This window comes from Scleropages formosus, chromosome 11 (assembly GCF_900964775.1).
Source record: "Scleropages formosus chromosome 11, fSclFor1.1, whole genome shotgun sequence".
NCBI classification, from domain to species: Eukaryota; Metazoa; Chordata; class Actinopteri; order Osteoglossiformes; family Osteoglossidae; genus Scleropages; species Scleropages formosus.
Genome location: NC_041816.1, coordinates 25,621,367 through 25,691,895, shown reverse-complemented (window position 1 = coordinate 25,691,895; position 70,529 = coordinate 25,621,367). Strand labels below are relative to the sequence as shown.

General features: G+C 41.8%; 4 protein-coding genes, 4 non-coding genes and 2 pseudogenes across 10 annotated transcripts in view; 3 read left to right on the top strand and 7 right to left on the bottom strand.

Annotated features, from left to right (window-relative positions):
- LOC108940849 (uncharacterized) overlaps positions 1-6,313 on the bottom strand; it is a 13,048-nt gene extending 6,735 nt beyond the window's left edge. Inside the window, exons 1-14 of one of the 2 annotated variants that reach the window (XM_018763253.2) lie at positions 6,293-6,313; positions 5,431-5,502; positions 5,085-5,150; positions 2,581-3,990; positions 2,290-2,340; positions 1,842-1,910; positions 1,652-1,711; positions 1,283-1,318; positions 1,081-1,149; positions 897-947; positions 571-612; positions 321-374; positions 128-187; positions 1-43 (exon numbers count right to left, since the gene is read on the bottom strand). The exon at positions 1-43 is cut by the window's left edge and continues 11 nt beyond it. In XM_018763253.2, coding sequence (XP_018618769.2) covers positions 1-43; positions 128-187; positions 321-374; positions 571-612; positions 897-947; positions 1,081-1,149; positions 1,283-1,318; positions 1,652-1,711; positions 1,842-1,910; positions 2,290-2,340; positions 2,581-3,990; positions 5,085-5,150; positions 5,431-5,502; positions 6,293-6,295 — 2,086 coding nt within the window. In that variant the 5' untranslated portion in view covers positions 6,296-6,313. The remainder of the gene's footprint in view (positions 44-127; positions 188-320; positions 375-570; positions 613-896; positions 948-1,080; positions 1,150-1,282; positions 1,319-1,651; positions 1,712-1,841; positions 1,911-2,289; positions 2,341-2,580; positions 3,991-5,084; positions 5,151-5,430; positions 5,503-6,292) is intronic. The other variant, XM_018763255.2, reaches the window with a different exon arrangement.
- Positions 6,314-9,003: 2,690 nt separating this feature from the next.
- LOC108940937 (protein mono-ADP-ribosyltransferase PARP14-like) lies at positions 9,004-20,753 on the bottom strand. 2 transcript variants are annotated; one of them, XM_029256057.1, is made up of 16 exons: positions 20,527-20,753; positions 19,745-19,854; positions 19,124-19,157; positions 16,636-18,740; positions 15,906-16,145; positions 15,432-15,656; positions 15,218-15,284; positions 14,928-15,074; positions 14,719-14,778; positions 14,016-14,192; positions 13,477-13,615; positions 13,105-13,157; positions 12,151-12,828; positions 11,513-11,652; positions 10,582-10,759; positions 9,004-9,640 (listed from the first exon to the last, which is right to left on the bottom strand). In XM_029256057.1, exons 1-16 carry the CDS (start codon positions 20,696-20,698, stop codon positions 9,354-9,356), a joined length of 4,812 nt encoding a protein of 1,603 aa, XP_029111890.1. In that variant the 5' UTR covers positions 20,699-20,753; the 3' UTR covers positions 9,004-9,353. The 2 variants fall into 2 exon arrangements, with proteins under 2 accessions (XP_029111890.1, XP_029111891.1); XM_029256058.1 differs by having other exon boundaries at positions 16,636-18,698.
- A 1,937-nt stretch (positions 20,754-22,690) lies between these two features.
- Positions 22,691-22,772, top strand: trnas-aga (transfer RNA serine (anticodon AGA)). Its single transcript has one exon. It is a non-coding gene; the product is annotated as a tRNA-Ser (tRNA).
- A 1,073-nt stretch (positions 22,773-23,845) lies between these two features.
- Positions 23,846-34,516, bottom strand: LOC108941044 (protein mono-ADP-ribosyltransferase PARP14-like; annotated as a pseudogene).
- A 671-nt stretch (positions 34,517-35,187) lies between these two features.
- On the top strand, positions 35,188-35,269 carry trnas-aga (transfer RNA serine (anticodon AGA)). The gene has a single exon. It is a non-coding gene; the product is annotated as a tRNA-Ser (tRNA).
- Positions 35,270-35,806: 537 nt separating this feature from the next.
- Positions 35,807-35,889, bottom strand: trnal-cag (transfer RNA leucine (anticodon CAG)). Its single transcript has one exon. It is a non-coding gene; the product is annotated as a tRNA-Leu (tRNA).
- Positions 35,890-36,991: 1,102 nt separating this feature from the next.
- On the bottom strand, positions 36,992-50,568 carry LOC108940936 (solute carrier family 12 member 3-like; annotated as a pseudogene).
- Positions 47,048-47,129, bottom strand: trnas-aga (transfer RNA serine (anticodon AGA)). Its single transcript has one exon. It is a non-coding gene; the product is annotated as a tRNA-Ser (tRNA).
- Positions 50,569-58,528: 7,960 nt separating the features above from the next.
- On the top strand, positions 58,529-65,190 carry LOC108940934 (kelch-like protein 33). Its single transcript, XM_029256515.1, has 7 exons — positions 58,529-58,560; positions 59,558-60,223; positions 61,756-62,198; positions 62,457-62,699; positions 62,868-63,118; positions 63,876-64,046; positions 64,634-65,190. Exons 2-7 carry the CDS (start codon positions 59,566-59,568, stop codon positions 65,157-65,159), a joined length of 2,292 nt encoding a protein of 763 aa, XP_029112348.1. The 5' UTR covers positions 58,529-58,560; positions 59,558-59,565; the 3' UTR covers positions 65,160-65,190.
- Positions 65,191-67,727: 2,537 nt separating this feature from the next.
- Positions 67,728-70,529, bottom strand: part of LOC108940933 (solute carrier family 12 member 3-like) — an 18,761-nt gene continuing 15,959 nt past the window's right edge. Inside the window, exons 23-26 of the mRNA XM_029256195.1 lie at positions 70,158-70,244; positions 69,037-69,172; positions 68,057-68,124; positions 67,728-67,866 (exon numbers count right to left, since the gene is read on the bottom strand). Coding sequence (XP_029112028.1) covers positions 67,728-67,866; positions 68,057-68,124; positions 69,037-69,172; positions 70,158-70,244 — 430 coding nt within the window. The remainder of the gene's footprint in view (positions 67,867-68,056; positions 68,125-69,036; positions 69,173-70,157; positions 70,245-70,529) is intronic.

Sequence of the window (70,529 nt, the reverse complement as noted above, 5' to 3'; positions counted from 1 at the left end):
TGCGACTTGTATTAATGTCTCCATTATCATCCAGATAATTCTCCTGGAAAAAATCAACATATAATCACTGGTGTGTACAAACCCAAAACAGACAAATCAGTAAAAGTCATACACACAATCATTTTACCTTGGACGCTCTCCGGCTTGTGTTCACACCTCCATATTTTATTTCATCCAGAAAATTCTCCTTCAGAAAAAAACAAACAAAACACACACACACACACACACACACACACACACACACACACACACCCTTGTAACTAATAAAAGAACAATCACAGAGTCATCCACAGAAGCACAAACACACACAGCCAGTTTACCTTGGAACCTCTGCAACTTGTATTAATGTCTCCGTTATCATCCAGAAAATTTTCCTGAAAAGAAAAACACTTTATTAGTGCTCAGAAACAAAAAAAAAAATAACATATACATACAATCATGCACAGATACACAAAATCTCCTGAATTAGTTTCTTCCATACACTTCTAAAGCAAAATCTATCATTAGCAAATGTACATTAACATACATAGATGTGCAAACACACATACACAAAATATACTTATGATTTACCTGGGACTTCCTGCGTTCTGAGTTGGGATTCTCATATTTACTCTGAAAAATATAAAGCCACACACATTCATTTTGACATAATTAAGTCAGAGACAATGGAGACAATTGGGAGAAACCACACAACGTGTGTTGGAGATCCAGCTTTAGGCCTGTTTCTCATGAGTGTAAATTGATAACTTGTTATGCAAATTTTTAGGATGCAAATTACATTTGGTCTCAACTGTAAATTCTTGTAATATTAGCATACATTATGTAAGGGACCCCCACACTCACAAACACAATAAAAGCACACAAATACAGATATACTGGAGTTTTCACGTTCTAACCTTCGAACCTCTTCTGTAGCCAAGAGTCACACTGAATCTTCTTCCTTTTTTCTGAGAAAAAACGAACCATTTCAGATTGTGAGATGCAAAGTGGAGACAATTAAAACTAACTTACAACAATATCTAAGACTGCAGTGACAGAGATGGGCAAACAAACAGGGTGATAGATGATTACCAAACGTACCATCTTGCCATCCTTCTCATGACCATTGTCCGCAAAATCCTCCTTGCCATTCTCCTTTTCCATGGTAACCTAAGTGTCAATGAACGATACACAGAGGGAGAAAAATAATGTCTGGATTCATGGACCCATTCATCTGTACCCTTGTTGTCACAATCAGGGCTAAACTTTGCTCACAGATAAAGCTGCACTTAGCTCATCTTACCCTTAAGGACTCTCTTCGAAGCCTATATCTGCCAGGCTGTTGAGAAGATTAAGAGAGTGGAAGAATTGATCAATAATTGGTAAATGTGGAATCAGAGAGCCTAAGATTATGGTTTATAATGTAGTATCGCATTGCGGAACTGACCTGCAAGAAAAAGGTCTATAAAAGGTAAAAGCGCAACTATTCAGAGAGTACTACTAGGTTATGGAAATTAAGACTGTAATATAGAATAAAACAGTAGAATCCTAATATAGACTACAGCAGTACACAATGGCATAAAGAATGATCAGTTCATCATCAATTTACTATCAGTCAGTCATCGGTTTATCTCTAAATGATACGATGACAGATTTTAGGATTGGTACACACTGGTTTCCAGTCAGGATTAAGCACTGGGCTATCTTCTGGCCAGTCTTCAACACATTTTTCCTGAAAATAATCACATGCATACACAATTCAGCTATTAACAATCAGCCTACAACTAAAAAAAACACTTCTAATATTCAAAGATACCATATATTCATACATTAAATACAAAATAGCTTCAGTACACACAGACCTGTCCAATAAGAAGAATGTTTTCAAAGACTGGGTAATCATCTTCCTCAATAGCTTTGGCTTTACTGTCCTGTTGGATCACATATTAAGAGACAGAAACCCAGTCATGACTGTTATTCCTCAGCACTCCACTGTAGAAATGACTGACCAAAAAGGTGTATAGAAAGTAAGAGTGCAACTATGCAGAAAGGGCTATAAAATAAAGGAAATGAACAGAATGCAGAATCTTAATGCACAGTCGAGATATCATCCCAGAGCAGAATTATCTTCTTTATCATGAAAGAACTAGAGGTAGAATGTATAATGTTTAGGAGGTGGTTGATTGGTGAAGGTTATGAATAAATGCCAATAGCTTATTAGCAGACAATAAGGAGGCTTGGTGTAAATAATATAAATGCTGAAGGTCAGAAGCGAATTTTGAAACAGTTTCAATTTAGCAGGGGACCCACCTGGTGAGGCAGAGGAGAAAATGCATGTTGTGTGCTGCTGGTGTGACCATTCTGCATGAAAATGTAAGGATTTATGCACATTTACTGAATCTGGGACTCACGTCTATTCAAAGATCCAATTTAAAAAAGCTTCAGTATCCAGTACTTGAACTGAGCTGGTATGTGGTGCAGGTAGTTCTGCTTTTTAATTTTGGAAATACCAAAACCTTCTCATATGAGTTTCTATCATGGTTAGAATTGGACTTCAGAAACACATTTATACAGCTGTCCTCACTATCTACTGTAGCATACCTGTTTTGCATAGATTGGAGAGTCCTGGAAGATGCCCTTTTTCAGGTCTGGGGAGGGGGATCTAAAGACATCTTCCAGATCAGAAGGTCTGGCCTTGAAAAGGTCTTGTTTCAGATCATTCTGTGTGGTCTCGAATGGATTGTATTTCTTATCAGATGATCTAACATCAGATTTCATGTCTAGTGCATTGTCTTTAAGGGTGTCAGATTTCAGGTCAGATGGCATAGGCTGGAAGATATCTTCTTTCAGATCTGAGGATATAGCTTGAAAGATTTCTGGTTTCAGATCTGAGGGTTTTGCTGAGCATATATCTCTTTTAGGGTCCAAAGTAGGAGCCAGGAGAGGGACAGCATTCTGATTCGAAAATGTGGCCTGAATGATATCAAGTTTTGTGCTCAAGGTTGTGGCTTGGGTAGTATTGGTTTTCAAATCTGAAAGCGAGGCTTGGAATAGGTCTGCCATTGGGTTGGAAGTTGAGGGTTGAAAGATATTTTGCTTCGTATTTGAGGGAGTGACTTGAAAAATGTCAGGTTTAAGGTTTGAGGGTGATGCCCAGAAGATATCCGTTTTAGGGTCCAAAGAAGTAGCCTGAAAGGGTTCAGGGTTTTGATTTGAATCTATCACTTGGCTGACATCAAGCTTTAAGTCCAAGGGTGTCGATGGGAATGTGTTGGGATTCAGGTCTGAAGATAGAGTTTGAAAAATGTCAGTCTTCAGGTTAGAAGGTGTTGATTGGAAGATATCTGGTTTCAGATTTGAGGGTGATGGCAAAAAGACATTTGGTTCAGGGTCCAAACATGTGGCCTGGAAAGAGTCCGAATTCTGATTACAAGGTGTAATCTGGAATATGTCAGGTTTTAGGGTCGAGGGCCTTGCTTGGAAGGGATTAGGTTTTAGATTTGAAGGAGGAGATTGAAAGATGTCACCCTTCATGTCCAAGGGTGTGACCTGGATGTTGTTAGGAATTGATGGAGATGTCAAGAAAATATCAGGGTTAGCATCTGCAGATGTGGCCTGAAAGAGGTCAGGATGCTGATTTGAAGGTTTGGACTGGAAAACATTAGATTTCAGGTTTGACGGTGTAACTCGGAAAATGTTACGTTTCAGATCTGAAGGTGGGGCGTGGAAGATATCTTCTTTCAGATCTGAAGGATTCACCTGGAAAATGTCAGGTTTTATAACTGAAGATGATTCCCGGATGACATCAGGCTTAGTGTCCATGAGTGAGGACTGGAAGGGGTTTCTATTTTGATGCAAGTCTGGGGCTTGGAAAATGTCAGGTTCAAGGTTTGTGGGTGGGGCTTGAAAAATATCAGTCTTCATGTCTGGTGGCATGGCTTTGAGGACATCAGGTTCCTTGTACAAGGGGGTGGGTTTGCTGAAATCTTGTTTTGAGTATGAATTCCTGACCTGGAAAAAAACATTTCACTCATTTAGATCTTGAAAATCTTATTTAAGGAAAACATGCTTGATAATGCCAGAAATACATACAGCAACATCTGTTCCTAATTAGTCTGATCAAGAATAAATACAATTTATTTTCTTTCCATTTTACTGTTATCTAATGACCCCTGTGTCAAATTACCCACAGTTGTTTGTAGCTTTCTTTTTCACGCATGCGTGTTACAGTTTGAACCCTAACCTTCAGAAAAAGTTTGCATAGCTCAGTGGAAATGACAACATCAGGACCTTTCAAGAAGTGTCCAAAGTTCTTGACGTCATGGTTACATAAATCTCTAATTGTTCAGTACTTCAAAAACAAGCAGTTCAGCTAAATTTGATGCTTTGATGCCTGTAGTGTGTGTGTGTGTGTGTGTGTTTGGTTTCTCTGACATAGACTGTGGGGTGTATCCATTCCTCAGCCTTGTGCCCAGTGATTCCAGGATAGGCTGTTGAAAGCCCTGACTCGGAAAAGTTGTTTAGAAAAGTCAGCGACTACTACTTTCACTTTCTTTTCTAAATCTATTATCTTTTGCCTTTCTTCATAGCACCAGCACAACAATTTCTTTTTCACTTGCCAGCCATTTAAAAAAGTAACTTGAAGGAAATAACAGATCAAAAATTTTGTAAACTAAATGCAATTCCTGCTGGACACCAAAACTAGAGATCCAAACAATAACAAAAATGTTGCCTTGTAGCTGTGTGAACAACCAATGTTACTGTACAACCAAACATCAGGATTAAAAAATAATGTATTAAGATTAATAGAATGACCATCATCAGTCCAGATTGTCGTAAATCACATGTGATAAGTCGAGGACTACCTGTACCGCCTTATTTATAAATATTTTGCTCTAACTTAAAATGTATGTTTAGGAAATAAAAGATAATTTGGCCCATTAACATTCATTTTTTAAGTAAATAATACATGTATAGAAGAGACAATGCCATTTAAAATCCTTTGATAGACACATTTGTTAAAATAAAAACTAATGTAAAGTAATAACGCAGGAGACGATATGTTGACCATTACTCATCCTTGCAAAGACATGGAGATATGCTACCTTGCGTCGGCCTCGGATAGGGATCCTCGAGGCCTTTCTCAACATGACATGCACCCTCTCCACACCCTGTGAAAGAGATGCATGTGAACTAAATGGCTACAGACAGAGACCTGGATGCTTCCAGATGGACGATCAGTCAAGGTGTAGAGAGCGAGAGGTCAAACCATAGCAAAAAACCTGAGTATATAAAACACTTTTTGAAGATATGTCAAATGCACAAAGATTGTCTGATGCCAAATTAAGGGAGCAATTGCTCTCTAAGAGGACTAGAACACGTTCTCCGTTCAACCATGACGTCAAGGTATGTGAGATCTCCGATTAACTGGAAACCTCACTACAAACACACCTGACTGTTCTCGCTGTCTTCAAACTCCTCTTCCTCATGTCGTTCTGTGTCACCTTCCAATAACATCTTGTCCTGGTGAGGACAGGAGCACATCAAAAATCAGCAGAATTCATTAATCTTTGATACATTGAGCCTTTGGGGAATTACTCTGTTGTGTTTGTACAACAACAAGCTACTTACAGTGATTCACAGTATCCGTTTAAACAGTATGTTACCATACTGGAGCAAATCTTTGTAATCACCTTCATCAGTGGTCCTACAAAAGGAGTGGGATTTCAAACCTGCTACCAACCTACCAGCCCTAAGTACTACACCACCTGCTCCATCATGATAGTGTACTGCAGTGTTACTTCAGTAAAACTCACAAAATACACACTAGTGTTGCGACGCACTAAGGCAGGAATAGCAATGGAAGCTTTAGTTTTATTTCTAAAGTTTAACAATGTGGAGAAAACAAGATACTTGATGTTTACTCACTGACTGATAATTATAACCATTTAAGCATTGTATAATTTTACTAGGAGCACACGAGGCACCGTTTGGGGATTTACATTCACTGCAGTGACCTATTAATACTGGAAGGCAAATTAATGTTTGCTGATACAGTAATGTAAGATAAATTATTTGCATTAGTTACATTACTGATAGCTTTGCAATTAGTGCCTGCTGCTTTTGAACCCAAAGGTTGCAGGTTTGAATCCCACCTCTAACTGTAATAGTCTTGAGTAATGTATTTACCCTATATTACAGCAGTAAAATTACCCAGCTATATAAATGGGAAGCTATAAATGCTGGAAATGCAGTCTTAGGGAAGAGTGTCAGCAAAATGAATAAATGTAATGTCCGCAGATTGTGGACTTACCATGGATGTTCTTTCTGTGCCGTCTTGTCAAGTCACTATGATCCAGCAGCTCGCAGTCCTCTTGAATCTTACAACCCGATCGACAGGTTTCACACACCCACCAGCACAGGCAAGAATGATAGGAGCGCGCCAGCGGAGCGCAGAGTTTTCCCTCTCTCTTTGTTACCCTCCTTCTTCGTTCTCAGTTCTTTTCAGCATTTTGTGAAGCCCATCGGGTTCAGTCCAACATGCGAAGTTCATATGAAGTGCCACAGGTTCAAATGCTTACTAAAGCAGCAAAGTTGTTGTATGGTGTCTATTAACAAAATCTGATTTTCCATTAGACTGTTTGTTAACACAGTTCTTAGTGTGCATGTTTGGTGAATTTGATGTAATAGGTATTTTAGTGTGTGTGTGTGTGAATTATTGAATTTATAAAATTAGGTCCACTTATTTCATTACTAGTATAGCAGTAACAACATAATTTAATGTTGTGTCAGTGTTGCATTTTCCAGTTCACAAAAAAAAGAATTTGTGTCATTGAATTCAAAAATGTTTTGGCTGAATGTCTGGTTATTAACCCTTATTTAGCTGCTGGCTTTGTCAGCTTCACTCAACATACTGTACAAAGAAACACAGTTCAAGTGATGACCACAGCTAAGGTCTGCTTGATATAGCAGATCATGTTTTGCCTAATCGTTATTCAGCTGATATCTTTGCCCAAAGTGACAAATATTTTACCCATTTATACAGCACAGTATCTGCAGCTCTCCTACTGGAGTTCTTATATTTTTGAAGGAACACAAACTGTACAACAATAACTTAATTCACTGTATGTTTCTTTCTGTTCCATCTTACCTTCCAGATAATTCCTGCACTGGACGGGCTTTTATCTAATGCTATCTTAATGTAAAAACTGTAACTGTACTAAACTGAAAGTTTATTCCTACATGCACCACCCTTTGAATAAGGAATTGTTTTGTTACAATGGTATCTCAAATTAGTTTGCATTTCTTTTATTTTTTTAACCAGTGGTATTCCATTAAGAGAATCTAGTATGCTGTTTGCAAATGGTCAATGGGAACTCTAAAAGTTTTTGACTTGAACAAATCCATAAATAAAGAGCCTGTGGTGAATATGAAGACTTTCACTTCTTTTTATCTTGTTATCGAGCCAGTGGAGGTGGTTTGGAAATCTATGGAAGGCACTCGAAGGACGGCCTGGAGGACACCCAGGACAGGCCAGAGAGGTTATATATCTCAACTGGTCTTGAAATGCCTGGAGGCCCCCCTGGGGGACCTGGAGACCATGGTCAAGCATAGCTAGTTAGCCCAGGTCCTCTATAGCCCTCACCAGCACAACTGTTTACTGAAAACTGATGCAGGGATGGACAGATAGAGGGAAGATTTTACTTTTAGTAATGGCCATATGGTCATTTTGTATATCAGCTGGCCTGTACAACAAAGTTACAAAGAATGTATTAACATGAACAATGACCAGTATTGCAACTTATGTATTGTTTGCGTAACTCAGTGGAAATGAGATAAAAATGTGTTTGCTGACCTTGGTTTCATAATTTCGTGTTAAAGTTTTTCATAAACTTCTTTTGTTTGTTTCACTGAATGGAATGTTAGTTTTGCTGCAACTTGCTTGTGTAAAATTGATATTTGATCTTCATTCTGCCTATATACTGTTAATACGTATATAAGTTTTACATAGAAGTTTTATTCTAAGAGGCTATATACAGTAATTTTTGGCCCAAAAGGGATCTTGAAGTGACACATACATATTACTGGGTTGTTCTGAGTCATTACAAAATAAAATATATTTTGTAGGTTATTGTTTACAGTCACAAGGAGTTTTAACTGGCATGCCATCTGTAATCATTCATTTTATTTTCTTGTATCTGATACAACCAACCATCTGTTAACAGTGTTAACACCTACAGTGACAAATTACGTCAAACAAGACACATGTTCGTGTATCTCAAAAAAAAAAATCAGAAGGTGATCAGGAATTGTCTATTTTGAGTTTTATGAAGCTACTCGTGGGATAAACATTGGTCCATATGGTGAAAAGAAACAAACTACTTAAGAATCACACTTCTGCAACTATGTCTCTCTTTCTCCTAATATAATGCACACATTGTATCTTCTGAGATGTATGTCGCTTTGGTAAAAAGCATCTCCTAAATGAATAAATGTAAATGTAAATGTAAATCCACAGTTCCATTAGGTAATTGGGAAATTAGGCATCTTGTACAGCAATCATTAAATTGTCATAAGAAAACTAGCAACATACAGTACAACGTATGAGCCAAGAAACAATATGATGTTCTTTTGAAATAAATAATACAAGCATGACTGGGTCCGCAGGTATTCCTTGTCCTTTGACAAAACAAGACATTGTTACGTCTCACCGCATCTGAATAGCAGCTGTCCCTTCTCTTTGTCTCTTATGTTTTCTGACTTTTTTTTGCAGTATCTTTTCCAACAGCAGTTTCAAAGGGTACTCAGTGTAATTAACTACAGACAGCCTGCCAATGGTAAAAATCTTTCTTTGCTTAAAATTTATCACTGAAAATAGGAATTGTAGAACCATCACTTTGCAAATTACTTGTAGGAAATACAACCTTTGGGTTCATGTTTAGCTGACACTTTTATCCAGTGACTAATAATTATTTACCCATTTAAGTAGTTAGATCATTCTTACTAGAGCAATTTAGTGTGAGTACTTTGCTTAAAGGTCCTACTGCTGGAAACAAGATTCCAACCTGCAACCTTTCGGTACAAAGGCAGCAGATTCAACCACTCTGCCATCAGCTGCCCTGATTACTTCCTAATATCTACTATATTCTGTAGAAACACCTATGAAATTCCTTTGGGAACACCTCTAATACATACAGGAAGGCGTTGCTGTATTATAAGCAGTTTTAGTTCTGCCTTTGGAAAACACTGTTCATCTCAGCACTCCGCAAACAGAAATTATGGCTTTAATAAGAAAGTTATGCTGACAACAAGAACAATGTGAAAAAAGATCAAATGAATAGTAGCCATACAAAGGAAGAAGGAGCCATGAGAGATCATTTGAAAGTGATAAGGTAGTCAGGGTAGGCCTGGTCATCATGAAAAATCACAAACATGCTGGGGTTATTGGCAGCATTCACTAGGCTGTCAAAGCGATCGGGTGGGTTTGTTCCGGAGCGAAGTGGGGGAACCTTCATGTCTTCAGTTCCTACGGTGTAGTGGCCAGTCAGAACACGCGCCACATACATGTACCGCAGTCCTGCCTGGTCAGGAGGGGTGAACGCAAGGCTGGCTGAGTAACTGGCATGTACCGCAAAGTACACACCCACTCCATGTCTCGTTGCTACAGGGAGACAAACAAAATAACAAGCATCATTTTTCAGTTCTAGTTCATATGAGAAGACATCTATTTATAAGCTTTTATTGTAAAACAGATGTAGCCTTTGCTTCACTGGGGTGGAACAGATATTGTACTGGTCATGGCTATTGTCTTTCCATGTGAAGGTCCAGAGTTCCAAACCTTCTCATGCTGTCTTACTGTCAGGTATTTAACCATTTTTGCTCCACTGGGAACAGCCCTCAGTTTTTTGTTACTTGTCTAATATTGTAATTTGCCATGAACAAAGTTGTTAGCCATGTAAAAGTTAATAATCAGGTTTTATTACTCAAGAATTTGCTTTTTCAAGATCTAACAACAAATAATTGATAAACCATTTGGACATTGTTTACATATAATGATGACAGTATCGAGATGTAGGGAACAGAGATGTAGAGAAAGGATGCTGAGAAAAGAAAAAAGTGAGATGTAGAGCATAAATGAATGTAGCACGCCGAAGCGGCGGGGGACGGGGGTGGAGACGGAGACAAATCAGCCACAGCTGGGGCTAATCACCCACCCTATGTCTTCCCCTGCGCCCGGCAGTGAGGGAGAGAGACGGTGGAGGAGAACCAATGCCGAGAGACGGGAGAACGCACAAGAATGATCGCAAGCACGAGCACAAGAGCAAGAACGAGCACGAGAGCGAGCACGACCCCGAACCCGAGCCCGCGGACGGCGCCGCAAAGACCGGGCCGAGTCCCCATTCTACCAGTTCCCCCTTTCCCCTCCGTTTCCTTCTCCCCCGACGACGGAGTAAATAAAACCCATGTCACACAGACGAGCACCACACCTGTTATCCTGTCTCATCTGTTGCAATGAAGCACATAGAGAAATGCAGGCAGAGGACATGAAGAGCAGGGTTTTAGTGAAAGGTCGGAGAAGGGCACACTGTACGCTGATTTTACCATGCTTTCCTGCAAAGCTCCTGTTAAAGCCCTCCCTTTTAATGGAATCACATGCAGCAACTGATGTGCCATGGTAAAGGAACTTCTCTCCAACTTGACCCACTCCATTCTTCTCCGTGAACTGCTGCATTTTGCCCCAGTACGAGCGCCACAGGTGAATGTTTTGCACGCGCTCAATCTACAAAGAAAGCCAATATTCCATGAAGTTATCATATACAGGAGTTTGATGATGGAAAATCACCCTGTGCATGGTCAGTATTTAGTACATCTCACACACACACACACGCACGCACACACACACACGCACGCACACACACACACGCACGCACGCACGCACGCACACACATTTTCAGAACCGCTTGTCCCATACGGGGTCACGGGGAACCGGAGCCTACCCGGCAACTCAGGGCGTAAGGCCAGAGGGGGAGGGGACACACCCAGGACGGGACGCCAGTCCATCACAAGGCACCCCAAGCGGGACTTGAACCCCAGACCCACTGGAGAGCAGGACTGCAGTCCAACCCACTGCGCCACCGCACCCCTTCCTAGTACGTCACAATGTATCATTATATACCACAATGTACATGACGCAGTACTTTATTTGAAGGATGTGATACAATTTGCAGTACTGGCTTGTGATAAAATTTATAATATTGGCTTATACATATAAATATTGGTTTGCTCTGGAAGATACAAATGAATAACTTTCTGTTAAATATGAGAACTCACAGAATCTCACTATGTGAAAGTAATAAATATTTACCCAATGAATATCATACATATTGTATGACTGTGTAAGCTATAAGCATTGACTCGGTGCATGGTGTGAGTATTAACCATCACTCAGTTTGTCTGAGGCATAAAAACTGACTTACTCCATGTAAGGAAGAAATACTGACTTAGTGTAAAGTGCATTGTAATATTGTCTTACTTTGTGTATAGTGTGTCCTGTGGCTGTCCTCAGAAAATTTTGGGCCACGTCCCGGTACTCAGGTGAGTCTTGTTCAAGGAGGACCTTCTTTATGGATTCTCCCGGAGCCATGGGGTCCCAGCAGGAAGGAGGGTTGTATTCTGTGATCAGAACAGTCATTACTGGAGCGTTACAAGCAGTACTGCTGACATTCATACTACTGATAATATACTAATAATAGTAACAGCAGGATGTTATGGATGTATTTGGGAATGTAGATGAGATTCTCATAATTTTAAATTACTTGAATTATTATATGGTTATAGTTCACCTTGTGGAAGCAGTGTGTTTTAAGACGACTTGCCAGGAGGCACTGCCATGGTTGTGAGTCATTGGCAGATGTGGCATAACAGCGCTACACAGTGGCCAGTCTTAGAACTTATTGCGTATAATACATTGTTACAAAACAGTAACAGTAATATTACGGTTGTTGTATTGCATCCACAAAAATTCCACGGAGACTGAACTGCATTCAAACCTACAGGCCTGTGTGAGCTGTGATTTACCAATGCTAGTGTTGCACCACCATGCCACCCAGATACTTGTTTCTTTTTCTTATGTTACAAAGCAGTAAGAGTAGCTGTATCCTTTCTCACTACCTGTATGCTGCTCCATCCTTTTCAGTCTGCAGGTGAGCCCAGTATTTTTGGATGTGGCTTCCATTTTTCCAAGGTCCACCTTTAGCACATCCCCTCCAGGGCAGTCTAAGTCCAACACTGAACTGTTATTTTCCTGGTACTTCTGCTCAAGGGTGTAATTATGTTTCAGGTCCATCTCCTCCCACTCTGCCCTGGCAGTGAGGATCATCCACTGGACACTGAGGAACATCAGCACCTCCTCTCTTTCACGCAACTTCCTACAAAGAGCACCCGTCAGTGCCTGCTGGACAGCGTCACTAAACTGAAGAACCGTCTCCTTTAGACCTCGGACTACATAGCGCCTTGGCCCTATCCCAGGCCTCTCTCCTACCCCCTCAGGCTGAAGACTGAGCTCCTGCTCCTGTGCTAGCTTCATAAGTGAGGCCAGGTCTTCACGGGACAACTTTGCAAGATCTTCAGCCTCAAATTCCCGGTCGTAGAGCTGTTTCTGCAAAACTGCCTCCAGGTCTCTTTGGACATCCCGCAAGGCTTGCTGCCCCGGCCCCGTAACACACACCACAGCCGGGAGCGGGCGCCAGGAATCCAAGGTCAACATGGAAATCTCGGCGGGGCTATTAGAAACCAAAGAGGTTTCTGAATCTTTTTTCAGTATCTGTTTCAGAAATTTCTTGCTTCGTTCTGTGAGGAGGAGAATCGAGGGAGTGAGAGAGGCAAAAATAAGTGAGGATTAAACAGAGAGTAGGGAAGAAGATAAGAGGTGGGAATAGAATTGAAGTCTTCTGGAGTAAATCTATGTCTGCAATTTTACGAATGTCTACTGAAGCTTGTGATGAAGACCGTAGAGGATGCTTTTGACACAGGTGGAGGCAGGTTTGGAAGGTTGTGGAAGTGCTTGGCAAGTAAGCAGGGACAGGGCCTAGTTTAGAATTTGCAATCAAAGCTATGACGGCAAACCTTTAAGGGAAGGAGATGGAGCATGGTCTCCTAGACGACTCTCCAGTTCTGACCTATAGAGAACAGTGACACTTCAGATACTGTCTATATTTCAGCACAAGACCCACACCAGTCCATGGCTCAGAGCATCTGGGAACAGAAGTCATCGAAACCACCTGGACTAGAAAACCCTGTTTCTGGTAGATATCTGTGTATGTTGGACCTTGATGGAATGAAATTTTGAATAAACTGAGGAAACCAACGGATTATCCAATGAATGAATAGAACCAATAAACTGTTAAATAATCATGACTGTTTCATATATTCCTTGAAAAACAAGATGAACAAGGACTAGAGATATAGGGAGGAGAGCAACCAGAACCAAATGCACACCTGAAGGCTTCAAACACTGGTCTCAGCAGAAGAACGATACGGATAAGAGAGAGATGGGTGAAGGAGGAGTCCCGCACTGCACAGGCCAACCCGTCAAGCACTGATGAGGCAACTGCTGGGGCACCCAGCCCGGCTCCACCTGTCATCATGGAGAAACAACCGCAGACACGCAACTGAAAAGCAGGTCCTCAAAGTATATAAATTACTGCTTAAACCACAGAAAACACTTTTGGATCAGTGCAGAGACAAGTATATTTGGAGCTTTTGAAAAAATTAGGCTTTAACACACCATTGAGAAGTTGCATTGTTTCACAAGACTTCTGAGACTGTGCAAATCAATGGACAAACTGGCTCCTTTTCCTCTGTTGTGCTTAAATTTTGAGATTCCCCATTTCTATACCACGAATTGAAGCTGAACTCTGGAAGTTTCAAAGAACAAGTGACTGACTCGAAAGACTAATGAGAGATGCAAACTGAAAAGAGTTTCACTTGGTCCTAATAAATTGTTTCGAATTATTGCTATTGAGGAAGATGCATACCTGCACACACGGCAGGAAAGGCAACAGATCTGTAACCCTTGTGTTCACAGAATTTCAGAACCTTGCCACAGAGCTTCTTCACCAGGTCGAGGTCCTTATTTGCACAAATGTGTACAATGATTTTGCAGGCTAAGGCTCCTGCTAGTGTGAAGCAGATTCCATCGTCTTGAGATTTCACTGAGAGAAGAGAAGATAGATGTTACAATCATGTACATTCAAAATGTGGACACTGATTTAGGGTTAGGATCCCCACTCAGTCTGTGTGGAGTTTGTATGTTCTCCCTGTGTTTGGGTGGGTTCCACTGGGTGGTCTGGTTTCCTCCCACAGTCCAAAGACATGCTGTTCAGGTTCACCCATAGTGTGTGAGTGTGTTCCACTGATGTATGGATGAGTGACCCATTGTAAGTAGTATATCTAGCAGTGTAAGTCACCGCGGTGAATAAGGTGTGTGAGCTGATAACACTACATAGAGTTCATTGGAAGTTGCTTTGGAGAAAAGTGTCTGCTAAATAAATAAATGTAATGTAGATTATCACCAAAGAACTTGAATGGTGAAAATTGGAGATTTTTTTTGCATCATGCCATTTTTGAAAAGACTCAGGTCCCTCATACACTGAAGATCGTGGAGACCAAGCTCACGCCACTTAATAAATCAATAATAAATTGACCGCTATTCTTGGAGCAACAAACTGTGTTGGGTACCTCGGTCAAATTCATCTTGAACATTCTTCCCTGCTGCTGTCAGGATGGCCTTTGACACACCTGCAAGAAATAAACATCGAAAGAGCATTTATTGACTATTCCATATAGGTGCTCCAGTATCATGTATTGCTCCTATGATATATTACACATCTACATTCATTAAGATATTCAGATCATGTTGGCAGGAACCGAAAAGATTATTGGTTTACCAGTTTGTTCACTTGTGAAATTCGTTGAATTGACAATGACATCTGTTGTCTCCTTTATGATGTCTCCAAAGACCAGCTGCAACTTGACAGCACCCAACATGACAGAGACCTCATCCTGGGTTAAAGAGATGCAGCGATAGAAAGGTGCTAAAAGAGTTTAAAAAAAAAAAAAGAAAAAAAGAAAACATAATTAAATAGTTATTTTAGTTTAACTTGTATTTTGGTATGTGTTTTGGTATGATAGAGAGTGTGTGTGTGTGTGTGTGTGTGTGTGAAAAAGACACTTTTACCCCTGCCTTGGAGTATGGACATCTGGAATCCCCGTAGGTGAACAGCATTCTGGGATGCCTCAAAAGCCTGAGAAATTTATATATTTGGCTCAATCAAGTACCCAGTGCTAATTCAATACATAGGATGTGCATATACGTAGGTGCTATTTACTTTGGAGCATAATAAACATTTTATCCAAAAAGGAGCATGCAGTAATATACACTTTATACTCACTGCTGCTGAGTGCTTGTCGCTGGGGTGAATGACTATAAAGACACACAAAGCTGTGTCAGATACTCGGGTTTCCTCGTGCAACTGGATCTCCTGCAGGAGAATCTGAGCTACCACAGAGTGGGGAAAGCCCATACTACGGCCAGTCCCGATCACAGGAAATGCCACGGAGACAAAACCCCAGCTCTCGCATGATCTCAAGACATCCCTCACAGCTCGTCGAAGAGTCTGACAGGAGACAGAGGTCGAAGGTTCCATGGTCAGTACATCTGCGCATTCATTAGCGGCAACTATTTTACTAGCTAGGATTGGGAATTTCGGATAATTACGGTAAGCCCAGGATTTGGGGAGAACTGATAGTCCCTGCTATGCTGCAGTAACATGGACCAAAAAGTGCGCAAATGCAGAATATTGAAGGCAAAATGATCTCAGAGACATACACACACAAACTTTGCAAACGCACTTTCGCATACTAACCTCCGCTGCAGAACTCTGTGAAACCCCTGCCCAGCGTTCACAGCGGATGAAGAAGACACAGCACACATTTAGAGCTCCTTTCCCTTCCACTAGCACCACGTCCCCAGGCACAGCGCGCCTGCCCCGAGTAGCCTGCTCAAACCCGTTCTCCAGGCCTTTTCCAGCCTTGTTCATAAGGCATTTTCCCACCTTGGATGACAGGGGGTTGAGACCCAGCATGGGTGAAACGAGGGCATCCACCTGCAGGCAGAGAGTGTCACATTTCTCGCAGCATCAATATTTGAGGCGTCCTGATGCACGAACAAAATTCATAATCAAAATCACAGTGGTTCCCAAACTTTTTTAGTCCTGACCATGAACTCAGTCTTGTCCTGGCCTAATGACCCTAAACATGGTGCATACAGTGCTAATGACCAGTTGTTTTCATATATTGTTTTATTGAATTAGTTACCAAGACATAATTATTTTCAAATGGACAAAATGAAAAACAGGTTTACATGAAAATGAAGCTTTATGACTCAGTCAGAGGTTTTCTCCTTGGGGCCCTTTGGTCACAGCAATAGGTTTGGAAACCACTGGTCTGCCTCTTCACTCTATCTGACTACTACCGTATTTTCAGGTCTGCATATTTTATGACTAGAAAATACACATCTTCATCTTACATATATATGTTCTGGAGATTTGTTTTTTTTTTTTTATTTGACGCAGTAAATAAATGTCAGTTTCTCACCTCCTGGTCTTCAATGTTCCCCACGATAACTTTCACGTGGATCAAGGATTCAGCAGCAGCAGCGCCCCCTGCAGTTGCTCTGATGGACTCCAACCGTCCTGTATCTGTGCGCTGCACGGCCCTCGCAGCAGGGGGCTCCCTCCTTCCAAGAAGTGTGTTGCAGCTGACTTGCATGGCTCTCACTGCTTCGACATTCATGTCTAGCAATGTGACTCTCTGTAAGATACGCGAACTCCTGCCAAAGTCTCTCACGGCTGTAACTATGGCTGTGGCACAAAGGTCAAAGGGCACACCAAAAACGCCAGAGCTGATGCATGGCATAGCCAGGGAGCGGCAGCCGTGACTCTCTGCCAGTTCGAGTGCCGCCTTGACTGCACTCTCTAGCTGAGCCCGCACCATCCTTCTTGCACCTGGAGTTATGCTCCACACAGGCCCTACCACATGCACCAGCACCTTACAAGGCAACTGGCCAGGTGTGGTGGCGACTGCTGTACCTGTGGGCACCTTCCCACTCCGCCGTACCAGCTCCCGGCATGCCTGCTGTACTTCCGGACCTCCTGCCAAACTTAGTGCCTGGGCCACACCCCCTCTGTGCTCCAAGTCTTCGTTGGCCGCATTAACCAGGGCGTCCGCTTTCTCCTGGGTGATATTGCCGTGCTGCACACGTACACACATTCCCCCCTCCAGCTGGTAACTGGGTTCCTCTGGAATGCCGGAGCCCCGCAACTGAACAAGGCAGCGGTGAGTGCGCCCCACCACTTGCAGGTACTCCCGTCCCGGACCCGTGAAATACCGGAGGGATCCTGGACGATCGATGGTAAAGACCTCCTGGACAAGGGAGCTCAATGCTGTGCTGACCTGTCTGCAGACAGAGGTTACTAAATGCTTGGGCCCTGTGAGAACTACCCTAGAAGGTTCTTGTGTGGTTGGGAGTGAAAATTGCACCCCTGTGTGATCAACACCAAGCAGTGTCAACAGGTCACAAAAGTTGTCCCACGCTTCAGGGAAGGGCAATACCACTGAGGTCTGAAGGATAGACTGGTCCTCCAGGAACCTTTGGACTACCTTCTTCAGTTTGTTGACTGGGTCACGGTAGCCTAACAACTGGATGTAGCTTGCATCCCCATCACTGTCCTGCCTGCAAACCATCTTCACCCTGATCATGCCCTGGTTCAGCTGTAGTTCCTCAGATTGCAGCTCCTCCTTCAGTCTGAGCATGTTTGGTAAGTCTGGAACAAGCATGTTGTCTTCCCCTATCCGAGTGAGGAAGACCCTTTGTGCCTCTTCCAATGCTTCTTTTGACAAGGACAGCAAGGAAAGCCCTGAAATGGTAAACTCGGCTCTCACTTCGACATTTCCTAAGGTGCTGGTTAGTGCTTCGTGTCCTTGTGCGCTCAAGAAGGACAGCAGTGCGGAGGAGATCCCAGCAACCTCCTTCTCATGAACCAGTGCAGCTCTAGCCGTCACCATTTCACGGGCCCCCATAATGTCGCTCATTGGGCCCTCAATCATCACCTTGCCAGAGCCAGCCTGCGACAGCCGAATCCCTGGGAAAACCTGTTTCAGGTCTGTCTCAAGATCTTTCCATATTAGACTAAGTTTGGCTTCCCCGACCAGACAGCTAGTACTAACGCACTTTTGTGATACCGGAGATTTGATTTCGTTCAGTTTTTCCAGCAATAACAGCCTTTCCTGCACCTCCTTGTCCTCACCAACTATTACTGCAAATCCCTCCCCTGGTTCGTTGTACACTTTCATATCCTCAGTAAGCATATATGTAGTCTCCAGCAGGGTCTTGAGCTTCTTCTGGTCTGCTAAATAATGGCAACAGTATTTATTCCGTATTTTATCAAAAACCTGGTGTACATGGGCCTCCCATTTGCCTACGTGACCCACCTGGGCCATGCCCATCACCACCACCTTCTCTTCTTCTGGATAAAGCTGGAAAGTGGAAGACAGAGAAGAAAGCAGAAGCTGGAGATCACTTCCTGCTTTTGGGCAGTCTCTTAAATAGCGCACGAGGTATGGGTCCAGAGACACAGCTTCTTCCTTCTGTTGGCCACCTGAGGGCACCACAGTGGTGGACAGGAAATCATGTCCCTTTTCTGAAAAGAACACATAGTAATAACAATAATACTACTACTAATAATAATAATAGTTTATATGCATCATTTAAAAGCAGCTTTCCAAAGAATTTTGCAGTAAAAAAAGAAAGATAAAGTAGAATAATTAAACAAAAAATATTAATGGAAAATATGAAGAAAACAAGATCAGCAGCCTTTATTTGCCATGAACTATAGATATTATATTATTATTATAAATTATTATAAATTTATTATTATAAAGAAAGCATTTTTTTTTCTTTATACTAATACATGAAGTAGTGCTTTAAAAATTGTTTTAATTTAATTGCTGCAATATCATTCTTTCAAATTTGGCAAGTTGAGGGGTCAATAGCATAAAAAAGCAATGAGGCATAAAGGCCCACCTGGATCTGCTGTGACTGTTTGTTGTGCTGCGCCCTGGACAAGGAAATAAGACAAGAGGTACAGTATTTAACACATGAACTCCCGGTAACTGTAAGAGTCAGATGGTAATTCCATAGGGCAAGTCTACTGCACACTGACACAGTATAGCTGGCTAATTATTTTTAGATGATCATATATATATAATATATATGTATAGCAGTATTGATCAATGTATGCATAAATAGATCTACTTTGCAACTGGAATTAAACGTAAAACATTTTTTGGAAAGGTCATGAGATAATGGATGTTTACACAGTCGAAAACCGCTTATCCCAGGCAGGGTCATGGCGAGCCGGAGCCTAACCCGGGAACACAGGGCGGAGGGCCGGGGGGGGGGGGGGGGGGGGGGGGGGGGGGGGGGGGCGACGGGACGCCAGTCTGCTGTAAGGCACTCCAAGCAGGGCTCGAACCCTAGACCTGCTAGAGAGCAGGACCCCACCAAGCCCGCTGCACCACCTCGTCCCCCTTATTGGTGTTTATGTATGTATAACTATTGATTGTATTTTTACATCTTGAGTTTGAAGTCCATATTTTATTAAGTGGCATGAAGCCAGTAAGTTATGGTGTATCCTGCTTTTACCGTGGGACTGGCTGCAGAAACCAGGTCTGGACCCAAACACACAGAGAACAAAATGGGGCCGGTGGATGTCTCCAGCACATGGTTTCCTCTCTGGAGGACTCGCTGCTGAGCTACAGAAACACAGGAAGTATACTGTATCAGGAGCAGAAACACATAAAATAGCCACAGAAGCGCCAGACAATACAGTGCACAACTTCAAGGCCAATTTGCCTTGCAAAACATATGTAGGGTTACAGTTAATCCTAACATTACTCGTAACCCTAAGACTTCTGAAAAACATATTACAAGTCTAAAAGGCTGCACAAAACAGCCCTCTATCATCACAGAGCCTGTTCTACAACAAGACACTTCATAATCCTTTAAAGCGAAATATTTCTGATCAGCTTCTCTGCTGTCTCCTTAAAAAGTTGTTTACGCACGGAACTCACATCTGCAACTTTTTCTTTTTATTTTCTGTAATCGTTCAATTACCATAAATGTACACTTCCAGCTGCTTTAAGCAGCGAGAGATTTGATGCTCACTTTGTGCTGTCACACATTTGTAGTTGTATGAAAAGCCTCAGGCTTTCACTTTCGCTTTGCATAATTCATTGTGTATGAAATATAGAAATTATAAGCATCTTAATGTGCTCGACAGGGACTTTATCGCTCAAGAGTTATTAACGGTGTCGTATCTGATCAGTTATCATCCAGAAAATAGTAACAAGAAAGAAACATCTGAAGTGCTTCAAGGGGAATGAGTGGATTTCGCGCGGACGGTGCCACTCATGTCATGATCTCACCCTCTGGATCCTTGAAGGAAATCTTGTATGTGTTGCCCCCGATATGCTGCAGGGGGCCGCACTCCCCGCCGCCCGACTTTCTCCGGATCTGAAAGTACTTCTGCACCTTCTCCTTCGCCTTGTCCTCCAGAAGGGGCAATTCAAAGAAGACCGGGTGCCTGTAGTCCCCCATCCTCGGCGCTTTTCTTCTTCTTCGTCGCGCAGTGAGCGGCGCTTTTGTTCTTCTTCTTTCCTTTTTTCTTTTTTTTTTTTATTGCGAAAGTGAAAGCTCTGCTCCGGTTCCGGCCTCACCTGCAATCAGGACTCCTGGGGTCGCACAAGATCTTTCACATCACAGTACTGTAGTAAAAACGTAGGCTGGAAAACTTCTTTCTCACAGCACTGTATAACTTGGGTTGGGCAGGATCTAGTACTGTACAGTAACAACCTGGGCTGGAAAATTTATTTCACAATACAGTATGCTAAGTTGGGTTGGGCATCTTTCACAGTACTGTACTGTACAGTAACAACTTGGGCTGGAAGTTTTCTTTCCCATACTGTGCAATGACAACCTCGGTTGGATAACATCTTTCACACAGTACTGTCAGCCTTACTGGAAAATATATTCGATCGCAGTCTTAGTCTACAGGAACAGCAATGCTCAGAAATTATCTTTCACAGAACATAACAGAACAGTTATTTCCCAATTTGGGCTGTAGCTCGGGAAAAATTAATACACAACTGTGGTTGCTATAATGCAAAGTTTATTATATTAGAACTCCAGGCAGCAAGATGGCACTGCCAGGTAAAATAAAGTACGCTCGTCGTTCCGATCCTAATTCGTTCCAGAAAATCGACCATATATAAAAGAAAAATTGTATAATGAAATTACAGTATTCCGTTAATTATTCCTTAATCCTCATCCAAAATTAAGCCTAAAAATCATCCTAAATGACACCTAAAATAAGGAGAACATATGTGTAACACATTCAAATAAAAATAACGATTAACAACATGATTTTTTTTACTAAAAAATAATTTCATAAAGTGGGGGTGCGGTGGCGCAGTGGGTTGGACCACAGTCCTGCTGTCCGGTGGGTCTGGGGTTCGAGTCCCGCTTGGGGTACCTTGCGACGGTCTGGCGTCCCGTCCTTGGTGTGTCCCCTCCCTTACGCCCTGTGTTGCCGGGTAGGCTCCGGTTCCCCGTGACCCCATATGGGACAAGCGGCTCTGAAGGTGTGTGTGTGTGTGTGTGTAATTTCATAAAGTAGGTTTATGGTGATGATGTGGTGTTCGGTGGAGGAGCGTGGAGTGGAGTCTTCTGGTGAAAGAGTGACATTTTTAACTCTTCCTTTAACTTTATATAGATTTAAAAAGTATTAAAACATCTGAAATATACAACTCCGTAAACATACTACACAATGAAAACGTCACAATAAAAAAATGAACAGAATCCCATATCAAAATGATTCATGGAAAAAAAAGCAAAGCTTCTTTCTCTAGATGAACAACCCCAAATTAAAAAGAGAAAAGTGAGAAGAACACACCAATAAATGTCATTTAGCTCTGTTCTATCGCAGTTATTGTAAATAAGCGCATCATCAGCGGACACTTTCGACTTTGCTTTTTTTGTCGGTACGGCTTTCTGCACTTCAGTTCCCAGCCCAGCGCCTAGGGGGAGCCAGAGAGTCGCGCTCGCTGCACTCTTCCAATCAGAGACTCAATTTTATGCTTCGGAGTTGAAATTTTAATTTAGACCCCTTTTAGAAAGTGGAATATTCGTACACAATAATAACGATCGTTTCATAATCACTACCGGAGCATCGTGTGTCGGTACTGTAAACCGCTGACGGGTTAATCGGCAGAACCGCGGCGGAAGGAAGCGATTAAACCGTTTGTTTCCCCACTCAATTTGTCACAACAAGACGCGGCTAAATTAATTAGGAAAAAAAAAACTGTTCAAGAAGTTTCGGTAAACTTTGGGTTGCAGACCAGGTTTACCGGTGAGACTGCTTGGTTGAATTAAATATTATATATTACATCCCGACGCAGATCCAACTCGTAATTCAGAAACAAAAATACCAGCTAGAAATGTATAATACAAATTAAATTAATAGAACATTTTGACACGTTAAAATGCCGTTTGTCAGTAATAAGGGAAGCCGTATGGTCTACTTGCGTCATTGTAGTCGTGGCCGAGCGGTTAAGGCGATGGACTAGAAATCCATTGGGGTCTCCCCGCGCAGGTTCGAATCCTGCCGACTACGGTTTCATTATTATTAACCTCCGCAACTTTTTTCTTCTCAGTCATGACGCCAATGAAGTAGTAAAAGTAAAAGTCTTCTACATTTGGTGAAATTCTCATTACATTTTATTTCAGACTGTGAAATTGAGAATAATCGCCATGCTTCTTGTCTGTGTGCTAGTGAATATTTATTGACGACTTATCCACAATATATTGAATGTATTAAGTTGATACATGTGATTAATTTAAACCTTACTGTATTATAGAAACAGAAACTATTATGGTATCAGTGACTGTATCTCCTCTTATGCTTTTGTAACAAGCAGCAGGATGTAAGGGTACAGTATTAACACTTGTTTACCCCATTTTGTTGGTGATAAGATGATGGATAAATGAGATATTCAAAAAACTCATGGCAAATATTCCATTACCCCATAATGATGTTGTTGTTTGGTTTTATTTCTAAGAAGTGGTGTGCATAATGAAATATCTTGTCAGGTAGCCAGTGCTGAAATATTTATGTCATAAGAATCACAAAATTGGTTCCACAAACACAAAAATGCCCTTAGTTTAGTCCAACGGCCTGTTCAGTCTCCACCTCAAAAAACAAGAGAGTCTTTAGGATGAAACGGAACATAATGTTGACTGAAACAACGCACCTCTAAAAAAATCTCCAAAAAAAAAAAAAATTATGTGATGCTGTCAAGCCTGTTTGAACCTAAAACCCTGTGGAATATGTCCAGTATCTTGTTGCTGATTTATTAGGTCCTGGTGATAGAAGAAAACCCCACTCAGTATAAGCTAGTTGTACCTAATAATGTGGCCAATGATTCACTACAACAGTATTGATACAAGAAGATGCTACAGTAGCTTAATACACACACACACACATTATCAGAACCGCTTGTCCCTTACAGGGTCACGGGGAACCGGAGCCTACCCGGCAACACAGGGCGTAAGGCCGGAGGGGGGAGGGGACACACCCAGGACGGGACGCCAGTCCGTCGCAAGGTACCCCAAGCGGGACTTGAACCCCACACCCACTGGACAGCAGGACTGCGGTCCAACCCACTGCGCCACCGCACCCCCCAGTAGCTTAATAGTAAGACTGAAATAGAGGCACATTTTGTTTCTTGAAAGCCACAGAAATTTAAAAAAAGAAAAGAAAAAAACAGCGATAGGCCAACTGAAGTGCTTAGGAATATTAACTGAATTTGGTGTGATGGGTAAACAGTGAAGGCTCACTTGAAGGTAATGAGATATTCGGGGTATGCTTGGCTGTCGTGGAACACCACAAATATTTTGGGGTTGTCCAGATCATTCACCAGGCTGTCATAGCGGTCACTCTGCAGAGGTGAGTGCTGTGGGGGCACTTTCATGTCCTCTGTGCCCAGGGTGTGTTGACCTGTCAAAACAAGGGCCATGAACATGCGCTGAGACCCGTCCGCTTAAGGGATGGAATAGGTGGGATGTTCTGAGTAGCTGGCGTCGACTGCGAAGTAAACTCCCACTCCATACTTGGTAGCTTCATAGAGAACAAAGAACAAGTAGTATAATTTAGTTTTACAGTAATACCCAGAACATGTATTTAGTATTTTTATGGGGTGAATGAGAACCTTCAGGGAAAAAAAAAAAAAATAGTTTTTAAGTTGTTGGGTATAGAGGAAAAGATGACAACGAAAATATGAAAATTACAAGATATGTTACGGTACCATTTTGCCCAGCAAAGCTCCGACTGAAACCAGTTCTTTGGATGGAGTCACAAGCTGCAGATGTGGTTCCATGGAACAGAACTCTTTCCATAGCACCACATGAAGGCCCATTCTTGTCTTCCAACTGTTTTTTCAGCACCTCATAGCTTTGGCGAAGGCGAATGTTCTGGATCCGCTCAATCTGCCGACGTGCAGTCAACTTCAATCATCTACCTCCATGACCACTTACAAAGCGGTGACTCACCTCTCAAGCAGTAAAATTCTATATTCTGGCTAAATTGCTGCAAAGGGCAGAATTAGAAAGCAGGCTCTTACCTTGATGATCGTCTTGGAGACTTTCTTAAACTCTCTCCTGACCTGCTGATACTCAGAGGATGAAGGATTTAGAATGAATGTCTGAAAGAGCTGTCCATTTGGCATACTGTCCCAGTTAAGCGGAAGGGAAAAATCTGGAGAAAATTGGTACGGAAGTCATTGTTTCCACTACAAATAAATACTTTAATCACACCATTTTCATTTGTGTTAAAGCTTGAAGGCTCCAGTTAGGAACAATCTAAGGATGGATAGGTCTGGGAAAGAGTAAGAAGAAATATTCACATTACCAGGCAGGTTCTCTAAGCGTTTCAGCTTGGCAACCTGATTGGTGCTCTTGTTTGTGGCTTCCATCTTCCCCCAATCTACAGTCCATTGCATACCCTTTCCGTCCTTCACTGCTCCGCTTACATCTCCTTTCTCAAGCAGGTAGTTAGCCTGCGGTGGGAATCTTTCCCAGTTGCTCCCGACCTCCTGGAAGCACCAGGCAATTTGAGCATAGATCTCATCCTGCTTCTGCTTTTGGACCTCCTTGCTCAAATTCTTCCTGATGGTGGACTCTACCGCATGACACGCCTGCTCAACTGCATTCCGCAAACCCCTCAGGAACAACACTCCTGACTGAGTCCTATCTGGTTCTGCCTGAACCCCAAGGGCTGCCATCTTGCTTGCCAACTCTGCAATGTCTTCCTGGGTAAGTGTGGTCAACTCCTCCACAGACATCTCTTGCTGGTAAGAGTGGTCTTCATAGGCCTGCTTTAGCTTTTGCATTGCACTTGCCACTGCCTCATTACACAACCCGATGACCAGCAATTTTGTAGAGGAATGCACTTGTCCAAGGTTCCAGAGAGGCCCTAGATCGGGCCTCGGAGAGGGCTGTGTTTTCACTTCCTGAGATTTTCCTCTGCTTGCTGAGGGAACAAGAGAGGAATTCTTAGCACAACTCATTTAACTTTGCTACCCTGTAGCTATGGACATGGTTGTGTCAATAAGAACTGTCTTCATTCTACATCACATATGTACATTTACTCATTTAGCTGACACTTTTCTCCAAAGCAATTTATAATGTCATGGTATTTACAGTTATTTATCCATATATACAGGTGGGTAATTCTTACTGGAAGAATTTCAGAGTAAGTACCTTGGTCAAGGGTACTACAGCCAGAGGCAGGGCACAAACCCATGATCTTTGAGTATAAAGGCAGTAACTCTAACCACTACACTACCAGCTTTCCTGATGGAATATACTTCCTTGCTGTGATTTGATGAAGCTAATGTATTGTCTGTGTTTTAAAAGCATGACCCTATTCCACAAGAGTCATAAAATCTCACCCTTTCTGGACTGCACCACTCCAAAATGAGTCTGCAGGTATCTTTTGAACTCCAGGAAGACATTGATTTTGGTCACGACAAGGCGCACAGTTGAGAGGCACTGCAGGGGGGCAACCAGCATTGCATTGCTGATCCCGTTCAGGATGGCATCTGCAACTATCCAAGGGTCCAGTGCCCCCTTGCCTGTCCCATGACAAATGCAAAACAGGACAGTTTGGTGAGGACATCAGCTGGAGTTATGAGAATTCCTACCTCTTGGCTGTCAGGCACTAAAAGAAGTATGTGCTATAATTAGGCTAGCACGACTGGTCTAGCAGGTAGTAGGCTGCTAAGACAGGTATAAAATGCAGATATCTGCTGTATGTGGATTTTAAGAGTGACTGGCAGTGTTAGTGCTGGAAACTATTTTGTGGAAACAATTTGGGATAAATCTTTCATTTGAATGGCAATATTACTCTCTTCAAAGGCCCTCAGTAGGTCTACAGTGAAAAATCCATGAAGCTTGTGACTGAACCAAGATCATGTAAAAACATATTGGTACCCACCAGCACATATGGCAGGGATGGCCACTGATGTATAGCCCCGTAGTTCGCATCTTTGAACAATCTTCTTTGCCAAGCTTTGAATCACACCTGGATTCTTCTCACCATTCACATGCATGAGGGCCCTGATAGGTAACCCTCCAGGTTCAGTCTCCAGGATTTCACCACGGCCTACACGTGCTAGACGGTGACCAAAGACTGGAGTGGATCACTGCTACCAATCCTGCACCACTGCAGTGATGTTTGAAGTGTCTACCTCATTCTTGTGTTAATAGTGAATGTCATTCATTTAACACCATCTGAACAGCATAAAAATTTGGAAGAAAGCTTTGTGTGATAAAATATTGTTTGACTTTTGCATTTTTTTTAATAATGTATGAATGGCTATAACGACAGTTTTCAAAAGCCATATGAGCTTACTTCTTTTCTTGAGAAAGTAAACCATCAGTGATTTTGCCCCTCATGGCTTCTGTTATCCTTAAAATTCTGAAAATTAAAATTCTTTCTTCTTTTCAGCACTAGACTACAAAATGTGGAACCTTGTAAAAACTCCGTTTGATAAAGTTACAAAGAAGGCAAAGCTCACCTGAAAGTTTTTTTTCAATCTCCCCTCCAGCAATGTCCAGAATATCTCTGCACACTCCTATAAAATGGAATCCAAATCATCTAGATGCTCATACACTCATAAGCATCACAGTTCAAAACAGAAGGCTCATACCCAAAGCATATTGTAACAGCGCTGAAGGGAGCTGATATTGCTCAGTATAAATAGTTATTAGTGTCTATTTCTGTATATAGTCTGGTGTTCTGTTTTGATTGGTTGTTGTATTGCTTATGCGTAGTTTGCCATAGGTGTAATTCTGGGGAGTTCAAAGGGTGACCTCCTAACCATTATGCAAGGAAGAGGGGCTCAGAGTGACCTGGGGGAACTCTCCACTGTTCTAGGATGGCTTAGTACTGGCTGTAGTATCTTTGTTAAGACTGCTGTTAACTTAATTAATGGTTTCCATCAATATTTTCCTCATATCTTTTTATATTTGGGAGAGCTCCGAGGAAAAAGACTGAATGTGATATAAAATAAATGCCAAAACACTAAAAGAAATTGAGTGTTCTGTTTTAAAAAAAAAAAACAGCCATGTTACTAAAAAAAAGATTTTATAATTTAAAATAAATTCAAGAAAATTTTACAATCTTAACAGAAATTAAAATTTATAAAAAATAATAACTAAAAAACAAAATAAATACAAATATAATAACATTTATAAATAAATCAATTTAGTGTTATTTTATTTGTTTTTCGATTTCTTGCGTCTAGCGGCAATTCCAGCTCTGTTGAGCCTTTCCAAAAATAAACAAGTAAATGAACTGAATTTTAATTAGAAACCGACCGATGACACAGCACGTTGCACCCAGGCCTATCCGCCACTTACTTGGTCATGTGTTCAGACTATCTTCCACTTGCACAATGTTGAATCCACATCAATGAATTGTGCTTATGATTAGTTTTTTAATTGTGAAAATCGGCTTGGTTCGGAATAATTTCCTATTAAAGGTCAAATCAGCCTTGCTTTTATAGTGAGTACAAAGAGTTGTCTGTAGTACAGGATTCAACGGTAATTCATTTCCTTGTAAACCTTGTTCGTCAAAGTTTCATCTTTCAAAAAATTTGAAAAGGTCAAGATTCATTTTGTTTGTACAATTCCTCAGTGAAGATTCAACATTGAGTCGACATCAAATCCGCATCGGTGTTTGAGGGGGTTGGGTTCAAGGTTTGGATTGTTGGGTGCATTAGTAGTTCACTTCTTTGTTCTCAGTCTCTGCTCAGGTGGGCAGAAATAGCGAACACCCAAAATTCCTGTTTTTTCTTTTTAGTAGGCCTTGCTCACAGGTAAAGCAGAAACATCTGCCTGTAACAACATCTTGGTAGTCAAAATTCTGCTGTCTGACCAATTTAATTCCTAGTCTCCTTCTTCTGTTGTTCTCTCTAAAAATTCTAATTTTTCCAGCCTAACCTATTCAGTTACAATCTGAATTGGACAATCTAGATCTAGAATCTAGATCAGCAATTTATATGAGACAGCTTATAGCGTAGTGGTTTGAGCTGTTGCTTTGGGGCCTGCGGGTTTGTCCCCATCTCTGGTTATAGTACCCCTGAGGAAGGTACTTACCCTGAAACTGCTCTACTAACCCTACCCAGCTGTATAAATGGGTAAATAATTGTAACCTTAACATTGTAAGTTGATTTGGAGAAAAGCATCAGCTAAATAAATAACTGTAACCACATCAAGAGTCATTCATGTTTGGGTAGGTACCTGAATCAAAATTAGCAAAATCTGTGGTGTTTACAATGACATCTGTTGTCTCATCTGTAATGTCACCAAAGACAAGTTCCAGTTGAATTTCTCTCACTGCCACAGTCAGGTCATCCATATCAGTTATCAGTGATGTGAAGATAGCTGAAAGAGGAATGAGATGATATGGCTTTTATGAGCATGAGTTCAGCTTGGTCTCTTGGGGTGCAACAGATAACATATGTTAAATACTCTAAAATAATGCAAAAATAGGCTGGTCATGTTCCAGAACTAATGTCCATTATGATCAGGATGTTTTTCCACATTAGGGGTTAATTTTAAAATGGAAATGCATTTAGCGTGATCTGCCCAACTTCCAAGACAAACTTACTCTGACTTGTGGACTGGTCCTGGACAAACTGTTTCAGTCCTTGATACATATGTAGAAGCATCTGTGAAAGAATTGTCGAAATTATCAACATTATTTGGAGACATTACAAAATTTCTTCTGTGTCAACACTGCCATGTTGCTCTGAAAGATTCCAAGTGTCTAACAAGGTGGTGATTTCTAGAGTCTAAAAGCTAGTACTATGACTAAGGTAACTGACCTCTGACGAGTCAGGACTGCTTTGTTTAACAACGATTTGGACAGTGGTGACACTCTGGGGGCTTTTTCTCCCAAACTTTCCAAGTTCCTCGATCAGGATGTTGACTGCCTTTTTGGGTGGGAATTGGAGTGCTATCCCTGGCCCAATAACTGGAAAAGCCACAAAGGCCAAAGACTGTTGCTCACAGAGTTCCAGAACTTGGCTGAGTCCACGACGCAATGCCTGAAAATAAGAGTGGGATAACCTTTTATAAGGAATAACTCTGTCATTACTGGTCTCACAACAAGCTGCTTCTAGTCCAGACTCTGTCCTGTTCCAGCCCATTTTTGCTTCATGCCCCTCTTACTTGTTCTGCTTGGCTGTTTGCTCTACCCCAGGGCAAACACTGTATGAAGTAAATCCACTGGCATCTCAGAGTGGAGCTTCCAGGCACTTTCAGCACATCTCCTGGGGCAAGGTTGCACCATCTTGTGGATTTTTTAAATGTATGGTTCAGTTGCTGTCCTGCTTTCTTTGATAAAGCCTTCCCCACCTGGGTGGACAGCAGCTCTGTGTTCAGCATGGGGGCAACCAGTACATCAACCTGGGTGGAAAGCAAGAAAGAACTAGCAACAATCTTGGTTTGTAATACATTTTAAATGTGTATTCATTTGTATCAAATTCTACTCATTTTGATTTTAGCAGAACTTGCCTGCTGGTCCTCCACATTTCCAAGTATCACCTCTAGGCCCACTTTGGACTTCAAGTTGTCCCCCTGTGTCTGGCCAGGGGGTGAAGCAGCAATACTTGCACCTTGTATGGAAGGACTGAGGACCGTATAATTACTGTTTGTCTCTTGCTGCATAGAGTAAATTATGACATGGCAAGAGTTGCACAATTGTTCTACAACTCTTGCACCATCTCCGTGGAGGAACTGGAGCACCCCGGGACCAGTCAGATGTACAACATTCCAACTTAGGTGACTGAGAGCCTGGCTGAGGCTGTCCTGGAGTTCCTGTACCAGATACTGAGGTCCAGAGAGGACAACACATGGAGATGGCAAATGGGAGGGTCTAAACCTTACCCCTGGGTTGTTTAGTTTAGTCAGCTCCAGGATCTCAAAGAAGACGTCCACCATCTTTTCATGAGGAAGAGCAACAGACTTCTGAATCTCCACCTGGTTGAACTGGTAATTTAGCAGGACTTGCTTGAGCATGTACACTTCCTTAATATAGCCTACTAAACGGACCCTGTTGGTTGAACTTCCAGCTGCACCTTGCTCATAAATGACCTGTATCCGATTCTCTTGCTGGTTAGCCTGCTGCTGGGCATCACTTAGAGTCTTCTTGAGCTCCTCCATGCTTGATGAGGAGGCTTCCAGTGTCACAGTCTCCAGGTGGAGGTCCTTTGTTATAATGGCTGCTGCCTCCTTTAGTGCCTCACGTGACAAGCTGAATAGACCCAAATCAGCTTCAAGTTTCAGGATTACAGGGGCCCGTAGGCCTTCACAGAACCGAGCCTGAAACCTCTGAATGGCACCGCTGGACTCCAAGAAAGCAAGGAGTGCAGCAGAAAGAGGGACCCTCTCCTCTTGAACTTCTTGCACGAGATTTAACAGCTTCTCATGCCCCTCCTGCACCTCAGCATGTGGTCCTTTCAGGACCAGGAGCTCTGGCCCCTCCCTGGTCACCTTCACAGCTGGGTGATGAGACCTAAATTCATTTTCAAACTGTTTCTCAACCAAGTGGTACTGCATTTCTGACACCTTGCACTGCATCCTAGTCTCTTGCTTCTGCAATAGCACTTCCAATGACAGCACTTTTTTTTGAACGTGTTTAGCCTCTCCAACTATCACTGCAAATCCCTGCGCTAGTTCTTTGTACACCTGAACATCCTCTGAACCAAAGCTCGAACTCTTCGTAAGGGTCTCCAGCATCAGCTGGTCAGACACATAATGATAACTGTATTTCCTCTTTATTTTTTCAAATACGTCATCTATCAGGGCTTCCCATTTACTTGTCTGCCCCTCCTTGGCCACTCCTCTCACCACCACCTTCTCTTCTTCTGGGTGAAGGTCAAAAGAGGAGGAAACCGGAGAGAGCAGAACCTGAAGATTTTTTCCTGCCTGAGGGCAGTGTTTCAGGTACTGTAAGAGGTAGGGATCCAGAGATACAGTTTTCTCCTGCTGGTTACCCAAAGGTGCCTGTGAAAATGTATAAAAATTGAATGTCTTTTTAAAAAAGCATTTGTGAATTCACAGCTACATAGAGACGGACAACTGGTAGCACAGTGGTTAGAGCTACTCCCTTTGGACCCAATGGGTGCAGGTTAAAATTTCCCCCCTGGCCTGTCATACCTTTGAGAAAGGTACTTACCCTAAATTGCACTGGTGAAAATTCTCTTCAGATGGGTAAATAATTGTTAAATAGGTTGACATTGTATGTCACTTTGGAGAAAAGCATGAATAAATGTAAACGTAGTTGCATATGAACACAATTCAGCTGCAATTTAAACAATGACAAAAGATAAACACCTAAAAGCCAGAAGATAAAGTGCAGACCTGAAAAAAATACTTAATTTCTTCAATGGGAACTATTAATTCACTTATCCATTCCATTTCCCACTCTTCATCTTATATTCCTCCTTCCAGTCTAGTTGGCTACCTATGATCTCGCCTATCGATTTCTCACTCATGACTAAAGAATTTGAAAATCTGATGTGAGGCCAGACAGTGGTCTTCAGCAGATCTTTAAAACTTTACAATTGCCATGATTTGCTTTATATCTTTTAATACTAAATACATGCAAGAAACCTGGAGAAGAATCAAATGCAATAGTCTCATATGAGAAGATCTTCCACTAGGTCAGTTCTCCAGAATGATTGTTGGATTGGTTTAGGGTTTTTTGGGTGTTCTCCAACCTTTAAAACCTCTATTTTTATACTAGTTACACAAACTCTTAAAAAAGAAAATAGAAATAAAACAATCACTCATTCGTTTCTCTGACTGCAAATACTGATGTCATGGGAGATAATAAAGGAGTTGTGCAACATGTCAAAGTCGAAAGCCAACAGTGGCATGATTCCCTGCTTTCATTCTTGGTGGGTAAATTCAGTCAAACCAAGCTGTCAAGCAGAGACACAATGGCACCTACACTGTGAGTGTCATCATTCAGCTGCGGAGAGGCACTCGAGTTGCCGGGTGCTGGACTGGCCTTGCTCCTGACTGAGAACCGAACTTCACCGCTAGGCAAAGTAACAACATGCTCCTTGATGTTCAATACCCTCTCCTGGGCTGCGAAGCAAGACAAAAAAAGGTAGACAAAGAAACACATAAGCAATGTACGTAACAATCAGAAATTGTTTTTCCTGAGTGTAACCTCACCCCCAGCGCAGAAGACATTCGACATACAGGCTCATTGTTCACTGCTGCGGTCGTGCTGGTTTGTGTCGTTCAAAGTGTGGTCCTGTCTCTTGTACTTCCGAGGATATTAATAATATCTATATTATAATTTCCAGCCTGTGTGACACTACTGCCTTTCAACCCGTGTCTCTGAATTGGTTGAGATGCATCAATATTTCTTTGTACGGTCAGTGTATTTAAAAATGTACTCTCTGTATCTATTTACACACACACACACACACATTTTCAGAACCGCTCGTCCCATACGGGGTCACGGGGAACCGGAGCCTACCCGGCAACACAGGGCGTAAGGCCGGAGGGGGAAGGGGACACACCCAGGACGGGACGCCAGTCCATCACAAGGCACCCCAAGTGGGACTCGAACCCCAGACCCACCGGAGAGTAGGACTGCAGTCCAACCCACTGCGCCACCGCACCCCTAACTGTATCTATTTATATAGTAAATTTTTCAACGTACAATTTGAAAATGGAGAAATACATGAATCATAGTTCGGATAAACATATGGGTGTCTCACTCTCTCTCTCTCTGTCATATATATGTGTATATATATATATAACGTAGTGCTGCTGTCTCATAGCACCCTGGGTACTGTGAGAGAATGTGGGTTCGATTCCCGCTCAGTCTGTGTGGAGTTTGCATGTTCTCCCTGTCTGTGTGTGGGCTTCCTCTGGGTGCTCTGGTTTCCTCCCACACTCCAAAGACATGCTGTTCAGGTTCCCCCATAGTGTGTGAGTGATAGAGACAGTGTGTGTGTGTTCCGCTGTTGTATGGATGGGTGACCCATTGTAAGTAGTGTATCTAGCAGTGTAAGTCATCTTGGTGAATATGGTGTGTGGGCTGATAACACTACATAGTATCTGTTGTAAGTCGCTTTGGAGAAAAGCATCTGCTAAGTGAAATGTAAATATATAGACACACAAAAAACCCTAAACCCCAACAATCATTCCTAGTGAAAGGTCTTCTCATCTGAGACTTAGTCTATTACATTTGATTCTTTTCCAAGTGTTTTGCATTTATTTAGTATTAAAAGATATAAAGTAAATCATGGTGGGTGTGTCCCTGCAGCCTTACACCCTGTGTCGCCGGCTTAGGCTCTGGCTCCCCGCGACCTCGTATACCGTATGGGACAAGCGGTTTCAGATGACGTGATGTGATGATGATATATACTGTGATATTGGTGTACCTCTCTCTACATATATATTACAGGTTTATCCGAACTATGATATACTAGTATATACTACTATACTATGATTCAGAGACACAACTGAGCTACAAATGACGACCCAGAGGATTTGACAAGTTCATAACAGCCTTGACTCTTTAATCTAAGTTTGATCATCAAAACTTTGTAGGAACCAAAAAAAAGCCTCACCTTCTTGTTCCTTGAAGGCAATCATATAAGTGTCGCCCGCAAAAATGTCCAGCGGTCCACAGTCCCCCCCGCCGGACTTTCGCTTGATCTGGAAGTACTTTTTGATCTTATCCCCATGTCCTTCACTGAGGTGAGGTAAATCAAAGTACACCGGGTATGGATACTGTGCCATTTCACAAGCACATCAACAAGTGTTGCTAAAGGTACTGCTGTCAAATTTATGAGCGTTGAAGGAAACGAGCAGCTGTGCTCTTCCTTTTCATTTTCACTTCTTTTCTTCACAGAACTGGTTCCACTTGTTTTATTTTTTTCCAGGTACAATTGAGTCAGTTGTCTGAAAAGGTTGCACAAACCATTTCAGAAGTAGCTTTTCAATTATTAAATAAGTTCTTATGAGAAATTATAAAGCGGGTAAATAAATTCCCAGGTCCAAGAGCATGAAGATGCTTGGTTCTGGTTCCGTTGTGATGGAACAACCTCCCCCTTTCACTCAGAACTGCTGAATCCCTGCATACATTTAAAAAGGCTCTTAAAATTCACCTTTTCCAGACTCGCCTAGCTCATATAATCTCCTAAATTCGTGTAAGATGTAAAATGGTCATGCACAGAATTACTGAATTAATAACTTTGAGATCATAATGGATAACCCGCTTCACGCAGCTACTCCTCCTGCATTGTAAAGTAAATGTTTATACACAACAACAGCAAGAACAATAATAATATTTGTCTACTTGTGTCTTTTGCTAATGTAATAAACACATTATTGTATTTTCTATGAGATGTACTATCTTGGAAAAAAATGTCTGCTAACTGAATGTACTATAAATGTAAATTTCCGAGGAAGTTGCGGCACTAAACTCACGAGCAGTAGTCGTGGCCGAGTGGTTAAGGCGATGGACTAGAAATCCATTGGGGTCTCCCCGCGCAGGTTCGAATCCTGCCGACTACGGTCGGTTTTGTGTTTTACACTGACTCATTCACGACTGACATGGTCCAATGAAACAATTGTTTATAAACTCCTACGAGTTGTGCCATACTTTCATATTCGCTGTACTGGCAAAAAAACAAATTAAAGAAGAAGAAACTAACATTTAAAAAATATTTCGAAGTAAGTTTCAGTTGAGTGAGTGACATTCATTTTGTATTTTTAATATTTTCTGGTTGACACACTGCTCCCCGCGCTACTGTAACATCGTGAACGACGGTCATTGAAACAAGAAAACTCGATGATGACGTCTCACTGTTAACAGTAATTATCCATATACAGTAATAATATTACTGAGATGTTCACAGCAACTACCGTGGGCTTCGATGTACGGTTCAAGTCCTGCTTGGGGGTACCTTGCGACGAAGTAGCATCCCGTCCTGTGTTGCTGGGTTAGGCGCCGGCTCCCCGCGACCCCGTATGGAACAAGCGGTTTCGGATGATGAGATGTGCTTTAGAAAATTTTTTTATTTTATTTAAAAAAAAAGAAAAAAAAAGTTTTGTCAGAAGTGGGATTCGAACCCACGCCTCCAGGGGAGACTGCGACCTGAACGCAGCGCCTTAGACCGCTCGGCCATCCTGACTCTTACATATGTACGGGCTAACATTGTGTTTACATTTATTAATGAAGCAGACTTTTTTCTCTAATTCGAAGTACATCTCATAGAAGAAGATACATTGCGCTAAAAAACACCAACAATTGTTATCACGTCAATGCTGCGCTTTTTGTATGCGTTAATGTCAAAAGGGATTACTAAGCGTTTTTTACTTTCACTTTCGTTTCGAAAGCAGCAGGAGCATAAGAAGAAGAGCGCGAGCTGCTCATCATCAGGAGCTATTTTATACAGCCGCTTTCGGCCACGCTTATTGGCAGCTGATTTTTAAGCGTGGCAACACCTCCTTGCTCATTATGCATTGTACTTCTGTAAATCTACAGTAATCACTCTCTCTTTATTGCTTTGTTGTACCTCATCAACACAGCCCCAATTTTTAATGGTTAGAACAGCTGCAAATAAGAGCTGCCCGAGGACCGAAACACAACCAGGTTCAACTAACCGACGTCAGGAAGTACCATACACATTTTAAAAGTAATTTCATTATAGCTTCACATTTTTAAAATATGCTTTTAATAAACAAAACAATGAATGTGTACCGTACATCCAGTTAAAACCGAATTTCACATTTCATAAAGAGTATATACTACTGTCCTTCTGCTTTCTTAACAAAATGTATTATACTGATTAGTATAAATTACATTAAAGTTAAAAATAATTATACAAATATTTACACGTAACTGTTTAATTTTTACCTCAACAATGACAATAAAAATAAGTTATCCTGTTAACATATTTGAATTAATATTTTTAAAAATATGTATTTTACACAATAAGCAGTACTCTTCCAGATAGTTCTTTCATTTCTGAGCTATCCATGAAGATGTGGAAGGAGCTTATATGATGAAAAGGGGTGTGGTCACAAAGCACAAACTTTTAAACCAAAGTTTTACTCTTTGCCAAAAAATGGGATCGGATTCATGGTCCTTGACTTTACTGGGAGGCGAAAGATTAAATATTTTCCAGGTCCAACTTGTCTTGCAGCTTCAGTCCAGGCCCCTCCAGCAGGGCATAATATATCATACCACCCTTTCACAAGTCTTAAGAACTGAGATAATGTGTATCTCTCTGCTCACTGGCAGTAGAAGGTCAACACATTTTGCTGGTTGCCTCGAATGAGCAGAGCAGGACAGTGGAGACCACCGGTCAGGGTGTCCAGCCACGCCATGTAGAGGACGCTGGGGCAATCTGTCCTGGGCACTGGCAGACTCCTGAACGATCCAACAACATGAGTGTTATTGCCAATTTAATTTGTTCACACAAACAGAACTGTGGAAACAATACAAGTCTGTTTTATAGTAGTTACTCATATATGAGAAACTTATTTGAAGTAAAGGCAACTATCACAGAAGACGGAAAACATGGCTGCCTTGTGAGAAAAAACACCATTGTCTCCCTCTTGTGGTCAATTTGACTAATTACAGAAAAGTAGGTTTGTCCATTTTGCTTTACGCCATATGAAGTTGTCAATTCGGTAGATTTTGTTGTAGTACAAATGATGCCCAGGTTCGGACAGCAGTGTAGAAAGTCTCCCATAAAAATTACTTTGACAAACTCATATTTTATGCAAAAGATAAGGCAACTCTGAAAATAGATCTAAATATGGCTGCCTTGTCATAAAATTACCATTGTCTCCCTCTTGTGGTAAATTGGATTCATTACAGGTTATAAGCTGTGCATTTTACGTTTTGTACGGTTGTCGGTTCGCTAGACTTTGGTGTAATACGAATCAAGTTCAGTGTCAGACTGCAGTGTAGGACTTTCCTAGAAAAATATCCCGATAAAGCTCCTTATTTCTAGTAAATTAAACAAAAAGCAACTGTAACTACAGATCTTATAAGGCGGCTTTCTCAAAATTATCATTATCGCCCTCTTGTGGTAAGTGAGACTCATTACATAAGGCTCTTTGCTGTACTCCATGTGGAATCTTCTAGAGCTATCAACTCACTAAACTAGACTATATGTTTACCTCAAAAGCAGTGTTGGATGTTTCTCCTCAGCAACAAATTACCTCTGTGCGGCTTTGATTTTGTGCTGTCAATACATTTCTACCAGACTTCTGAACCCTCTTTGATCAGCAGCTTTTTGTTCTGTGCTTCACATGTGGCCTGATGCTTATAAAAAGCCATAACTAAAAGCAAACAGGTGAGCTTTTAGTGGCATTATAACTGAAGTCTATACTCACACTAGGACCAGAGCTGCATGTTTGGAGTTTCTTCTAATGATCTCATTCAGCCTGACCTTTTTCTCCGACTGCACCGCAAAGGAAAGGAAAAAAAAAAGAATTGGTGAGAGGAGAACTGGAGAACTTGTTTTTATCAAGGTATTCATAGGTCACAAAAAATTAAACGTGATTATAGATTTGGGTAAACAGAGGCACAGATACTATGATCTCAGACACACTCTTTCATTTTGACATTACATTTATTAATTTAGCTGACACTTTTCTCCAAAGCAACTGACAATATTAAGCTACTTACAGTTATTTAGCTGTTTATACAGCTGGGTAATTTTATTGCAGCAACTGAGGGTCAGTACCTTGCTCAAAGGTACTACCTCTGATGGTAGGATTTGAACTGCAGCAGCAAAAGGCAGCAGCTCTAACTACTATGCTACCAGCTCTCTTTGTGACATAGTTATATTTACACACAGTAACATTTACGTCAGTCAAATAGACATTTCAAACATAGTCATGCAATTACACACAGACCAGTAAATGGTTACAAAGAGCAGTTCAAACAGATAGATACTCTCACGTTGATGACAATTACTCAGACACTTTTAAATACACAAACGTTCAATGTATATACACACATCCATATAAATACATACACACACACACACACACACACATTCTCTGAAGCTGCTTGTTCCGAGTGGGGTCGCGGCAAGCCAGAGGCCAACCCGGCAACACAGGGATACGCCCAGGGCAGGACGCCAGTCCATTGCAAGGCACCCCAAGTAGGGCTCGAACCCCAGACCCACCAGAGAGCAGGGCCTGGCCAAACCCACTGCACTACCACACCCCCCCTCCATAGAAATAATCTCCCAAAAATAAACACACAATTAAAAACACCCATATGTATAAGTGTAGAAAAAAGGAATGACTGCATTTACCATACCTTCGGTTTCAGTGACTCCAGCTCCTTGTCGGACACCTTCCAGGGACAGTCCTTCCTCAGTTCTTGCACTGCTGCCTCCTCCTTCAGTCCATCCTTCAACCTGAAAGGCTCCAGAGTCTCCTCAAAGCGCTTCATACTGCACAGACACAGAAGGGAATGAAGGTGGATTGGAAGAATACAGTACAGCCTGAACACCTGCTCAATAAATTTCCTTATTCCCTGGACAACATGCTCCTGGATGTAGGAAGAGCAGAACCTAATGAAAAGAAACCAATGGTGATTTCTGGTTGTTCTCATTTGTATTCCTTGACCCATGTCATTTACTACTGGTCCCCTACGGGGTCGCGGGGAGCCGGAGCCTAACCCAGCAACACAAGGCCTAAGGCTGGAGGGGACACACCCAAGACGGGATGCCAGTCCATCACAAGGCACCCCAAGCGGGACTCAAACCCCAGACCCACCGGAGAGCAGGATCCAGTCCAACCCACTGTGCCACCACACCATCACCTCAAATTAAATTAATGAATGATATATTGCAGTACATTTGGCATTGTTCTTGGTTTTATGGTTCTCTATGGCAAATGTTTGAGAAAGACCAGACCCTACTTTATGACCCATCTTCTCTCAAGACACCTTGGGACCGTTTAGCCTCTTTTCTGTTGATTAATGGCATCTACATAAAATGTCCCTTTCAGGATGCTCTTGTTAATAGTTCAATTTAATGGTTTTTGTTGGTTAATTTTGACAATGTCATCTGTGCTGTGCAACTTAAACAGGCCGATTGTGTGTTAACCTAAATATTGCACTTTCTCATATATTTGTTTATCCCATGATTGCTGCTCAGTATTCTCAAAAGGACTAATTAGTTTTCACAGTTCTGACATTGTTTGTCACCTTGGATAAAGGTGTCAGCCAAGTAAGAAAAGTAGATAAAATAGCTCCTTTGCCATTTTACACAAGTTTTCCAAGTTTTTATTATATTATCACTTGCACCATGACATGTGTTAGATCACACAGTTTCACACAGAAGGGGTGTCGCTAGAAAGGGACTTCATGACCAGTATGAGGGAGGGAACTCACTTTTTGGAGAGGGGCGGTCGTTCACTGTCCGTCATCACAATGACATCATGGACGTCCAGGCGAAACTTTCGAAGCAGAGAGACCATCCTGGTGAGAAAAAATGTAGAATTACTTTATTAGTGAAATCTTCCACAACAGCTTCCACACACCATGTTAATTCAGAATTCTTGTGAATGGCACAGCAAGCATTGCAAAACAGACAATTAACAACATAAACTTGAAAAAAAAAAAGTTAGTCCTATATACACAACTTGACAAAAATATATTCACGGCAACCAAACAGCCTTTTCTGCAGTGTGCTACGACATTTTAATAAATCAGTACTAAATAAATTCAAAATGTACATCTGTAAGCAGGTTGGCCAAGCAATGAGCAGAATGTGAGGTTGGGGATCTATACATAAAGGTTTATTTCTGTCACTAACTGCCCCAGTGCTCCATTTATAGGTGCAATTAATGCAATAAAAACTATGTACAAACTTAAGACTTCCACTAGTGAATAACAACAGTTGTAACAGCAATAGTCCTCCTTTCTATTCTATTCTCTGGACTGAAGTATATACAATAGGCTCCGCCTTCAGTCATTGTTCAGTTAGCATATTTAACATCAAAAATAGCTACTTTACATTCAATGTACAACACAATAACAATCCACTAACATTTTACAAACACAATATACCATACATGTACAACTTACCTCAGGTAACGTAAACCATGTATCTTTTTCAACCAACTGTTTTTAAATGGACTCTGGACAATTTAAGAACTCCAATTCCCATAATTCCCTCTTTACCACCTTGGCTCAAGTTCCATTCTATCCAAGGTAAGCATCTGTTTGTTTGTCACTCTAAAATCACATTTCTAAACATTTTTTGCAGTTAGAACATGTAAACAGCATAATCTTTAATGTACTCTATGTGTGGGGCAACTGCTCCTTCGCAACATCATGTGGAATTTTTCTAATTTTACTGCAATGGTTTTCCATGGTTTACTCACTCTTTACGCTGCTGCTCCATATTCTGTTGGTCGCCCACAATGAAGACGCGCACCTTGCTTTGGCGCCAGCGCTTCCGCCGAGTCAGCAGGTAGGGCACCAGCAGAGTGAGGCCTGGAAGGTGGAGGAAATCAAAGGAGGTGTGAAAGTTGTGTGAAAATGCTTTTACTGCTCAAGTGCTAAGTGTAGTTGTACCCCTCTGTTATGGTTTTGTCAAGCGTACAGCACATGTTTGTCCTCTCCTCACCTCCGTCATCAGAGATCCAGTAAACATCGATGGTCTTCTTGCCTTGCTTGGTCTGGAAGACTGTGCGGGTCTGCTCGTTGGGAACCTCATCAGATGCTGCATCATCTGTGGTGAAAGTAAAGCATTTTACTCAGTTTGGGACATTTTTAACATCAGGCCATGGATGTCAAATCCTTTTTGTCTAAATAACTGTTATTGTTATTATTATCATCATCATCATCATCATCATCATCAGTTCATTCATTTTTACATTTTCCATTGATGTAGCACCATTGTCTCACTACATAGATTTCTTTTCTCCATATGAATCTCTTTATGCGTGTGTGTGTGTTTTATTAATGTATTCTTTTGTGTATCGGCATTAGTCACCTTCTTGACTCCCATGCTCTTGATCCTCTCCATCATCTGTCTCAAAAGCTGCGTTAACTGCCAAAAAAAAACACCCCACAGTTAATATCACACTTATATAGTCACATTCTCAGACCTGCTATTCAGAGATCAACACTTAAATAGAATCTGACCTTCACACTCAATCTCCTCTGAGATGTCCAGTCCATCCATCATCCTCAGGATGCACACACCATAATTCAAATCAAACGTATCACTGGGAAAGGCAGGAATTTATAAATTTACTCATTTAATTCATTTCTTTCTGTTTTTCTGTTAGGGATGTTTGCTGTTTATTTATATGATCAACGGTCAGATGCTTCTATACACCAGCTCGTTCAGTGAGTGCTGTGTCACATTGACCACAGCTTCACATTGCTTCTTGACTATTGAGGGATTGTGGATATTAAAACAATTTCACTATTAAACACTTTAAAAATATTAATATTTTTCCTCTCTTACTTTACGGTGGTTATATAGTCCTCCAGGCTGTGGGGGGTGCACTCCTGCCAGTTGGTCTTGAATCCCATGACAAGAGTATTGGGCTTCAGTTTTCCAAGACCGGTAGCCTGTAATGAATGGGATGGACTTGCTGCAGTTACATACAATCAAAAAAGCTCTTTGTATACAAACATTTGGTAGTGAATGTGCTGCTCTTAGCTAAATAGTAGGATGACCAGCAGGCAGTTTCATACACAGGAAGCATCAGGTGGCAGGTACCTGCAAAAGGCTGTGGGTGCCCTCTCTGAGACTGGCCCCAGCAAAGGGGGTGTAAAAAGAGCGAACTTTCCTGCGGTTTAACCATTTAACAAGAGCTTCAGTGTTGTGTTGGGGCACGACTGATTTGTCATTGTCCTGGGGGAAGTGGTAGAGACATGGAGAAGTTACATGACATACATGAGATGGTGAACATCCAGTCACTCTGATGTTGCTACCAGCACATGACTCACCATGAGGATGTCACCACAGATCATCAGACTGATGTTTTTGGTGAAGGAGCTCACGAAGTCCACCAGCGCTGGGCGCACATTTGGGGGACCTGTCAGAACGAGACACTGCGGTCTAAGAGGAAAAGGGAACATGTGGGTGAGATCAAAATGACACTGCTGTAGTACAGCTGAAAAGTCAGGTGGGTCACTTCACAGATCGAACTCTCCACTCACCTAAAGTTCTTGACGTGGTCTTCCACCCCTGAGAGCGAGACAGAGTAGGACAGGGCCATGTTGTAGGTTCCAGCCTGCATCGAGGAGCCCCAGTTAACCGCTGAAGAAAAAAGGAGTGTGACGTTGGGTGTTTGTTATCTCTCATTTTATTTCATCCTATAGTTCAGTTTGTCACTTATGCTAAAACCTTTTCATATTTCCAAACTTCTCCATAAGACAGAATCCTGAAAAACTTAGAAAGACACTTCCATGACAGCATGGTGCAGGGCAGTACTAAACACTACAACACAACATAAAACAATCTAATATCCCTCTCCGCATTCTGCCCAAATGCTGTCAGCTCATCTGCAAAACCTATCAATCCGAAGTTTTACAATCAAAAATCACAAGTCCTACCGGCATCATAGAAAGTGCATCAGTTTCACATTTTATTAATTGCTGAATATCTTTTTGCTACACCTTTACCATTTATAGAAATCAAATTTGAGGCTACAATCAAATGGACATGAATAATCTATAATGTACTCCACAGGACCATACCTGGTTTCTTGTAGGTTACATATCCTAGAAGGAAGAAGATGAGGCTGAAAGTTACAAGTGCAGCCCACCAAGTCAGCAGGAACATGAGCACAACAGAGATAACTGCCCCAAAGAGGGCTGTCCAGCGGCTGTAGTATCGGAAGGAAGGTCTCCAGCCTGCAAGAGATTGTATGAACATGGAACATCTTCATGGGTGACAACAGAACCAGTTTAATTTCTGCCTCATTTTAGAACATTACATTTAATTGTTTCGCTGATGCTTTTTTCCAGAGGAACTGATAATGTTAGGCTACCTATAATTACTTATTGATTTATAGACCTGAGCAAGTTTCCTGGAGTAATTTAGAGTAAGTCCTTTGCTCAAGGGTAATACAGCAGGAGTTGGGATCTAAACCTGCAATCTTTGGGTCCAAAGACAGCAGCGCTAACCACTACACTATCAACTGCATCTGCTGCAGATCCAACGGATGCTCCTTTTGAAATCCTTCTTGGAGAAAAAGTTGACTAACACACATAAGATAAACACTGTACATCATCTAGAGGAGCACCGAAGTTTTGACTGACTTTTACTTAAGATGCTATTAAGTAATTTATGTCTTTAAGGTACTTACAATGGTTTACCCATTTACACAGCTGGTTATTTTTTTACAGAAGCAGTTCAGGATAAGTAAGTTGCTCTAGGGTACTTCAGCAGAAAGCAGGATTTGAATCTGGGTCCTTTGTGTGAAAAGTAGCAGCTCTACCCAGTACTCCACCACCTGCTGCCTAAGTCCATTAAAGTTAGGTGGCAACACTAGGATGACTGCGTTACCGAAACTGATCAAGTGTGGTGGCGATAGATGCTGAGTGCTACACATGAAAAAGATAGCAGTTAAAGCTTCTGAGAAAGCACTGTCAAATAAATATAATTTTGTCCGCTGGCTGAGTTTAATCTGTGACTATACAGTATGAATCAGTTACATACTTTTTAAGGGTGAATTTGTCTCCAGACCGAATACAGTTAGGCTCTCAGCTGAGTGTTTGAACGTCTCAGGACAACGACTGGTCAAGATACTCACCGGGGGAGTTTGTGATGGAGGCGTGAAAGCAGCTGAAGTTGATGAGGGCGTAAGAGCAGAGGAAGAAGTTGGAGATGAGAGGAGCAATGACATTTAGCTCAGCTGGTGGAGACAAAAGCGAAGGAAGGTTAAAAGGAGATCATTATGCATATCAGCAAATGAACATGTTAAATGATCACAGCACAGTCCGTAATTCTGGAAAAACTTACCGATTAGAATGAAGGCTACAGCGATGAAGTATGTGAGAACATATGCACGGAGGGGCTCTTGATTTTTCCCATAACCCTTGCCAAAGAAACCAATGTATGGGTAGATATTGTCTCTGCAAAGACACTGGGACAAAAAGAGACAGAACAAGGGAAGAAAAGAGATATTATTTCATTGTTCAGTAAAATTGTTAGTATTATTACTAATTCCTATTTAGCTGAAGCCTTTGTCCAAGGCACCTTACTAGGCTTGATACACCACACTAAGCTACTTTCCATTGTCTATCTGTCGACACAAAAGAACAAGCTGTCACATTCCTTCACACACAATGGGCAATTTAGAGTCACCGAGTCATCTGCGCAGACTGAGCTGGATCTAAATCCATATCAAGACCCACATTCTAGGAAGCCATTGAGCCACCATGCTATCCACATGCTGACATGGTGTGAAGTTTAATCTTCTGTTTTTGGAATTCATTATTCTGAATTCCTGCACTCCAGCACTGTGGTTCTGCACTTCTGGCCTCTGCGCTTGTTCCGCTGTTAAGGGGTTCTATATCAAAAGTCAGCTGGTTTTAAGTTTGGGCTCCGACGTAGTGGAGAAAATGCCCTCTCTTCTTAAGAACTTCTGAATCTCTCCCAGCATAGAAGAAGGGCATCAATATCCACCTGTTTCTCTTAGTATCTTCTGACAGCTACATAAATTAGCCTTAACTGCATATTTGCTATTTGAATGTAACTTGTATTAGCATCTACCTATGCAATGTGTACTAGAAAAATGGCTGTAAGTAATACAAGTAGCATATTGGTCTCACCTGAAAGACCTTGGGGGCAGAAACCATGAAGGCCAGGGCTGAGGAAAGTGTCGCAGAGAAAATTCCAGCAGTGATAAGGGGCCCAAAACCAGATACCATTGTAAGTATCTGGAAGTGAGAAAACACAATGTGCTCTGGAGATTCAAATCCAAAAATAACTTCCCATTTTGGTAAAAGTTCCTCAGAAATGCTTTATGAATCCTTAGTGCGTCCAGCATTGTGCAACCCCTACCAGAAGACCTGAGGTTTGCATGAAGGATTATTTTCAGGAGACCTGAAGATCCTGTGCACTAGTTGTTAGGGTCTCACCTGGAAGGTGTTGGCCAACCCATAGTTGCAGGTCTGGTTGGCTTCACACGGAGAGAAATCCCAGCATCCTGGACCTTTACATGAACCATTTACCGATATACTGTCATTAAGACTCCCTGAGGCATCTCTCAGCACACATGCTCCTGGAAAGAACATCATTGAGATGGTGGGTTCAGTGTTTATTGGATCAATGATAGAAAAATCCCTCTTGCGAAATATTTAAACTGATATCTTACCTACGGTGGAGGAGATACCCAGGTAACTGACAGTGGTCCAGAAAATGGCCGACAAGGTGCCTTTTGGAATTGCTTTCTCTGGGTCCTGGAAAAAATACACACACATAGAGACCTATAGACAGATACTCCACGCAAGGGGCCGAAATTTAAAGTGTAATAACCTCCTTTGATACTATCCTCTATAAATATTCTCTTATAACTTATACTAATTCTCGTATACTCTCATTTACCATACTCTGTTTTACCTGTTTTAACACTCTACACTACAGTCACAGATACAAATACATTTCATTAATGACCTGTGGTAATAAAAGGAAACATATTGGAGCAAAACGAGCACATTTACAGTCTCCAGGTATCTATACCTTTAGGTCTCCACAGATGTTGGCCCCAGACAGGATGCCAATAGCAGAAGGGAAGAAGATTGCAAACATCTGGAAGAAGTCCCCCTCAGGTCCTCTCCAGTCTGGCATCAGGTTTGTGACAAAAATTTCACCTGGAACAGTTCATTTAAGTCTCCTGTCAATACATACATATAATTAACAAATGTTATGAACATTTCTTAAATTCTTTAGTTTTTCTTTGACTTACTGCCAAGTAACATATAGCATTTAGGGACAAAACGCTACAACGGCAAACCAATCTCTCAGGAGTAACTAAAGACTTCAGCCCATAAAACTACTTCTGTCATTCAATAACTGGCCAAAGCAGCAATCACCGTTGTAGCCGAAGAAGCCCATAGCCTGCTTCTGTGGAGTTGGTGGAATAAAGGTTCCCACAATGTAGTTGACAAAAGAAACCATGAGGATGGCAAAGAAGAGAACTTGTGTCTAGGAGAGATACAGACAACAAAACAAATGAAGTCAAATTCTGCTCCAAACAACTTTTCTCAAAATTTTTATTTAAATGCATTCTATTATAACACACAATATTAAAGACATATGGAGCTTTATGCAGCTACTCAACATCAACCGTAGTCGGCAGGATTCGAACCTGCGCAGGAAGACCCCAATGGATTTCTAGTCCATCGCCTTAACCGCTCGGCCACGACTACAGCTCCTATGCACCCTTTTCCTACCACAGCTTACTTAGGTTGTTTATCCATTAACAAAAGATGAACGTCTGTGTGTTTTATAATTTTTAATAACAAATTGTTTAATAACTGAGAAGTCTTTATGTAGCTACTCCTGTGATGTACACTAGTTCATATGGTCATTGTGACAATTGACTGTACTCTACAATCTCATGTCTGCATCTCTCCTGTTAATGGAACACATTTGTTTTTCTCCAAGATGTATGTTGCTTTTGGAGAAAAGCATCTGCTAAATGAATAAATGTAAATGTTAATAATCTTTTCATTTTGGTTATGAGTTTCTTTCTTTCATTAGAATTGCAAGGAATCATCTTTAATTCAGTGCATCTTGACCAAGAGAGAATGTACATTCCCTTAGACAAAGGAAACCTGTATTTGGCATATTCACGGCAACAGTTCTGAAATTTCCTTGGGTGATCAACCACTGAACCATCTGAAGAACTCTGTGACGCTTGTACCTTCAAAACTTATTGTTTCCCAAGAAATAAAAAAAAACTACAGTCCAAAATTTGGCTCAGAGAAAAAAATTAAGATAAATAAATCAAGATAAAGCACTTGTTAGAATAAATTGCCTTATAATAAATGTATGATGCATCACTTTGCTTTCATTTTTCACATCTAAATAAGACTTTATTAAAATTTTAGGATGATGTATTATAAGTCTATATTTAGGAGGACATCTGTTAGTGGATCATATGCAGTTTCTACCAACAAACATAGCTGAAATGGTAGAAATTTACTAGAAAGAGGGAGGGGCTACCTTGGACTCCCACTCCATGCCAGCCAATGAGATCAACAGCAGCATTGTGACTGTGGCCACACCCACAATCCTTACATCGTTGACTGGATCAACAATCACTGCATTATATTCCTGCAACACAACCAACAGACCTTGTAAAACACTCATTTAAAACTGCAGTGTGACACTATAAATTCCACTAAGTTCAAAAGTAATTTGATTTAATACAGAACCATAATCTTGCATTCCAGTTAATCTTTCTCTCAACACCTGGGCACCAGAAACTATTAATGTTTAACAAAATCAGAACCTCATTGCATTTTTGATAAGACATGTATAAGAATCATGTCCCAGTACTTTGAGAAGGTCTCGAACAGTTTCGGCGAAGCCCACAGTATTTAAAGCACAGGCGAGTGCGTTGGCAAAGGAGAACACCAGACCGATGGGACCCCCCAGTTCAGGACCAAGGGTGCGAGAGATCATGAAGTAGGCACCCCCTGGTAGATGGTAAGAAAACACAATGGAAGAAGTTAAAAAGGCGAGACCAGAAGCATAAGCATGTGGCTACACTATCATTTCTAACACAGATACACACATATATAAACATTTATAACAGCACTGACCTGAATACACCTTCCCATTGGTGGAGATGGCAGAGACTGACAACGCAGTTATGGACGTCACAGCGACGGACATGAGGATGATGAGCCAGGTCAGAACTGGGGAGGTTTTCATGAACATTTGTTATCATATTAGAGGTTCTAAGCTTCACTGTTCGTGCCAAGAACCTGAAGATCCAGCACTAGAAGTTTTTATTAAGAAAATTCAGACAATATGAATGCAAATGGGGTATGGGCAGAATGAGATACTCGGAAAGATGAAAAATGAGGTGAAAATATGCTGATGCAAAGAAAATAAGAGAGGAGAGATACTAAGATCTGAAACTAGGGATAAGAAGAGATCCTAAATTAAAAGGGATATGTTAATTTAGCATGATAAATCAAAAATCAGAAATCTGAACTGAATTTAACAATGGAACTATTGGTAAATACCATCATTACCCGTAACATTTCATTTACTGTCATCTGAAAATTGAAAACAAAAAAAACTCATACTTTACAGGGGAGAAAAGTAGGCATAATACTGGACTCAGAAGAACAGAAAATGGGAGGAAGGGCAGGAGAGATGCACGGACGGTTAATGAGAGAACTCACGGATGCCTGCTTGAGATGTGATCCAGGACAAACGTAGAAACATGATGACCCCCCAGATATTGAGCATGCAGCGGATCTACAGCAATCAGCATCATCAACATAGTTAATGTAGAAGCGGCAAAACAGTATGTACAATAACAAAGCCAGCACAGATCGTACATGCAACATTATTCAAAGGCATCAGCAATATTCATCAACCCCCAGAGGATTCACATACACTAGACTCTTATCTGAAAGTCAGCGCACGCAGAGTACAGACATCCAAAAATATGTGCAATCTGTGTGTGCAAAATACTGTTTTTTTACATTAAGTCCACGTTGACGAAAGCTGATGGCAGGATGTCGTGACAGATGACACCTGCCTATGCAGACCGGGACATTATCATCTAGTGACAATGTCACAAACAGCTGTTTAAGTAGACTTAAAAGTATTTTTTAATTCTAGCATGCCCAGAAGGGGTGGGCAGCATCTGGCTCTTGAACCCCTAGAGGTCTTCGTGCCTTTCGGTTGGGAGTTTTTTTGTTCCTTTCCTCCATGGCCAGTTGGCTTACTTACAGATGTAATATATACATAGTTACTATAGTAATTTAATGTATTCATTTACATTTGTATAGTAAATCTTTCATTTCCATAATGCCTCTCATCGTTTGTTCAGCGCTCCGTGTCACTGAGTGAGAACAGCGCTCTGTAAAAATACATTGAATTGAACGTGTGCGTGTGTGTTTGAATGTTTCTGAGTGTATGCATTGACTATCTGCTCCTGTCTCACCATGACACCCGTCACCCAGCCGAAGCGCACGGGCTGAGCTGCGGTGTTCCGTCCCGCTTTCGCACCATCCTGGGTAGGCTCTGGAGCGGCAGGCATTTGACCTGTTCCCTCAACATCGGTCTGGCTGCCCAGCTCCACATCCTGACACACATAAAGCAAAATATCTTATAGACAATTAAAACACACAGTAACACACATGACACATGCATGAATGATCTGTGACACACAGCAACTGTACAAAACCTGACTATTGCAACATGCACACTGACAATAAAATGCACACAGAAATATTATAAATATGCATGTACATCAGCTGCTTTTCGAAGGACTTCCAGCGACGGTCTGCTGCGCCGAAGACGGCCAGTGGCTGTTGCATTGATGTAGAAGTCCAGCTGTGGCACGGTGTCGATGGCACTGTAGATGGATGGGCGTCTGGAATCCTGCCTGGAATCCCGCTGCTCAGATGTCTGGTCTGAAGTCTCAGATTCTGTTTTCACAGGGATTGAGAACACTGGACCGTCGCTGCTGCTGTGTCTGGACATACCAGGGTCCCCGTTGCTGAAGCTGTCGCCTCGGTTGGAAGAATAATGTGGTGGGGGCTCATCGTTCAACGAAAATTGAAAGTGTGGTATACTGTGCACCTTCTCCAGGGAACGCTTGGATGACCGCTGGCCCATTGCAACTAGTTAAGTAAATTTTATTTATTGTTGGTGCAGTTTATTGATCTGAAAAGGGAAAAGAGGCCACAATACCAGGTTCATTGATCTCATGTGGTTTAAAATTCTATGACAATAAATAAATGCATGCACAGAATGTAAGACTCGCTACTTGCCGCAAAGGGTCCCTAAATGTTCTTTAATTTTCTTACATTCTTCACCTGATTTGACTGACAAACCAGTATTATGTTATCTGTTTATACCACATGAAGAGGATCTAGTTCATTTTGTGTATAAGTGCATTTTAAAAATATATAAAGTACTGAATTCTGAGCAACCCTCTCAAAAGTTATTTTGGATTCACAATGTTTTCCTGCACTGTGGCTGTAAATTGTGTTACAGTTAAACACTTTCTTCTAACATATCGTGATGAAATGAGATGTGTGAGGTCTTTGAGTGAGATCTCCTACCTTTTGCAGACTGCTTACCTTCTTGCTTTCAGGTACAAGTGCTAGAAGCTCTATTAGCAGTAGTTCCCCCCCCTGGAAGAACAAAGAGAATCGTGTGTTGACCGTTGATTGAGTGCGGTTTGTTGAAAAGGCATTAATGCAATGCATGGAATTTATACCTGAGACAGGTGTAGCACCCTCCCACACACACACACACACACACACACAGGCGCGTGCTCCAGCAGTGATTACGTAGTTGTTTACATTGTCATACCTTTTTTTTTTTTTTTTTTTTAACAACCCTCCACCTTCATTTCCAAGTAGCCTGCTTTTTTTTTTCCTCTGAAAAAGTTGGACATTTCTGTCTGATAACCCAGAGTTTTATTTGCCGAAGAGCTTAAAAAGTGGGATGGTTACCTGGAAAAGTTCACCACCCGTGTTAACTGCTGTACTTCATTTGCTGAAAATATACCAGCGTAGGCATGTCCTTTTTGAATGTATATCAGTTATTTCTCTTTCTTTTTTTCATTTTAGAGGTGATTCATTACAAGCCATGTATTGCAAGCTTTAAAAACCCTTTTATTCCATAAAAATTTCTGTGCCCTAAATCAAAACATAATAATGTATGAACATCCATGATGTTTTAAAAGCTGTTTTGAATTAATTTAAATCATATGAACTATTTATGGCTTATTTCTAAAATGATAGAATAGCTCAGTCTGCTATTAAATATTACATATTTCATTATTCCTATGACTGGTTGAGCGGAAGGACGAATGATCTGTTTTTTTTTTTGTTTCTGCGGGGGGGGGGGAGATGGGCTTTTCTTACATCTCTGTACGTGTGGTCGTTCTCTTAATAAACCTGTTTTAAAACATTATTATCCCATTTTCCGTCGAACGCGAGCACTGCAAGAAACTGACCTCCACGACCACCCTGTCGAAGCCCGCATATTATATATTTAAAAGTATGATACTGAGAAAAGAAATGAAACAACATCACGTTACGCTTTTCGCAACATCTTCAATCCACACTCATCGTTTTTTGTCTCCACCTTCGCTTTTAGTAGCGCGGCGCATTTTATACATTATTCTTCGTCCCGCCATTGCGTCCCATTTTTAACTTGAGGGAAGTAAGAGATGAATATAATATCACGGTGGAAAAGAGCAGTTATCGTGTGGCCAAAGTGAACGGCACGTGACGTGTTTGCCGCGCGAGGCGCTCCTGCCCGACCGGCGGAGAGGCGCGCGCTCCATACTCTGCTAATTCCTAATTCCGCTGTAACACTGTGATCATCAATCATCAATGTGTCAAATCAATAATCAAACTGTCAACGAATGGATATTGAAGCCCTGATTTCAGCAGCCACTGACTTGTAGTAGCACCCGCAAGTCCATGGAAACTCCTATAAAAATATTTAGGAACATCTCAATTTATTCACCTGATTTCCGAAGAACAAATAATAATAATAATAATAATAATAATAATGATCATAATAACATTTTTGTACGAAACTAATATAACCATATACACATCTGTTATACACACATCTTCTTCTTCTTATTTTTATTATTATTATTATTATTACCGTTTTTTTTTCCCAAAAACTCCATTTGCAGTATAAAAGCATAAGGCAAATTTACTGATGTGATTTTCATATTGTGGTGTTTAATTTCACCAGTGATGTCCATATTTCAGGCTGTCTATGCAGTCGGAAAGTTTCCATTTCAAGTCCTGATGAAGGTACTTACCTTGATCTGGCACAGTAAGGACAGAGTGCTGTATACATAAATCACTGTAAAGTTGCTAATCAAACATTATAAGTCACCTTGGCAGGGACTAAAGAAAAACGAAGCCGAACGTAATCCACTGTGTCAAATAACCAGATCAGAGCCATAGTCATCACTTGCAGATGTGTGTTAGCTTTCGATAAATGAACGTTCAGCTGAGAGAACGGCGGTGTGATATGAAATTCAGCCCATGTCTATAAAAGAGTAGCTAGTGCTCATTACAGTGGTCATCATCGCTGCCATTATTGTCATCAACTGTTACTCCAATCAAAATCGATCAGGTTAATCGCTTTCCTGTCGGTGCATCATAGTATTAATTTACTAGTCAGATAATCGGTCAAAACAGGGTGGTAGGAAAGTAACCAAGTCATAGTAACCAAGAGTGTCAGAACTGTAGGGTATAATCACATATAATCATGTTTTACTGCCACCTCATAATTCTTTGCCCCTCAGTCGGTATCTCTAAAGAATTTGGGTTCAATCATTAACCACATGAAATGCTTCATTTCACTGAAATACTGATATTAAATGGAAGATTACCTAGGAAGACGGATATAAACTGGTAAAGTGGAACAAATCATTTGCTAAAGAATGTTCCCATATGCACCCGATAACATATGACTAGTGCTGTATGTTTAGTGAGGGATTCCTCTCTTTAAGGGAAAAAATAAACCATGAACTGATAACAGTGGTCTTCTTGTGACAGGAACTTAAATCTAGTCTTCAAACATCTACTGGTTAGTGCTGGATCACTTCACACTGTGGACATAGAGCCCTACCGTGTTTCGGAGACCATTCTGCCTGATATGTTATATTCTTAACCAAGGTACTTCACACACAAACACAGTCTGAGGGTTATAGTTTCATACAATTCGGATGTTTTTCAGAAAAATTCAAGTTAATTACCTTTTTGAAAAGTATTACAGAATTTTCTCTAGGATTTAGTCAGCACTTTACACCACAAGTCTGCATCATATGTATAACATAATTTGCAGTTTTTCCAATGGAATGGAACAAAGTATGTGTTGGATGCATGACAGTATAATTTATTGTAAAAGCAGTATGCTAATATTGTGACAGATATTCACCAAGTCTGCAGGGTTTCTTACTTTTAATTCAGCTTAAGGTCCTTTGTCAATAGCCCTTGAGGACCTCAACTTGTAATGCACTGGTCACTTGTCAAGCCTACAAGTTTTAATTACATTTACACTTCTTTATTTAGCAGACCCTTTTCCTTAAAGCAACTTCCAATGAACTCTATGTAGCGTTATCAGCCCACACACCTTATTCACCGTGGTGACTTACACTGCTAGATACACTACTTACAATGGGTCAGTCATCCATACATCAGTGGAACACACACTCTCTCTGTCACTCACACGTCAAATTAAGATGACCACATTTTAGTGTGGTTTCAGCTTCACCTTAGCAGAAGGGAATGTTCCTGTGAAGCACCTAGTCAGCTGGCTCAGACTGGCTAGCTATCTTCTTTTACCAGTTCACTATCACATTTTATAAAAGCAAGGGTCTTTTTTATGACGTGTCGTGTTTTATAACCCAATTTTCAATAATTGTCTGTCTTTGTATTGGCATCTTCTGCCAAACATTCACTTAGCTATGTGGTGGTTTAAAAATTGAGTCCTTAACAGCAATTATGAAGTTTTATTACTGCATTGCTGTTTTATTAAGTTATAGCCTAAAAGATATGATTATTTTATCCTTTATCTTTTTTGTTATTCTTACACAATGTTAAAAGAAGACTAATGGAATTCTCACACATCTGATTTCAAGAGAACAATTTATCACACACACACACACACACACACACACACACACACACACACACACACACACATTTTCAGAACCGCTCGTCCCAGACGGGGTCGCGGGGAACCGGAGCCTACCCAGCAACACAGGGCGTAGGGCCGGAGGGGGAGGGGACACACCCAGGACGGGACGCCAGTCCGCCGCAAGGCACCCCAAGCGGGACTCAAACCCCAAACCCACTGGAGAGCAGGATCTGGTTCAATCCACTGCGCCACTGCGCCCCCCTAACAATTTATCACACATCTTCAGAACCACTTGTCCCATACGGGGTCACGGGGAGCCGGAGCCTACCCGGTAACACAGGGCGTAAGGCCGGAGGGGGAAGGGGACACACCCAGGACGGGACGCCAGTCCACCGCAAGGCACCCCAAGCGGGACTCAAACCCCAGACCCACCAGAGAGCAGGACTGCGGTCCAACCCATTGCGCCACCACACCCCCTCAACAATTTATCATTTCATATTAATTTATCAATTTATTATTTTAGGCTATGATCACACACAGGAAAGTCCAGCCTTAAACAAACAATGTGCACTGGAACAGGAAAACAGGTGTGATTTCAGATGCAGAATATTAAAAATTTGATATAAATGTATGAACATATGGTATTTTATGTGCCCAACAGAAGCATGCCTAAACTGCTGTGAACTTTGGGATAAGCAACTGGGAATTATCCTCCAATCTGTAAACAGGCTTTTCGAAAAGTTTTACAACTGTGTGCTAACAATGAAAAAAAAACATCCATGACAATGACTATTCCACTATCAGCAACTGGTATTGCCAAGAGTCCTTGACGCAGGATGGTAAACAGCACACTGAGAATTTCGTAAGAGCTGTACTAAGACCTGAACTGAGAAGCTGCTTGAAAGTTCACACCTTTTTTCATATGACTTTTCTTATTTTGAGTTGTACATGTGCATAGATATCTTAACATATCTATGGTAAACTTGCAGTATCCCCAGAGCCTTACTTTTATATTTATCACGTAATTGGCACCCCTTTCTAAACTTTGTGTGCAGAAAATCAGCAAGTAAATGTCAAAAACTGATGGTCTGAAGAATGAGGATCAGCAGAATACATTTCAATGAGAACATAGTGTAGACTGTACATCATGAATGAAGCATCATCAGCTTCCCAGCATCACCAAAATACAGATTTCAGACATATGTGAGGGAAAGGGTAGGACTTGGTCTCACTGCGCAGGAGTAAAAAATGGAGATTTACGTTTATATAATTAGCAACTTTCAAATTCTGTTTATGATTATAATCAATTCTAATCAAATACTGAATAACAATAATTATAATTAAGTATATGTTGCTATCTAAGACATTATTTATTTACAACTATATTATTTTGCTTGATATTAAAATGGCGCAGGATTTGCACCACTGCCGAGGCACCCATGGCCCTTTTTCAAATCACACACACACACATTTTCAGAACCGCTTGTCCCTTACGGGGTCACGGGGAACCGGAGCCTACCCAGCAACACAGGGCGTAAGGCCAGAGGGGGAAGGGGACACACCCATGACGGGACGCCAGTCCGTCATAAGGCACCCCAAGCGGGACTCGAACCCCAGACCCACCGGAGAGTAGGACTGCGGTCCAACCCACTGCACCACCGCACCCCTTTTTTCAAATCAGTGCGATGTTAATAGGAATTTTTTGTCTTGCCCCTCCTTAATGATTAACTCAAGGAGAGTATGTTGCACCTCTAGAAGATGTACTTAGCCCAAGTTAAGAAATGTTATCTTGTCGAAAGGGTTTGAGTTTTAAAAGAAATATAAGAGAAAATGTTCATCAGTTGACTAAATCACTGGCTGTGATGCATACACAGTACTGAGAATGAGGTTATGATAACTAGAACCATATGCTCTGCCAAAGACCGGTGCAAAGCTTGTGGCTGTTAACTAAAACCGTATTTTGCTTCACCACTCTTAGCTACATTTAAGAGTATAGAAATTTGTCTGCATTATATTGCAGAAACATTTTTAAAGAGTCCAGGTAGCCAGATAAATGTATGCTTTTGGTGGACAGACTGGCGGAGGAGTGAGACTGAGATCTCATGAAACGGTTCACGGAAATGAAGGATGTTTCATAAGTGGAATTTTTATTATATGTACATTCATTGTCAATAACAAGTACATTTCCTATCACTGTTGAAGACACCGTTTAAAGCCAAATACAATCTGCAAGATATTATGTCTGACACAGATCCAAAATTATACTTTGCGTTAATTATTAAAGCCAAGCAGTGAAAATATTTAGTACCGAATGTGGTTTAAGCTACTCATTGTCAACTTCCGGCATGGCTGACAATTCCGTAATTTTGAAATTGAGTGCTACTTTTATTGTCTGCTGATATTACTGGAGATTTGCGAAAACACAGCTCAGTGTCCTAAGGAAATTAGTTTACAACTAATGCATGATTTTATTGCATCTATTAGTAATTTTATAACATCTATTAGTAGGCTTTTTTTCACAGCTGTTATCAGTAGCAGGTCAGCTTGGCTTTGGTGCTGGTGATAGGAATACTTGTTGAGAAGGCTACTGGTTTCGTTGTGTTTTCTGCTAAGATTTGCAGAGTTAAGATTTGCCTACTCTTGACATTGTTCTTTGTAGTGTTTGCTGCACTTTGCATTATCATGGGGGTCGATTTTCTCAAAATATCTTCATACGATAATGATGGCAGTTCAGTACAAACTCATCATTATACCACTATGATGGCTCCTAGTAGATGTATATCTCTGTGATATTTAGATAAATCTCTGTTCAATGCTGCGAGGAAACTTGTTAGGAAAGGATAATAAAAAACTGAAAAATTAAACTGATTGTTTAGCTAACAGTTTTTAGTGATTCTTGAAGGTAGTATGTGTAAAATACCTAAAATACCATAAATAGCCAAACCTACATTGTGGATTTGAAGTTCTTATTTGTTTTTGTTAAGTCTGTGAATTAAAGTACAGTATGTGATTATTATCTGTATGTGGTGATGTCCATGTCAGTTCAAAACAAGCCAAGGCCTTTGTTTTATATAGTGACAATGATTAACCTCTGTCTGAATGGACACCGTTGACCTTGGTACAACACACAATATAGTGTAGCTGTCGTCAATATGAAGTCTTGTTTGCAGACAGTTGGGATTATTATTATTATTATTATTTTTATTATTATTATTTATTTTACCACTTGCAAAACAGCAATTTTTTTTGCATTATTGTCCTTACGTAGATTTTACACCAAAGCGCATGGGGCAAAAAAAGGTACAAGGAACAACACTAACTCTACAGAATCACATAACAACCACATATTGCATTGTTTTAAATTCACACACACACACAAACACACAAACTTTCAGAACTGCTTGTCCCATACGGGGTCATGGGGAACCGGAGCCTACCCGGCAACACGGGGCATAGGGGACACACCCAGGACGGGACGCTAGTCCGTCACAAGGCACCCCAAGGGGGACTCAAACCCCAGACCCACTGGAAAGCAGAACAGTGGCCCAACCCACTGTGCCACTGTGCCCCCCCTGTTTTAAATTCAATTTTCGGGTAATAAGATTGGGGGAAAGTTAGGAAAGTGGACATGCCCTTTTTGTACATCTTTCTGTAGAAATGCCTCAGCTGAATTAATAAATGTATGTCCAAGGCGCGTTTAAAGTTTCCAAATGGAACTTATTCGGCCTTGTCAGCAGTGCTGATTTTATTATTTTTTTTTAACGCATTTGTTTTTAAAAGTGCTTTTTGTAACGTTATGTATCATGTTGATCATTTCAAAAGCACTGAAACAGTACGCGCACTCGTTCTGGAACGGGAGACGAGTCGTCCTGTCCTTCGCTCTGGAATCTGTTACGGAAAGAGGCGCCGAGGCAGCGCGAGGCAAGCCAGCGGCTATAATTAGTTCCCGGGGGGCGCGCGCCGCGGACGCCTCGCGGACGTCAAGTGAGCGGTGCTGGTCGCGAGCGGGAGTGAGGAGACAGTGGACAGTTTAAAAAATAAATGAATTTTAAAAAGTCTGCGTAAGGATGCATTTATCATAGAACGATTTAAGATTAATGTAAAACACTGGAATTGTGGGGAAAATTGAAGGTAAACAAGCGCCTTTGGTTGGCTAGTATCTGGCCTTTACGCGTTTTGCTTTTCTGCCTGAGACACTACTAGTCTTCAAAGTAATTAGAAGGGGTCTTTAATAGTTGCGTTTTCGTTACGTTGTTCATAAGCGTTTATTCAAAAAGTATATTTTTTGTCAAGTTACTTTTGTTGACTTAATTTTTTTTGTTAATTTCCTCAGATTTGGTAATCTTTTAACTGCAGGACTGCCGCGTTTTCGCAGCGATCGCTGTCGTGTTCACTAAGTTATACAACTACTAAATTATTTACTGCTTACGCTTACGGGTGTGGGAGAAAGCGAGTTAGAAGGCATTTCAACAGCTTTTTAGCGGTTCCCATCACCGGCGGTTCGTCAGCGGCCCGGTGCTCGTCGTCTCGCAGCGGCGCGCGCGCCGCGCACCGGCTCGGCGTGACCTTCACGCGGTCAGCGCGAGCGTGACTCATTGTCTTACACACAGCCGTCAATGACGGTCCTCACTGAACCCGCGTGCGCGTTTTACAGGTCTCAGGAAGGACAGTCGCGCTGGGTGGAGTCCCAGGGGAGGGACACATCCGTCAGTGGCGCAGCTATTATATGTGCGCGCGCACACAAACACACACACGCACACGGTGTGCCACACCCACTCACTCCTTTGCACACTGCAACAATTATACGCGTGCACAAACGCACAAACACACTGACACACACGTTTGCTCACTGGAACAGAAATACACACACAGGCACATTTACACTTTGGGAAAGTTATAGAGACACAAACACACACTGGAACAGTTGCGTAGCTTCGCTGACAGACTTCTGTAAACCTTTCTGCTCATGTCTCTGTTTCAGAAGACACGATGTCCAGACGTCCGGGCAGAGAGAGGATAAAGAAGGTAGCAGGTCAAGGAGGGAAGAGAGGCGACACACCCACAGGCCCACCTCCCTTCAATCTGAACACGAATAGAAAATTACTGGTGTCCACGTCCCTTCCTCCTGACCCCATGACACCCCCTGCCCAGATCCCTGGGACTCTCCTCTGTCATTTACCCTCCTACTGTGACTCCCTGTTCTCCGGATTCTGCGGCCTGCGTGACCAGGGCTTGCTGATGGACTGCAGTCTACACCTCAGTGGCGTCTCCTATGGAGCGCACCGCCTGGTGTTGGCAGCCATCAGCCACGTTGCCGAGGGGTGGCTTCGGCACGGTGAGGCGGGGCCAGGGGCACGGTCAGATGCTGATGAGCAAGTCTCCCCGGCAGGACTACAGGCTGTGCTAGAATTTGCCTACACTGGAGATACAGCCATGGCCGTTGGTATGGTTCCGGATGATCTCACGGAGGTCTGCAGGTGGCTGGGTGTGGAGCGGCTGGCCGAGGCTCTCCGGAGGGACACCGATGATGGACCCTGTTGTCCTGTCAGAGAAAGGGAGTTGAGCCTGGGAGCCATGAGAGGCCTGTGGGAAGAGGGAGTTGGTTGTGATGTGTGGCTACAGGTGGACGGTGGTGAGAGCTTCCCAGGTGAGTGACTGACTAGGGGGAGGAGTCAAGAACCTGGCCCAAGTTAAGCAGATATGACGATAGGGAAGGATAAAGGAAGTTTTGGGAGCTTACCTTTGGGGGAACATTTCTGACACATGACACTCAGCATCATACTGCAGCAGGTGTCATAGTGGTTAGAGCTTTGAATCCTACACAGTTTGAATGCTGTTCCAGCAGTAGTACCATTGAACAAGGTACTTACCCTGAACTGATACAGTAAAAATGACCTATAGCTGTGAAAAATGGGTGAATAATTGTAAATAGTACATTAAAATTACAAGTCACTGGAGGAAATTGTCCATTAAATAAATATTAATGCATTTACTCCAAAGCACCTTACAATTATTTACCCATGTATACCATTAGGTAATTTGATTGGAGTAATTTAGAGTAAGTACATTGTTCAACAGTACTACAGCCAGGGGTAGGGATTAAACATGCAACTTTTGGATCCAAAGGCAGCAATATTAACCAGTACGCTACCAGCAGTCTCAATAACAAGAGTAAAAAGTAAAAAAGTAAATAACAGTTGAAAATGATAAATAGTAAATAATAGAGAGGAGCAAAAGCTCTAACTTCTAAATAACTCAGAACTCTGAACAAGGAACAAATACTAAGCTGGGGAAACGAGGAATGCTGATATCTAATGTAAATATGGTTTGTATAAATACATTCTGCTAGGCCAAAAGAAACACAATTCACATTAAGGGAAAGAAAGTTGTGTTGTGCGTATTCAATCAGGAGTCTGTAGTGCTGTGCTGAGAGGTGGGCGGTAAGTAAGCCTTTCAGTAAGTCCTGTTTTATCTGCAGTTACGCCACATAAAGCAAAACGAGTGCAATATGGCATCTGTCTTGTTCGGCTGGACTTGTTTGCCACGCGCTGTTCTCACTTCTTATCGTCCTCATCTCTTGTGCGATGAGGACGATAAGGTGAGGAAACTGTCCATCAATCACTGCAGCCTTTGAACATTTTGAAGCAACAGGAAAGGAAGACACAGAGCATGTGCCAAGGAAAAAAAATGATGTTTGGGAGCTGGAAGAAATTCTGACCAAGTGTTTCAGTAAACATGACATCAAACATTCATGGGTGCGATGATACAAGTCTGTGCACTGTTTAAATTAACTAGTATAATAGGGAACAGCAAACAACAATGAAATTCATTGTTTACATTTACATTTATTTAGCAGACACTTTTCTCCAAAGTGACTTCCAATGAACTCTATGTAGTGTTATCAGCCCGCACACCTTATTCACCAAGGTGACTTACACTGCTAGATACATCCATACATCAGTGGAACACGCTGTCACTCACACACTATGGGTGAACCTGAGCTGCATGTCTTTGGAAAATTTAGCTAAATGATAACTAAATATTTTACTTTAATTTAGCCTGGATAAACTGATAAAAGTTCTAGTCTGCACGGAGAGATAGACTTTATATCCCTATTTTCAAAGCATGCTGAACCAACACTAGGTAACACACAAAGTGAAACATTGCTTCTCCCCTTAGCCCACCGGGTGGTGCTTGCTGCGGCTGGAGACTACTTCCGGGCGCTGCTGTGTGGAGGACTGCGGGAGTCAAGCGAGAGGGTGATAGTCCTGCCCGATGTGGCAGGCTGGGCACTACACGCTCTCCTTGGTTTCCTGTATTCTGGAACCCTGTGTCTTGGCTGGGAACACATCTGGGAGCTAACGGAGGCCGCGCGACGTTTCCAGCTTCAAGGGGCACTCACACTGTGCCAGGATTTTCTGAAGAATCATATAGATGCCAACTCATGTCTGGACATCCTGGTGCTTGCTGAGACGTACGGGCTTGTTCAGCTGGGTCAGCAGGCTGAGCAGTATGCACTCAGACACTTCTCCTGTGTGGCAGGTGGAAACAAGTTTCGAGACCTGCCAGTCGTGCTTCTCGAACATCTGCTGAAGAAGGACACGCTGTGTGTGGACAGTGAGGTCAGTATGGCGCACCACATTTTTTCTCACTCATTTTCACCATCATTTTGCTCTGTCTCCGTTTATCAATCAGTTTCTCTAACTTAATTTCTATTTTAATGGCTTTGCATTGGTAATATTGGTAATAACCGATATATCACAGATATATGACGTGTGAAGGTTATTGTCCTTAAAGGACAGAGCTGTTGTAATGCAAAACAAATCAGAGAAATCTGACAATAATGTTCTGTTTTATCGTTCCGTAATGTCTTTCTTTAGGTGCAGGTGTTCCGGGCAGTGCAGACCTGGGTGGAGGATGATCTGGGAGAAAGGCTATGCTTTCTGGCAGGACTCCTGGAGCATGTTCGCTTTGGTCTCATGTCCCGAAGTGAGCTGCAGGAGGTCCAGAGCTGCAGCCTGCTGTCCCAGGACCCTAGGTGCAGACAGACAAGGGAGAATGTGGAGGCCTTCCTTCAAATGAGTCACAAGGGTGCACCCTGCAAGCCTCGCACTCACAACCAGGTAAGTCTGGATTTGCAAAAGGAAGGAGATTCTCGCTGTTTGCATCCAGTCTCCATCCAAACACGGGCACTGTCTGCACTCGGTCCATCACCCAATACAGAGAGACATGGGGTAATTGTGATCTTAGCGGGGTTAGTGTACTCACATTCGCAACATTTTGACCCTCAGGTGTTAGTTGTGGTCGGTGGCGACTTTGTGAATGAGGACTTCACCAGGCGTGTTCCAAGCCGGAGCCTATGGTTTGCGCATCGCTTCCAGCGTGGATTGGGTCTCATTAGGACTGTAGAATGGAGAGTGTTGCCTGAGCTTCCGGAGCCACCTCGGTTCCGACACTGCGTGTGTGTCCTCCACAACCAGCTCTATGTCCTTGGAGGACGGAAGTACTATGGGTCATATGACGTTCTGAAGTCTGTAATGAGGTATGTCAAGCTGAAGTGTCTGTGTCACTTGGAGTGGATTTGTTTCTGAAATATCTGTGTGTCTTGTAATTCAGATTTTTTATAGTGTTACTTGAAAGTATGTCCGTCCTTTTTGTCCCTTAGTTTTACCATGAAATGGTGACTTAATGAGAAGCAGTCTTTCTCATGTGACATAATAGGTGTGTAATGACCAATTTCATATGTTGCTTTAGAGGTAATCCTGTGTGTATGCATGAACCAGGTATGTTGGTTCATATGGTGGACCTTGACAAATTAACTGTACTTTAAAATCACATATGTGCATCTGAATCTCTCCTTCTGTTGATGTAATGCACTCATTGTATTTTTCTATGAGATGTACGTCGCTTTGGAAAAAAGCATCTGCTAAATTAATAAATGTGTGTAGTAAAAGACGGAGGCAGCGCAGGTGTAAAAATATGTGAACCCTAAGTTGCACTGGTTAAACCAAGTAGGTAAGTAGAATCAGCTGTGTAAATCATAATAATTTATTTGTTTTATAATATTTAGTTTTTATAGTTTAATATTTCGTACAATAATGACCTTTTCTGTAAGCAGAAATGTGAAGAGTGGCAGCTATTAACAGACAATTGACGATTCATTCCTCAAAAACCTTTTCAAGTAGCCCATAAAACCAGTTTGACCAGGGTTCGCCAGGATCAAAGTTTTAACTTCTGGTCAAGAGGGGAACCTGAAGCATCACTGGTACCCAATATGTTTTTTCCGGTTGCTTCTCCAGGCTAGATCCAACGCAGGGACACTGGGAGAAGCTTGCTGACATGCACAGTCCTAGGGACTATTTTGCTGCGGTGTGTCTAGAAGGGAAGCTGTATGTGCTGGGTGGGAACCGTGACGACACACACTACCTGGATTCGGTGGAGTTCTACTCACCCGAGGACAACACCTGGAGGTAGGTAGGAATAGTAGGGTGGCACTGTAACTTTGTGACTCATGTGGTGGTGGGTATTGTAGACTGGTGCAGTTGCATTTAACTGCCTTTCACAAATTTTTGTCCTTTTTATGCAGAGAAGAGTCTTTAACAGACGTATAGCAGATATATACCTCACATGTACAGACATTATCAGTGCCTTGGTAACGCAATATGTGATAGCAGAAGTGCTGTAATGAGGGTATATCTCTTCGGTTGTCCCAGTTCCTCGTTTATTGTCTTTATCTTTTTCAGCCATCTGTACTATCTTTTATTTTCTTTGTCCTTCCTGTTACTGTTTTATTATTTTTCTGTCTGTTGTATTTTGTAATCTTTCATTTCGCCCTTCTGTCCTCTCTCCTTTCATTGTCTGATCTTTGCTACTTGTCTACACACAACCCAGCTTTTTTTGTCCCAGTGTCTTCTGTGCCTCTCTGCTCACACACTTTCACATAGTCCTCTTATTGCATCAACTTTTTTACTGGGTTATTTTCTCTTTGCTCCTTTCTCTTTCTTTTCCTTCTTTTGTATATCATCACGGACTCACCTGACCTCTCCTACCACCTCAGCTTTGCTCACCCACTGGATACAGAGCTGTGTGGACATGCTGCTGCGGTGCTGAATGAGGAAATATTCATTTCCGGGGGGTTCAACACACGTCTAGGCTGCTTGCCATATCTGTGGAGATACGACCCCTGCATGGGCTCTTCTTACTGCGCCCCCATGACAGCAGGGGTGGGGCGGGCTGGGCATGCCATGCTTGCTTTGGGGGGCAGACTGCTGGTGGCAGGAGGGCTGGAGCCCTTGTGGGTGGGATTTGGGGACCAGCTGCAGTGCGAAGCTTATAATCCCGCCCTCAACACGTGGACTCCATTTCCCCGGCTGCCCCGGCCTCACCTCTTCCCTGCTGCCACGCTGCTGGAGGGACTGCTCTATCTGCTGGGTGGATCCTCAGCCGACTCTACCAGGGACACCCCATGGGTGCACTGCTATGATCCTCACACACAGTGCTGGGAGAAGCTGGGATCTATGCCACACCCATATGCTGACCTCGCTGCCTGTACTTTACAGGTGCCCAGAGAGTTGAGGGAGTAGGATGCACGAGCTTGCACACACATCCATACACATGCACACACAAAAAACTTAAATGACTTGTTTCATACAATAATATTTTTATTCTGTCTGCTTTTTGGGCTTTTAACAACCTTGTGAGTATATTTTTATTGACACAAGAGCACAATAAATTAATACAAGAGAAGATAAAGTTACACTACTGGTTAACAACATACATAAATGCCTAGTATGCAACTTTATATTATGCTCCTGTTATCCTAACCTCAAGTAGTTAAATTGGAGGAATGATGGGGGAATCACAAAAATATGGTAAATGATAAAAGGATATTAAATCGGCATTAAGCGGGTAAGCATTTACCCACCAGTGGGGTACGGTGGCGCAGTGGGTTTGGCCAGGTCCTGCTCTCTGGTAGGTCTGGGGTTCAAGTCCCCCTTAGGGTGCCTTGTGACAGATTAGCATCCCACCCTGGGTGTGTCCTCTCCTCCTCTAGCCTTATGTCCTGTTGTGCCTTACTGCAACCCCATCGGGGACAAGCTGTTTCAGCAAATGTGTCTGAGTGCATTTACAAACCCACTTACTTAAACCATGTGAACATATTTCTGTACAGTTATAATTTATAGCGGCAGGGGGTGCGGTGGCGCAGTGGGTTGGACCGCAGTCCTGCTCTCCAGTGGGTCTGGGGTTCAAGTCCCGCTTGGGGTGCCTTGCGGCGGCCTGGCGTCCCGTCCTGGGTGTGTCCCCTTCCCCCTCCGGCCTTACGCCCTGTGTTGCCGGGTAGGCTCCGGTTCCCCGTGACCCCGTAGGGGACAGGCGGTTCTGAAAATGTGTGTGTGTGTGTGTATAATTTATAGCAAAATGCAGTTTTGTCAGTGAGATATCTGTAGTGTGTTGAAGACAGTTTTGATTCCAGTCGCACTGTTTAAATGTTGGAGTGTTTTATGAGCAGTATACTGAGTTTTTCTCTGGGAAAAAAGTATCCAGAGCAATTGCAACAGTGAGTACTGTAGTATTGCTAGTGCTTTTGGGAAAACAGTTTCATCCTCAGGAGGCGGCAGAGTGTTGCAGTGCAAAGCGCTAGTGCCTCATAGCTACTGCGTTGTGAGTTTGGCTGAGTGTTTCAGTCTAGCTCAGTGTGTGTTCTCTCCATGTTTTTCGTGGATTTCCTCCATGTGCTTTGATTCCCTCCCAGAGTCCAGAAATGTGTTCCAGGTGAACTGCTGACTCTCAGTTGCCTGTAGTGTGTATGTATGTAGAGTATGTATGTGTTCTTTGCATTGCTTTACTGTAAAAAAATGTGTGAATAATATTTAGCATTGTAAGTCATACATAACAGTGGATAAAGGTGTCAGCTAAGTGCTGCATAACACTCTTTGAAGTTTGTTAAAATTAAATTTCCGGATACAAGTATTAGAACAAACCCCAAGCTACGCCCAACTGTCAATTGTGCACAACGCATATAAATGCCCAGTGACCTCCACATCCCCCATGTGCTGTTTACCACAAACCCAACGTCCTTCCTCCTCCACCTCTTTTTGCACAGTGTCCCAAACCAGTGGCGTCATCAGATGTGAGCCCCTCAGTGGACTCTGAACCCAGATGGAAAGTACATCAAGCATCTGCTGAAACACACAGCGGTCTAATACTTCTAACTGCTGAAATGAATGTGTAACTCTTGTGCTGATGAGCTGTCCTGAGGCACGTAAAATCCAAATTCGGCACTCGTAAACCCAATGAAATATCTCATAAGACCCACTATGGGAATTAAATGACACTTCTCGTAAAGTGAAATTCCTGTAACTCGAATGGGCGTATCTTGGGGGATGATTGTAGTTTGTACCCATATAAAACTCAGTTGAAGTTTTAATTCACGTGGATAACAGCATTCACCACTGGACATGTAGGGCCTGCTTTTCACATGCTATCTTGTATTACTACACCCACCAAAAGTGTACAAACACACACCAGGTACTCAGGGTTTCACATTTATTAACAGTTTAACACTGATTAAAGAGAAGAATATAATTAATATACTGAAAACTTAACACAGATTCTGTCCCTTGAAATAACAGGGACTATTAACAAACAAGAATTTCATACCCTTTACAAAAATATTCACAATGCCTTAATTTCTTTTAAAACATTGTAGTAGAAATCTTACGTTATTCAGCTAAAATTTTGTCAATGTGTGAAAAATTCTGATTAATATACACACATAACTGTGCATATATAATTACTGTAATATATGCCCCACAAAACAAATCAGAATTGATGGTAAAACTGCGCGTTGCATAAAAACAGTATCAATCCAGAAATTTCCTTTTTTCTTAAATTATTCATGAAACTGTGGAAAGAGCTCCCCATGGCACAGAGAGAGGTGTCGTCATACAGTTATTCCAGTCCTTGGTCTTGAAGTGCAAGATAGAGTTAGATTGCTGTTCTTTATGGAATCCTATGCAGAGTAGAAATGGCAGATACTTTCCAAGTCCAACTTCTTTTTAACCTCCAGTGTCAGTCAACCAGTAGGTGATGCTGTCATCTTGATTTTTCATAGCTATGAGAATTGAAATCACTTTGCTGCAACCGTATGCTCACTGGCAGTAGAAGGTCAACACATTTTGCTGGTTGCCTCGAATGAGCAGAGCAGGACAGTGGAGACCACTTGTTAAGGTGTCCAGCCACGCCATGTACAGGATGTTGGGGCAATCAGTCTGTGGCACCGGCAAGCTCCTGAAGGATCCAAGAGAATGAGTGTCATTGCCAAGTTTTTTGGAAGACAAAGAAAAAACTGTAGGCATGGTTCAAAGTTCTTTTTCTCTTACAATTGTTCATATTCTGGGAAATTTCTGTTTAATGTAAGAAGAAGATAAGGAAACCAGGCAAGACAGAAAATGGCGTAAGAATTGCTCTCTGTACTCACACTAGGACTAGTGCGGCATCTTTGGAGTGCCTTCTAATGATCTCATTCAGCTTCACCTTTTTCTCTGACTGCACCATGAAGCCAAGAAGAGACAAAAGGTGTAAGAAGTCACCAGGAGGTAAACTTGCTGGACACGCTCTTTTTTAGTTATTAAATATGCCACAAAAATATAAACACAATTAGTTCCCAACCAAAAGACAGACTGAAAATATTACCCACTCATGTATACAGGTAGTTGCACATGTGCAGAAACACACACTGACTGGTGAAGTGATGCAGATAGAAAAACATACAGACAGACATGTTACTATATGGTGAAGAAAAATGGATGATAAGTTGCTGACTAGACTGTGCTTTAAATGCAAATCCTTTCCAGGCATTTTGACTCATCTGTTTTGGGAATGCAATAAGATACAAGTCTGCTGGACTGGGGCTCATGCAACAATCCAAGAAAACTTTAACAAAAAACTTGATTTCTCCCCAACTATTCTCTTCTTAGATCACAACCCAAACTCCTTTCTTGATGATGTTATGGTACATACACTATTCACTCAGACATATTTGAAAAGGAAGTGTATTTTAATGTTCTGGTCCAAACCTGAAGTTCACTCTAGAAACATGTAGATAGCTGAAGTGTTTAAATCTCTCTCTCTCCAAAAATCGAGATTTGATTTGCATGATAACCCCAGTGAATTCTGGAATATCTAGGCACTCTTCTAGAAGTTATTAGAAAGTGCTGCATGATCATACCTGCGATAAATGTCCAATTTTCATTGCCACAGAACGGCTGTAACTTTAGCCACATCACAGCAGAGGGTTTTCACCAACCAATGGACAGCTCCTTAACATGTCCATAAGTTGAAGATTTGATATACTCAGACACATAATGATTTGCCCTTATACACACACTGCCAGAGAAGAACGAATGAAACACACATAAACACATCCAGAGACAACTGACTTGACTGCAAAAACCACACCTTTGGTCTGAGTGCCTCTAATTCCTTGGCGGTCACCTTCCAGGGAAAGTCCTTTCTCAGTTCTTGTACTGTCACCTCCTCCATCAGTCCATCCCTCAACCTGAAGGGCTCCAGGGTCTCTTCAAAGCGCATCATACTGCACAAACACACACGGGAGAGTAAAGGAAGCACACAGCAGGGCCTCAAGACCAGTAAAAAGAAAGCATAGTCAGCATATGTACAGAAGACTAAGCTAATGTGTCGCTCTGAAATAAACAATCTGGCAACTGAGGAAAGGTATCAAATAAGAAAAATGTCAGGTCATGGAATTAGGGGAAAAATGTAATTCTGGGGGTACATGTACCAGTGGCTGCCCACCCGTTCTGAGCCCACACATGCACACACACGCACACACATTGGCTGTAGCCGCTTGTCCTGAGCAGGGTTCCATAAGGCTGGATGAGGAGGGGACACACCCAGGACAGGACACCAATCCATCACAAGGCAGTCCAAACGGGACTTGAGCCCCATACCCACCAGAGAACAGGACCTGGCCAAACCCGCGCCCCCCCCGTTCTGAGCCATGTTACCTTAACTAACTATAGTCGCAATCGTTAATAGACTTATTCTTCCATATCTGGTTCCCCAATATTTGGTTTTTCACACGTCTGGTCCACTGTCATTAACAGTCAGTTCAGATTTTCATTTGGTCTGACGAGATAAACGGAGATCACATTTGAAAACTGCACCAAGCAGCTATGAGACACAGTGCATTGTGGGAACCACGTTCCCACACTCTCAGTTTTAGGGTGAAATTGGGATGGGCCTGGAATGAGTTATAATTAATAATGGAATAAATAACTTTGTTCTCTGTTTTTTGTGAGTTTTCAGGAATGAAGTAGAACCGGTGAACTGGAAATAAGTGTACTTTCACTGTTAATATTACTTTAATAATGCAGTACATATCAGGTGCGCTTAATTTTATGTTTCTTGAGAGAAAAAAACCCTTAACAGTAACAAGACCCTGCTCTGTCTTCATTGTCATTTTCTTCAAAACACTGATTACCGTCACCAGTGATACATTGCACATAACAGGTTCACACGCAAGTGATGTCATGACAAGTACATGAGCGGTAACTCACTTTTTGGTGTGAGGGCGCCGTTCGGTGTCTGTCATCACAATGACATCATGGACGTCCAGACGAAACTTTTGAAGCAGAGAGACCATCCTGGTCGGGCAAAATGGTGAGTCAGCAGAATCTTCCACTGAGCACAACAGATTGTGCAAATAGAGATTTTTCCAGGAATGGCAAATCATAACTTTCAAAGTAGGCAATTAATAGCATGAACTTACTGAAAAATTATTAGTGCTGAACTGTAAGGACACATTACATTATTTTTTCCACAGAAACTTACAGTGTTAAGGTACTTATAATTATTGACCCATACATACAGTTATTACCTATTATAGCTATTACCCATATATACAGCTGGGTAATTTTACTGGAGCAATT

Excerpts from the sequence above, each read along its gene's own strand:
- LOC108940937 (XM_029256057.1), bottom strand. The coding sequence starts at position 20,698 with ATGGGGGACTACAGGCACCCGGTCTTCTTTGAATTGCCCCTTCTGGAG. Across the intron at positions 18,741-19,123 it reads AACAGTCACAGCAGATCCAG|AAAAGGGACATGATTTCCTG; the intron begins GTGGGCCTTTAT and ends TGTTCTTTTCAG. Across the intron at positions 13,616-14,015 it reads CTTTCCTGCCGTGTGTGCAG|GTGGAGCCGGGCTGGGTGCC; the intron begins GTATGCATCTTC and ends CCATGATGACAG.
- LOC108940934 (XM_029256515.1), top strand. The coding sequence starts at position 59,566 with ATGTCCAGACGTCCGGGCAGAGAGAGGATAAAGAAGGTAGCAGGTCAA. Across the intron at positions 63,119-63,875 it reads GTTCTGAAGTCTGTAATGAG|GCTAGATCCAACGCAGGGAC; the intron begins GTATGTCAAGCT and ends TTGCTTCTCCAG. Across the intron at positions 64,047-64,633 it reads CCCGAGGACAACACCTGGAG|CTTTGCTCACCCACTGGATA; the intron begins GTAGGTAGGAAT and ends CTACCACCTCAG.